The sequence below is a fragment of the Ornithodoros turicata genome, unplaced genomic scaffold (genome assembly GCF_037126465.1).
Source record: "Ornithodoros turicata isolate Travis unplaced genomic scaffold, ASM3712646v1 Chromosome21, whole genome shotgun sequence".
Lineage (NCBI taxonomy): Eukaryota > Metazoa > Arthropoda > Arachnida > Ixodida > Argasidae > Ornithodoros > Ornithodoros turicata.
In genome coordinates, this window is record NW_026999337.1 from 405,381 (window position 1) to 477,469 (window position 72,089).

Here is a 72,089-nt window from a genome sequence, read left to right on the forward strand (position 1 = left end):
ATGCCCCTACTTGCGTGTAAACTGCCTACCGCACCGCTGTTGTAGCGAAAAAATTATGAAAGAAGTCAGCCCAGGAGGAAAAATTGCCAAAGAAGTCGGCCCAGGTGTGACGGTATCATCGCCTGGCTAGGATGATATTGTGCATGTCCTACTTGCATGTAAACCACTCACGCGCCGCCTGAAAAATTGCGAACGAAGTCGGCCCAGGCCGAAAAATCGCCAAAGTTGGCCCAGGTGAAAAAAATACAGAACGATAAGGGCACGCGGAGCTCTTCGGTAGGCACGAGGACAGTCCCTAACCCGCATGAACCATACTTGCGTGTAAACCACTCACGTACCATCTGAAAAAATTGCGAACGAAGTCGGCCCACGGTGAAAAACCGCCAAAGAAGTTGGCCCGGGTGTTGTCAGTGTCCATGCCCCTACTTGCATGTAAACCACTCACGCGCTGCCTGAAGAAAATATGCGAACGAAGTCAGCCCAGGCTGAAAAATCGCCAAAGAAGTCGGCCCAGGGTGAAAAATGCACAACGATAAGTGTACGCTCAGCCCTTCGGCCCGCTGGTAAGCACCCTGACAGCCCCTCACCTACGCGCCACTCACCGCACCGCCTGAAAAAAAATTGCAAGAGAAGTCGGCCCAGGCGGAAAATCGCCAAAGAAGTCGGCCCAGGGTGAAAAATGCACAACGATAAGGGCGCGCCGAGCCCGTCGGCCCGCTGGTAAGCACCCGGACAGCTCTCATCTGCGCGCCACCCACCGCGCGCTGAAAAAAAATCGCTAGAGAAGTCGGCCCAGGTTGAAAAATGCGGGACGGTAAACGAATGCACAACACAACTTAGCTATTGTTCTACTTAGCTATTGAAGTTACGTACATCTATCAGAACTTTGTAATTAAAACACCACTATGGTGCTCACGTATAATAACGTGAGACTTTTTATAATAAAACTTGTAATTTTGATTGTAATCATATTGATTAAAAATACCTTTGATTAAATGTGCTATACCATTTTAGTTCTGCTTAATTGAAAACTTGCGTGATTACCACTAATAAAAAAATATTGTGTATGATGTGTGATACCCCTACAATGCTATTGCATCATACCTGTAATAAGTATAACCTTTGTTACGTGTATCGTATTGTGTTTCTTCTGCATCAGGTTTTTTGGCTGGGTTTTTCTCCTTCACACAGAGTCATCACATAATTCCCGACACTAATGACTTCAATAAATATATTTTCACTTGTACTTTTGTGTATGGATATCGTTTGCATGTCTATGCTATGTAGACCGCCTACTGCACACCTATTGTAGTGGGGAAAAAATGCGATTGAAGTCTGCACAGATGAAAAAAAATGACGAAAGAAGTCAGCCGAGGTTGAAAAATGTGCGATGGTAAGCACCCGCGAAGCCCTCCGGTCACGCGCCGCCCACCGATAAGCGCCCGGACAACCCTCCGCACAGGCGCGGGAAAAGATACGCGAGTGAAGTCGGCCCAGACGTTGTGGGGTTCGAACCAGACACCTACGAAACTATCTCTCATAAGTCGTGTACTACTGATGTGCGCGCTCACCTCGTTATCGGCCATCTTGTTCAGCACGTGTCTCCTGTTTTGCATAAACTTTGGACCACCACGTGGTGAACGCGGAGGCCTGTCGCGTGTGAAAATCACGAAAAAGAAGTAGCGCGAGCCATTTGTACAACACTCAGGAGACAGAGAGTCCCGGTTTCACGTGAACACCCCTCGTATATTGTATATGCCCGAAAATTTACATCCCATTCATGCCTCATACAACGTTCTCTGGATATACTATGGACATATCCCAGTCCAAAAACACCACAGAAAAATACGACAAACAACAAACTCTCGTATATTGGGACCTTGTCGTCTGTTGTAGACGTTGCAGATGTTTGTCGTGTGTCGTTCTGACGTATGATGTGCTTTGTTGTGTCGTGCACAACTAGTTTTTGCTGGTTACGAAATGCTGTTCTCTCAGTAACAGGTGTGAACTACGTATAACTGCATGCAAACATACAAAGATGAGGGAGAACCTGTGTAAGAAGTATATGTCTTCACTGACTCTGTCTAGTCACGAACTCTTTCTTGGAGGTCAGCATTCAATCGTCTTGAATGCCAGTGGCAAGAGGTCATGAACGTTGGGTGACCAGGCTCCAATTTATAAAAGTTTTTTACACAATACCGCACGAGCTGCTGTAAGCAGTGTTCAGCAGTGGGTTACTTGTAATAGGAAATGCTTTCAGTTTGAATAGTTTGCATGTGGTACCTGCCGCTGAAATTGTATGGAAGAGTAGAAAGGAAAAGGTTGTTGGCACTTTACGTTTCGTTACTTCAATTTTCATATTTATCTTAAAGTAACTGCATGTATACTGCAACAACTTCGTTCCTTTAGAATTTCCTGTTTCGCCTCTTCATGTAATCAGAGTGAACGCTCATCGCGTTTCACTACCCCACGCGAACTTGTCGAACTGATGGTCAGTCTTAACTCCTTACAAGTAGGGTTCTTCGTTTTCGGGTTTTATGATTTTTCAAATTCGGGAGGGTGAAATCGGGCGCTATGATCTCTGTTTGATATGTCACTGGGGAATTTTCGGGTGAAACAAACGGCATTACAACAAGCCACAGCTGTGACACTGGGACGAGAAACAATGATCTTTATATTTCCGCTCGGAACTGGGATAGTGAATGACCGCGGTATTGAAATACTTGCAGGAGCTCCACAAAAGCTCGTCTTTGATCCTGCAGGTGGGGATTATAAAAGGCGGACAAATAGGTTGTCACAAATAGCTCTCTTTGCTGACGTTATGGTTCACTTTTCCGATGTTTTACTGAGGACGACAAGTTGAAGGACCGCAAGGATTTCGGGTAGATATCGGGTTCTACCCGAATTCTTGAAAATTTCTTCGAGGGGGGGGGGGGGATTATCGTGAAAAACCCGGTTTAACCCGAAAACGAAGAACCCTACTTACAAGTAACTTCATTCCCCACGTCTGCTCACAATATTATGTAGACCGTGTAAAAAAGGTAAATGACACTAATATAAGTTTAAAAGGCAAAGTTGAACTTGCTTGCATGATGTCCCACATACGTCCATATATCCTAAAAAGACGTTCCCGGGATATTCAGTGGATCTACAAATGAAGATGTGCTAGTCCACAGAACGTCTCCAGGATGTCAATGGGCTCTGTGGCAAAGTCCGTGGGATATCCTGTTAACATTTCATGAATATATATATGGTTTGCTGCACCCAAACACATCAGTGATGGCTCGCCACATCTCCTGTCTTATCTTGGGTTCCAAACAAAACAAATCGGCAACGTCGTAACGGGAACGTGTTGGTTTGCTGAGCTCAAGATCGCGGGTTCGATCCCGGCCGCGAGGACGGTAGCAACTTGGTGGAAGTAAACATTGCTTCCAGCACCGTGTGTCGGAGATTTTCGACGCACGTCAAAAGAATATCCCAGGGGCTCTATCCTCGTCAAAACTAATCGACGTCACAAGCTGTAGGGCGGAGCTGCCACGAAATACTGGCCGCCCTTGGATCCCCCCGTTTCAATGGAAATTTATATTTAGTTTTCCTTCGCAGCCTCTCGGCCCTAATCTCGGACCGTGACCCTACGTCATTTTGACGTAACAATGACGTAAAAGATTAGTTTCAAAGCTTAAAAGTAATGTAGCGAAAGAGGGTCGATTACTTTGAGCGGCGACGGGTTTCGTGATGAGTCCGCATGTGCATTTTCATTTATTGTGTTGTATAAAGTCGTGCTCGTCACAACAAAAAATGCATACATTTTTTCGTTTTCGTTTAATAATGACAGAAAGCACCGCTGCAAAACGCGCTTCACCGCGTAACACAGTTCCTCTGCGCGGATCACTGCCTCGTATGCGTGAGAGTCGCCCGCTTTTGAAAGCGTCGTCAGGGGCGTCGTACAACTCATGTTCATGTTCATGTTCTTGCAACATAGCGGTGCGCACACAAAAACTCATCGATCAAGTTCACTGTTTGTTGAGTAGAACTATCAACGCTCATTCGCGGTACCATTCCCAACCTCCGCAAAAGAAGCATATTGAAATGCGGCATATCATTTCGCATACCGTGCACAAGAACACCCAGAAAAATATTTAAAAAAGCCCATAAATAAAGTTCAAGATTTAAAGCACGGCCCGATTTCTCATACACGCGTTTACTGCTCGCGCCACACTGTCCGTTCGATCCTTTTGTTGTCTGCCATCAGCGCTAGCTCACTGTTACATACCGCAATGACCAAATGACGAAGTTTGCGGAGAAAATAGAAGAACAATGCTTGAACCAACAGACACCCCCAGCATATGAAGACTTTGCCAATATAATGCTCACGACAGCCAAAGAAAATATCCAGCTGACCAAAGGCCCTAAGAAACAAAAGAGAACCCCATGGTTTGACAAAGAAGTGAAACTTGAAATTAACCAAAGACAACAACTTAGCAGGAAACATAGAAAGGCAGTGAAACTAAGCTCCCCTCTGGCAGCCACACTGTGGGAAAGCTATGCGGAACAGAAAAACAAGGTAAAAAAATTAATTGCAAACAAAATAGACAGATATTACGCTCAAATGGAACAAGACATAAAAGCCGCAGGCAAACAGGCCAGCAGGAAGCTCTGGCAATACTGCAAACATATGACAACAGAGCCTAGCCAGTGGAAACCGACATTAAGAGATGGCACCAAGAGCCTTAAGACAAATCAGGAAATTGAAGATTATATGACACAGTATTACGAAGATCGACAGAGCCGGCTCACCCCAGAATTACCACAACCACAAAGCAAAAACCTCCTAGATCTGGACATCACAGAACCCATTACAATGACAGAAATGAGAAGAACAATCAAGAACCTCAAGAACGGGAAATCACAAGGTCCAGATGCAATCCCAAATGAATTTCTGAAATCTCTGAAGGAAACATCATTGGAAACTCTGACTGCTTCAACAAAATCTTACATTCCAAGACAACCCCGGATAGCTGGAAGAAGGCCAAGATTAAATTACTATACAAAGGAAAGGATCCCCAGTTCTTGAATTCGTATCGGCCAATAGCATTACTCAGCAACACCTACAAGCTCTTCGTCCAAATTATAAACAGAAGGATACAAGCATGCATAGAAAAAGAAAACCTGCTGCACGAATCACGGAATGGATTCCGACCAAACAGGAGAACCACCGATAACATATTCTTTCTGACACAGGCTATTGAATATAAACAGCTAGAAAACTCTGAACTATATATCATGTTCCTGGACCTGGAGAAAACCTATGATTCCATCCCACAAGAAAGGCTTTGGAGAAAAATGCAATGCTACTTCAATAAAGAAACAGTAACACTGATAAAGGACCTCTATACAAAGGCTATCAAGCAGTTTTTGAGCTGGGAGAACTTGTTTCGAGACCAGTCAAGATGACAGCAGGCTTGAAGCAGGGCTGTCCGCTGTCACCAACATTATTCAACATATACGTCAACGACTTGCTCGAGAGACTACACAAAGAAGGACCAGGGCTTCGATTCACCACCATTACAGCTACAGGAGAAAGAGAATACATGAAAATCTCCGGTCTTGCATTCGCCGACGATATAGTGCTTCTAGCGGAATCTGCAGTGGACCTACAGGACCTCCTAGCAATCTGCACAAGGGTAGCCGAAGAAGACTCACTGACTTTTAGCATGGACAAATCGACGTGGATGGGGTTCGGTGCAGCCCAAAATCACAATCCACTTTACCGCATCCAGGGGAAAGAAATTTCAAGACCCGGCCACTATAAATACTTGGGCATAAACATCTCGGAAGAAAAAAGCATCCTGACCTTACACGAAGAGCAGTTACTACGAAAATCAAGTGAACTAAAAGGCTTAATATGGAACACAGCAAGACAGAGCTTTAATAGATACACCATAGGCCGACTACTCTGGAAAACTATGGCTGTGCCAGCCATCACTTATGGAAGTGATGTACTGGCACTAACCCAAACATTCTGGAAAACAGTGGAAAAGCACCAACTCGAACTGGGGAGGTGGTGTTTAGGAGGCAATGGCATTTCGGCCAACGCAGCTATAACTGGAGAAATGGGCTGGTCAACCTTCACCCAGAGAGAGGCCAGATCCAAGTTGCAGTATCTGGGGAGACTCAGGTTCTTGTCCCAACAAAACTATGCTGGAAGGCTACACAGGTGCCTCAGATACAAGAAGTTCAAAACAAGTTGGATCCGAAAGATGTCAACCCTAGACTTAACATACAGCAAAGGAACAGACCGACACCACTCGAAAACAGTAAAAGAATGGGAAAAAACAGTCAAGACAGAGGTGGACAAAACAACTTTGGAGAAATGGAGAAAAAACATGGAAAGGCGTCCAAGCCCCGAGACATACAGGACATTTAAAAAGAAGCCCCGCATAGCAAACTGCTACAGAGGAGACCAAGCGAGTGCTTTACTCTTCCAGGCCCGCACCGGCTCGCTGATGACTCAAAGGAGGGAATTTGACCTGTTCGGGAAAACGGACACAGCGTGCAAAATATGCAGGTCGCCTGCTGAGGACATCACCCACGTAGTCCTACTATGTGAGAGGTTGCCCGAAGGCAAAAGGAATTGCAACATCACCGATGCCCTCTGCCTCACGACAGAGGCCAAAGGCGACCCCAAGAGCAACACCGACAGCGAACTCCAGCAAAATACTCGGGAAAGCACCAATCAGGACCACGCCATGCCAGCAGAGCCAGCACGCAGAGCCAGCAGTGCCCAGAAGAGCGGAAATGGAAACTACGAAGCGCCGCCTACTGGAATGGAAAGGCGCAAGGAGCGCAAGCAGTGAAAACAAGAAGAGAAAAGAACGAGGACAAAATCATCTTTTTCGAGTGTTTTCGTTTATTTTTTGTCCCAGAGGCAATGACACGACTCCTGTGAAGGTGAAGTGCCAAAGCCCACCCTGACACGAAAGGGATAGGACGTGACGACTACTACTACTAATTATAAATGCCAAGTACAATCACGGTGTCACACAAACATTTTTGACATTGTGACATTTATTTATTTCGCCAAAACAATGAATATACATATACATGAATATAAACAGAGGAACCAGAGGGAGTACTCCCGGTTAAAGGTTCCTCATCAATAGCTAAATGAAGGCACGATGATAGTGTAATCGAGGTCATACGCACCAAAACAATTTAAGATGATACACCGCCAACAAAAGCAAGCGGAACGGAGATGAATGATGCATAAAAACGAAGATGGTTACAGACGAGATGCATTACGAAATAACACATGCTTTAGTTGATTTCTGAATGCGGATAAGATCGAATGCATGCTATGCCACGTGTTAGTTGGTTTCACTCGCAAGCTACATGGAGCAAAAACGACATCCTCCCATAGTTTGTATTAGCCGTAGGTAGGTTCAACTGACCACCTGCTCCTGCCCTAGTACACCGGTTTGAACGAAGATTAAGCAAATTAATTTTGGCAAAATGAGGTGAAGTTGTAATACAATCATGTGTCAATTATCCGGACACCTCGGGAGTCGTCCCTTTTCGTCCGGATAACGAATTTCCGGAAAACCAAATCAAGCAGACTCCCGGGGAAACACGAAAAATTTGGGAGACCTCGTCACAGCCCCAGAAAAGGAAGCAAGTAAAAGATCGTTTCTTCAAAAATGTATGCCAAGTGAGCTCCTTGAAATGAGTAGGCATGCATGTGACATAATGTTATGTCACAGCCACGGCACCCCCTGCATCGCACTGCCGTTCAAAGATGGGCGATGTCTCAGTCTCAGAAAGTTGGTTTTTGTCTTTTTGCAAACTCCTTTGACATAGGCCAAAAGACAGGCAATGCTCAAGGACGGCCTGACGGGAACCTCTTCCGCTTGTCGTGTGTCCGCACACACCAAAAGGGAGTGACTTCTGAAGAAAGGGGAGTCACATGCCCGGGACAGAGGACGTTGACACTCCTCTGGATAAGGGAATCAGAATGACCTATGTCGTTCCTCGTACTTGGTGTCCGGATACAGGTAACGAATTCCGGATAACCGAGGCAAAACCCAATGGTAGCAGGTTCGTTCCAGGTAATATAGTCCGGATAACAAGTTTTCCGGATATCTGAACTCCGGATAAGCGAGACGTGACTGTATACGGTAAGTCAAGATTAGTATACTATCAGAGATTATATCGTGAACTGTAAGAATACGAATTTCGTGATATGGGACATGAGAGAGAAACGGTAACGCAAATGTGGTTCTGATAGCTCGGTTTTGAATTACCTGAAGAGCGCGAAGATGAGTTTTGTGAGTTAAACCCCACACAGAAGCACAGTACGTTAGATGAGAGTGTATGAAAGTATAGTATAAGTTAAGCAGAATAGATGTCGGGAAGTAACGTCGGGTTCTTACGAGTACACTGATACAGTATCAACTCCTGCGAGTAATATCATTACTATGGGACGTAAGGCGAAGACATTGCCGTCTTGCACACATGTATGTCATGAAAAATGACAAACAGCAAAAAAGGAAATTATGAGCGTGCTTTTTCGCGCATTTTCCACGAAATTTAGTTTTACGCCGGTGGAGTTTTCCGTTTCCGACACCAAAGTGACCAAAGAATCGAAGCAACAAGGCAGGGCGTGCCATGGGGCGGGCAGATCACAGGGTCACAGGTGTGGACTTCGGATTCTCAGGAGGAAACACCGATAAGGCAGGTCGCTTTCGAAGATAACACGTTGGTCCATTGGTTGATAAAAGGTGTCAACCACTTTTAATATTCACGCCTTTTTTCGACTGTGCACCAAAGACAGAAGTAATCCCTGTAGATTACTTTGACGAGGATAGGCATAGGGCCCCAGGTGGTCGAAATTACCCGCAGTCCTACCCTGCGGCACGTGCAACATGTAGCCACAAAAATAGGCTGATCACGGCACCATTACCATTATTATTACGTTGTTCATTAGAGTGCAATTACCAGACGGACACAGTTGACCGCTCGCAAGCATCACGAAAACGATCTAAGCCACTTATGCCTGTGACCCCTTGGCGCAAACCATTGCCTTGCCGCATGCAATGCTACAGGACCAGTAATAAAATGCTACCTGCTATTATAAAAGTGAAAGCTTGAGTTTGGTGCTTTCATTCTTTCGACAGTCAAAAGAAAAAAAGAAACACACTCAAAAAGACCAGTTGTGACGCAGCATTACTCCGCGCCATTTTGCGTTTCCCGTACTAACTTTCAGGCTGCGATAAACAAACAAAACGCCCTGTAGATACTTTCGGTATTGGTAGCCGTAATGACGACGAGTACCTCGGTGGTAAATTCAGATTCGTAACTCGTCCACCAATGCCCTTTCTTGTACACGGAATTTGTCGATATTTGCCCAAAAGGCCAACTTCGCATTTGTTTTAGAAAATCAACTATTTGTCACATGACGAAAAATATTTTTGTGTGCAATGTATCGATAGTTTACTATCCAAGAAAAATATAATCGTCTGATTTTACCCAACCGTTGTTAAGGAAAAAAAAAATCCGAACTTTGCACAATATGCACTGACTTTGCTCACCCAGTATGTTTTAATGCGCTGATCGCTTGGTATGGAAGCTGTCCTTCCTCAAAACGACCTAATTCGAATTTTTTTATCTATTTACAGCGGTATTCCCTCGACAAGCGCCAAAGCGTGCCCTGGTTTTTCACCCGGAGCCGATATTCGATCCCGCCCTACGGCCCTTCTACACTGCGTTGGGAAAAAATATTGTTTCTGGTGCACGTTTACGCATGCACCAACATCATATATTTTTTTCTCGGAAAATGACGTTGGTCGAGCAACAACGCTGGGACGTTTCAGCTGGAATGACTAACAGGCATACGAGGCTCGTCAGCAGGCTACGAAGCAGGACACAGGCTGGTTCTCCAGTGGGTTCCAACCCACTGTAGTGTTGTGGGGAATGAACAGGCTGCAGAAGCAACCCTCTCGTCAAGAAGACAAACGAGTATTGCGATGAGACTGTTGCTCCATTCTTCAATGTCTAGTGGCAACTCCTGTCAATAGACAACCCCAATACACAACTGACATTCTCCCCCCATCTATACTTGCAAGAGTCGCTCGCTTTCTGGATGCCACGAAGCACCTCTCGTCACTAATCGCATTCATCGGATGCGACTCAATGTTGCTTTTACAGCTCAGTGGCGTCACCGCTTGCAACAAGTTGACTCTCCTAGATTCCGTCACTGGTGATGTGGAAGATGTAGAGAGCACAAACCTTTCAGTGTCTGTAAATCAGTTGGACTCTCAGTATGTGATAATTGCTCGGTCCATAACCAAATCCCGCCAACCAACGCTAAGTCCTCGCTGTGAGGGGACTCATTATTCCATTTGACTTCCAGCAGTGAGGTAGAGAACACCTCAATCATCATTATTAAAGTAATGGTGCACGTGACGTAATATTGCCCCAGTACGTACCAGGAAATATTGTGCACAGCTGGGGTGATGGCTAATGGGTGGCTTCTATAATAAATCAGTTTATTACGAGACGGTATGTACAGAAGGACTACAAACAGTCACACACGTAGCATCAAGAAGAGGTGCAACTTAAATATTTGCATCTTTGGTCTCCAATCCCATTGAAAGGCAAGAGTCTATCCTGAATACAACCTCGACACCTTTTCACATAACAGCGTCTATCCAGTAGTCTATCCAGAATCACAAGCTTGGGAGGGTGTTGCAAAAAGATTGCGGGTGCAGTTACATTGGAAGAGTAGTACGCAGGAAAACAATTTAGGGCCTTTGCATGTTGTTGGGGGGGGGGGGGGGGGGGGGGCGTGGTTGCAACACATCATTATGTATCGAGGCACCTTTCGAAACATAAAATAAAGAAATACATCTGCAATGTAGCTTCAAACTAACCAAGAAGTCACTGAAAGCAGATTTTCAAGAAATCACGGAGCGATCCGATTACGAGGATCACAAACGAGCAATAAATATGCGTTAGATTACATGCATCTATGTTAGATTACCTTACTTCAAACTAATTAAATCTTCGTTCGCCCACTGGACAAGAAAAAGTTTGGTATGTTACATCTGATGGTAGAAGAGTAAATATAAGAAATAAAAAAGAGGAAAAGAAGGAAAAGTGAATGCTTGTTCTCAACTCTCCTAAATTCCAGGAAACGCAACATCTTAAGATGTAATGACAAAGGATACAAGGTTGATCCACGCATGCAGCACCATAAATCAATCCTAAACTACAGCAGGTAGCGGCATGAAATGTACATCTCCCAATGAGAATGCAAGGTGCATTTTAAAAAAGTGATGAATCTAGCTCTATAGGACCACATTTACTCGCACAATTCACGCACTTTTTTTAACTCAGAAATGAAGGGCCATAGGTGGGGCCTGTTATCTACACTCAACCAGGGCACTGCACATCCCTGGTCAGGCAAAGCCTGCTTTTGGCAGGCCTAGGCTGGGCTTGGGTTGGACATTGTGGGCATGGATCAGGCTCTGGCATGAGTTACACAACTTTTATAACCCGCTGCTCAGTAGTTGAGGGAATCGACAGCCTAGAAATTTCTCGAGCGTGGTCTAGGCCAGGTATGGAGTCATTGGCCTGGGCAGTTAATGAAAGTAGACCGGGCTCATGCTTGGCCCAAGAAAGCAGTCCATGTAGGGCTCTTTACTCAACTGCCATTATATTATGAAGTATTTATTTGACTGGGCATTCTCGGAACCGTTAAATAACACCGGGGGAAAAGCCAAAGATGAGGAGGTGTAAACTGTGCGAGTAAATACAGTAGGTATGCTAGCTGTCAAGCTGACTGAAAGTGCTATGCGTATTTTGCATCGCAATGCAAGGATGGTGTGCAGAATCTAACAGACACTACCAAATCGACGCAGATGCAAAAGAAAAATAAAGGCTACAAAAAGAACATATTACAGTGATTGTCACGCTTTCTAATACATGTACAGGGTGTCTCCACTAAAACGCACCGAGACTTCAAAAGAGACAAAGCGTCTTAGTAAATGACACCAAGTAAATGTTCTTAGCAATCACATATCCTAGTCACTAGTATCTTTCTTGCTGCGCGTAATTCGTTAATCTGATTCGATTAATCAGCTAATTTTCAAGATATTGGTGTAAGGTCCGAGATATCACTTGTAGATGTTTTAGTGGGCCTTGAGATACTTGACACAGGTGTTTCCCACGCTGTGTGTGAGGTGTGTGGTCCCAGTAAAAAAACAGAACGGGAAAAAATTGACGACACGCCCTTCAATCACAGTGAACCGGCATGTTGTCACATCTTTTTTCCTTACAAAAAGAAGAAAATAAAAATAAAAATAAAAAGCTTTGCAGAGCTTGCTGGAAGCACCTCGTTTGAGCGTTTCTAGAGAGACTCTACAAATTTCCAATCGGCTCCTTAAGCGTTTTTTTAAAAGTCAGCCGACTAATATTGTCCGATTAATTCAAACACGTCGAGCAACATGAAACAGATGAGGACAGACATGAAGCGGGTTATACTGGCGATGTTTCTACTGAGACAACATAGGCAACGACCAAACTGACAAACCTCTAGCAAAGATTATCAACAAAGCGCTAGCGATTTGCTGGGTTAGTCGTTCTTTTTTTATTTATTACGTACAATTAAATCAATAACATCCGAAACATAACCAGAGCACCCAGTGTTTCACGCCGCTTTGACATATTTTAAGGCAACCGACGTGTTCCACATCTTCTTGCGCTTCCGATTAATTAATCATCCAGCTGGTTTGGTTTGTGTAGAGCGCTCCATCTGTTTTTAAACAGTGGTATGTGTTAGTTGGGACACAATGAATATATGGTTAGAGTGTGCACAAAATTGATGAGAATCTTGCCTTCCCAAGTGGGTTGTATGATGTAGCAAGGCTTTGTGGTCGAATGAAGGCATAATAAAGCATTTGGGGGAACTCCACATGTACGAAGGAATATAGTCACCGTGAAGACTCTGTGGGTCGAAAGCGAGCCCTTGCATAAGTGCAATCCGATGGCAATGCACAAGTTCTGAATTTATCGTAATACTTTAAACTGAACATAGGGAACAATGCAGAAAGAAAGGAACACAAAAAACACGTAACACTACATGTATATTGATTACACAGTTTTAACTACTACCACACAGACAGGTACAACATAACGAAGATGCAGAAACACAAATCTGCTTCATTGCTCATCCATTGCTGCTTATTTGCTTCATCCGTTGTTTTTTCTTGGTTTGGACAAATGCAGACAAAGTAAAAGCGCATAATAATCGTAAGGAGAAAATTCTGACTCTTTTTTTCTCTCGCACATTGTACAATCTCTGCTTCCGTAACCTCTTCAGATCTCTCTTGTATTGCTGAATTTTATTTGTTTGAGACAAAAAGAATAAAAAAACATTATGCCACAAGATATTTTCTTCTCCGCATCTTCCAACCGGTAACCGCCTAAGACAACTGCAGGTTAGAGATATAAAAGAACTAATTCTAACTAATGATACAAGGAACATGTAAACAACTTGCATGGATGGGATGTTTCAAAAATTAAGTACCGCTTCTAGGTGCTAAACAATGTTGATGGTGTTCCCATAAAGGTGAGCTTGTCCACTTGTATGTTTGCATTGCATCTTATCGCATGTCTTTTAATAGTGACGCTTACAATTTACGTTTGCAGGTTCAAGTTATCAAGAAACCTTCAAAGCTCCAAGATGTACAATCCTGATCACAACTGGTGGAGCACCACCTATGATGACAATGCATATTGCTTTTAACGTATGAGACACTGCATTAAAATGAAGCGTATGATGAACACCATGTGTGCGAAATGCATTAGTCATAGAGTACGGCATTTCACCATAAAGACTATTTGGTATTTATCGTCTACTGAAAATTAAACTGTACTACAGTCATGCCTCGCTTATGGTCTAGCTTTATGGACTACGTGATCGGGAACGACTTTGTTCACCTTCGTTTTCCATCCTGTTATCCAAAATTCATTATCCCTACTTGGACGTGAAGTATCAAGAACAATGTTCCAGAACCAGTGGCCAATTCTGATTTGCTTATATGGGAACGTGACTATGACCTCAGTCCTCCTCCTCCTCCTCTATTCTTTGAACCCTTTTTGTGAAGGGTCAGCCTCTGGAGACTAGTGTGGACAGACAGTGATTATGGCTCCCGAAAAACACAAGAGGTGTCCGCTTTTTACTGAGTATAAGAAGTCTATGCACAAGTGTCAGCTATCCAAACCATGTGAAAGTATTCCTGGCCTTCGAGCCTTCTTCAATTAAGGAGGCACTGGGCCTTGCCATTGACAAGTCTACGATCTGTGACGTTCTGCGTGTCCAAATTTTCCAATAAAAAGTTCTAAAATGACGAGTGCTAGAAGACAGTACTTTTTCGTTTTTTTTTGTGCGTGTAATAAATTGTTACAATGATGCTGCATGCATCCTCGCTCTGGATTCACTTATCCGGAAATTTGGTATCCGGAAAATTGAGGATAAGCAAGGCATGACTGTATTTTGTTTCTAATTACACAACTGCCTCAAGTAGAATAACATGGTCCATGTCAAATTTGTCCTGTTGCATGACTAGGTGAAACATTGCTACTAAAACACTACCTAAGTGATATTTGTACAGTGACATAATATGATGACCAATGACTATTGAACAATTTGCGTGGTACCATATTATGGCTTTACATTTGGTCAAAGCATTGCGCAGATTGTAATATTTCGAGAGAGAGAGAGAGAGAGAGAGTAGGTTTCTAAGGAGGTTGCCTGCAATTTTAGGTATTTTCTCCATTTCTCATAACGAATATGTTGCAAATACACGGTGCGTCCTCCTTTTTCTGGGGGATTTTGCTGCACGTACACTTAAGGTGCTGCACATGCACATCATTAAAACTCACTAATTGGCAAATTACCTACTTGCACATTTGTGAATGACTTCTTGAGAACATTTGTTTTTCTCAGTTGCTTTAATTCATCGGAAGTACGATTTCGTGACAAGATTTTTTGGCATTTGTATAGTTCAAAAATAATAAACTGTAGAATGTTCAGCAACACAATCGTGAGAAAGTATGCGGACATGTGCTTTCTCAACATGCAACAAGTGGGTACGCGAAAGTTGAGGCCCCATTCTCTATTATTCTCATTTATTAGAATGTCATCATCCACTCACTCGATATTGTTTTTCTTCTTGTTGCAATTTATTATCATTTCTAGTAATACTTTTACGATTATGTATTGTTTACATCTTCACACTGAAGATCCACATTTGTCAGGGATCAGTGGGACCACTGAATTCAAGTCCTTTCGAGTCCCTATTGAAATTGCAGATTGTCATTTTGTCAGGGGGGAGGTGCTTATGTATATTGCGACCCAGGGGAACGATATACCGACACTACCAGCGCGTAGAAACTGTAAGCTCTACATCTCCGCTAATGTCCACAGTAGCTAAGTGTAAATTTTATTAGACCTATCGGGGATGCAGCATGTATCAAAGCCATCCAAGTTCAATCCGACAGACTTAGCGCGCAGTAGACTTTGGTATCCTTGCCACTCTCATATTCCTTTCAACCTCGCTAACCTTCTGACTCAAGGAGGATCACGGACACTTCTAAGCTGTCCCATTCTTCTTGGACCCGCTTCGCTACCTCAGCTAGCCCGTCACGTCTCCCTGCTACTTGCACTCACTGTGTATCATTTTTTTTCCACCAGAGTTCCCGAACGTGGCACTTAAATTAATTACTTACGTCTTCGTCACACAACTCGGCCAAGGCTGACGAATAGAGGTAGCACGGCACCTTTGTTATGACAAATTTGCGCGGTCATTTTCTGACAGCTTTCTTTGCCAGATTCTGCACAACTGTGTTTCGGTCAAAATGTGACAATCACTTGTGGTGCTTTCTTGGCACCAGGAATTTCCCAGCTAGCACATTTTTTGCCTGGCCTCTCGCCCAACTATAGTTGGTGTCGTCAGATCTACACCGCGAGGGCCAGCAATGGCCCTGATTGGCCATGTGCCAAATTTAACGTGTGTTAGCAGACGACAGAACTGGAACATGAGCGACCACAATGGCCCTAGTGTTATTCAAACAACTAAAACTGCTAGCTCCTGAACACCCATGTTCAAGTGACAACAGTGGGTGCAAGGCGAGCAAATTCTGCCACATTTTGACAAAGCGCCATTAGGGACTGTCCTTCTAGGAAAAAGCTCCGATGCATAACAAACACTGGCCCTAAAGGACACTTTTCACAATGTACGACGTGCGTGGTATTTACCGGAAAATACAGTATATTCTGGAGCAGTAAGACTGAATGCTCCGTAATTTTAGCTTTCCAAGTGCCATTACGACAGAAATAGATCTCAACACAAGTTCTCACAGGCATGTACGCTATCCACTCCTAGTTCCTTCATAGCCTAATAAGATACAAGTCCTGAGGATAGTGTGACCACTTATTTTAAAAGAGACAATAAAATATGCAACATTCTGGCTGTCATTTGTGATTAATAATTATTGGGGCAATAATTATGACTGAATGCGATTATAATGGTATAAAAAAATTCAAGAAATCATGCAGTTTGCATTCATAAATTTGGCATTCACAGCAAGAATGTTTCCAGTTAGATACTAGTTGCTACCTCTTAGTGTTCATAACATGGAAAAAGAGAGTGAGAGAGGGGGGGCAAAAACAGTATTTATGCGCATGCGAGGTCTTCAGACATGCAGATCTGAATGACAATAAAGGTATTCTGGAGGTTTGGATCACTTGGTGATGAGGATGCGCATTCGTCAACAAAAAATAACGGCCAAACAACTGTTAGCAAAGAAAAAGTGGCAACTACTAACTTGGTTTTGATGCTCTTGACGCATAGTTTTTCTGGTGAAGAAACATAAGCATTTGTGTGTGAAGTTGGGCCACCAAAGTAAGGGGGAAACGATGCTATGTGCAATACAGCCTTATGGGTGCGTAAGTACAGCACAGTATACAGTCGTGCCTCGTTAATACGGATATTTTCTTCCCCGACCAAAATTGTTTGAAATAGTGAATCGTCCATGCTATCGAATACCAAGGAAAAAGAAAACAACAACGGAGGTTTATTGAAAAAATTCCCAACTCAGTGACTGTTTGCAGGTATACTTGCTTGCACATTGATTTAAGCGTAGAAGGACCATGCAATGATTTTCGCACATTCCGTGTACTATGCCGGAAACGATTCTCCATGGTCCCTCACTATCATACACACGTTGACTTTTAACTGTATTCAGTGCATCGAGGGTGCCGTTACCCCGCAAAATAGCGGGGCGTGATAAGCGGATACATACCTTCGAAGTGGGCTTACTTCAACAAACGTCCAGTTCTCTCAGTCAATTGTGGGGGACCTGGAGAACACACCCCGCGGGACCGCGGGAGTGCATGGTTTCAGTTTGGACAACAACCGCGTCATATATTTGCTGTCCAATTCAGTAGAAATTGTCAGCGATGGTGGAAGAGATTATGTGACACATACAGTGTCTACGAATCAGTCTGTACGCGGCAGCTCTCAAAAGGCCACCGACACAGACATTTTCTGACGAAGAAGAAGCTCAGAGAGGGAAACGTGCTCCAGTAACCATGCTGACAATCAACAGCTACATTACACTTCTGCTAGGATTCTGTGTCAACGATTAGATACGTCAAATTAAAACATATTTCGTGCTCAAGTTTGCAAGCTTGCTCGCAAATTTAGCAATTTGCTCCCAAAAGATCGTTCGCAAATCGTCAACGTCCTCTGTGCATGATGTCATGGCCAGTTCGCCTCGAAGGCAGGACATAGCAGCCGTCATTCATTCGGCTGTGGTTAATATACAATATTTTCGCCATCTGAATGATTTTCAACTTGATATTTCACAGGGAGAACACTTTAGTACGGAGGAACAAAATGAAAATGATCGTAGCCTCATCAAATATCGTTTCATGGTCCCTCTGACATAAGGTTGGCAACACATAGAGCCTGTTGCTCATCACCGTGGTCCTCAAATAATTGAAGAGACATTTGTAGTCCCGCTTGAGCGATAGCAGATGTGACCGTTGGCTTTGTGTTGCTCAGGTCTTTGAAACCAGAGCCTGACAACAGTACCGCCTCTGTTCTCGTAAGCTGCTGAGTGACTGCACTATGTTTAACTAAGGGAGCAACTCCTTGTACGAGGGTCGACTGCCTGTGGACGTGTTCGGAGCAGTCATGACATCATACTGGATTTTCCAGTCCCTTCGTGTCCACAAATATCCCCTTTCCTCTTATAGTTCTTGTAGACGGCTGTGAAGGAGAGGGCATAGTTCCCTTTGTGCAATGGAACGTCGTACTTTCAAAAGTGCTCCTGTAGAATGTGGTAAGAGGCTTGCCATAATAACGATATGAAAATACATAGACTACATGTGGTTTAAACCTTGCTGGGCCGTCCATTGTCCGAAAAGTGAGTTTCCGCATTAACGAAACGAAAAATGCATCGAAAAATTCTGGTCCTGGCAAAAATCGTCCATAATTCGAGTTGTCCATATTAATGGGGCCCCTGTTAACGAAGCACGACTGTAAACCAGAATACTGGTTGAACATTGGAATATGGGCGGACCCCCCAAATTCGGAATTACAAAAGCGTAACGTTATTTTATGTAATACAATGTTTCCTCGAAAATAAATGCCATCGGGAATGCGGAAGAAAGGCCACTAAATCAACACAGCACAATCTACAACCACTGGACAACAACATGGTAGTACCTGTTACTACCTAGATTTTTTTCTACCAATGGCCAGTACATGAGAAAGTTGACTCTTTCTGGTGCATATCCTAAACAGAAAAAAAAAAGAAAAAGGAAAATCCAGTATATGCGTTTCCAGCTTGGCCAAGAAAAGTCATGACTGGAAGTAGGTTGCTCTGGAGTAAGACTGATGAAGCATAACCCTGTCATCTGCCAGATAAGAACCTTGATCATCGACTACATGCAGTAAGTTCACCTTCTTAGCAGGTGCCAACTGCCTCGAGTATATCTTCTTTATCTCTCTATCAAGTATCATCTTTGCTCGATTCAAGTCCACCTCACTTGACTACGATGGTCGGGCGGTGATGGTGCACTGCACCGTCGGAACGGTCGTCACCAGAAAGGAGCACTTCACACTCGGGAGAGGCTGACAGATCGTCCTGACGGTAGAACACCCGGGCTTGCGGAGAGCTTGTCTCTTTGTCACGCTTCATTTTCCTTGGCTTGTGCATCAGGAAGTTGTCAGTGACCCAAAATATGAAGACCTAAGAACACACAGGGTTGTTAAGCTTTTGCACAAAGTAAATTAAACACGAAGAAGGCAGTGACACTTTCAGGTACAGGTGGTTCATCACATTATGCACCCATTGATCTATGCCAGAGTACTGGTGAGAAAATGTTTTTTTCCATTCATCATAGCCGGCAAGATAGCTGCCCCTGAACGAATGCCTCGTCCATTCTTACTGATGCCCGTAAGCGAGTGACCCCTCCTAGAGTCAGAGCCTGTCGTTATGTCTCAACTAGATTAGCCTCGGTACTCACTGTGACAATTTTCTAGGTGTCTATTACCCTCTTTCCTGAAAGCTTGCGACGCAGGCTCTCATCAATCCAAACAGCAGTCGTTTACAAATATCCAGCATATCAAGGACGAATGTGTCACAACTGCTTTACGCTGCACTCTCGAATCAACAAACATATAAATTATGATGAAGCAAACAGCTCAAGAAAAGGAGACTCCCTTTAAAAAGTGCAAGCGCAACTAATTACAAAATAACATTACTGAAAACTACGTATCAGCTATGTCATATTAATTGGTAAGCACGTGTTTCCTTCACTCAGTTTGCCCTAACTTTCACTATACAGTGATGCCACGTTAATCCGAACTCGCTGAATTCGAAATCCTGGATAATTCTAAGATTTCTCATGTCCCACATTGCCCAAAAATTCTGGTCCTGCACATTGCACGTTGCGATCTAATTTGCCTAATTTGAAATGCTTCCTGCGCTGTACTCCAGTGTCCTTCAGCGTGGCACATCTGTGAGTCACCCTCAACTATGCAGCGCCCACAAGACCACGTGCCCAGTGACCTGCCAATCATATTGCGCACCCTCCTCACTACTGCCATTGCTCTCACCACGCTTTCTCTTGTTGCCACTTGTGTTCTTCATGTTCTCATGTGGTTTTGAATGCAACATGCAAATTGCACTGTGTGAAGGAACCATGCCAAAGTACAAAACGCTGATGATCAAAGACAAAGTGGCAGCTATCACGGCCACGAAAGCGGACAAGGTGGAACTTGTTCAAAAACCTGCCTGGTGTATCGCTGTCAACAACCTTGAAGAACAGTGACAAGATTGTGAGCGGTAACGGTCTCCATCGACGAGGACATCGTTTTTGACAGAACGGATCATCATCAGATCGCAAAGGTCGATGATGAGCCACCACAAGAGCTTCCGTTCTAGTGGTGTGGGACTTGATAGAAACAAACAGTGCGCACACGGATCTCTCAAATTTAATACCTTGTCGCAGGAGCACCGTATGTTAAGTGTAAAGGCAAAGCTTGACACACCATCCGAGCCATTGATCACGGAACGCAGAAGGTGGAGCTGGCCCATGAGAAGGGTTTACCACTAACCATTGTCTGTGGAACGTGGAATGCAAGGAAGAGGTTGAAGAGGTGCTGTATACACGGTTCCCCCTTCCCAGGCATGAAGGAAGCCTCGATAGTGTGGGTCAAGAAAGCGAGAACAGAGAACTTGCTCGCCAATGGCCCGCTTCTTCTTGAAAAGGCACGAGATTTTGCTCCAGAGCTCAAGCACTTTGATTATGACTTTGTGTGCAGCAATGGCTGACTAGCGAGGTTCAAGGCACACTATGACATCAGTTCAAGAGCCGTGTCTGGGGAAGATGGGACAGCAGTAGGGCTTTCTGAATGTTTGAAGTATTCGATATGCAGGCCAAATACAGCAATCATGTACAGCCTTTAAGACGAACTCCGAGAGGACGCGGAAAATCTTCGTCGTAAAGGTGACTCGGTTAAAAAAGATCGTGCAGCAATATTGCAGTTCAAACTGATCGTAATAGTCGCGATGCAATAGTACGGGTAAACTCAGGGAGAAACCTATCATACACGTGTGACGTCTGCCGCTTCAGCTGCGACCAAAGTCCACGCATCTAATCGGTCGTGACGATGTGCACCATTTCGAGCACGTACAATAAAACCACGTTAATTCGAATCTCACGGGACCTATGACGAATATCCGAATTATCCGAATGTCAAAATAACAAAAGGACAACAAAATGCCAGTTACAGTAATCCCTCATTATAGCAAAGTCGTTGGGACTGGAAAAAAATTTGTTATAAGTGGTATTTCGATAAATGCGGGAACGGCTACAAATGCTTCCAGTGGTGCCCGAAACGTGTGCAAACAATGTTATCCCAAAAGACACGTACCTTGGGAAATTATCAGCATGGTAGCACTTTTATTTCATTACAAAAAACAGGTGAGCTGCTTCTGAGGCGCGGCCTTGTTGGGCGACAGGAGAGCCTGCTCCAGTCTGTGCACACGCAGCAGGAGGCCGTCGTCACCACCGCCGCACTCAGTTTTATTGCGGATCAAACGGAGCATGTCCCGCGTCTCAGCCGTCCTTGAAACTTCCCGGGGCTCATCATCCAAACTATCGTCACTTTCGCATCGGCGTCCTATCACAGTGCCCACAATATCCTCGTCCGTGGTAGGGCACACGACGAGGACGTCTGCATCAAGTGCAAACAAAGAGAAGTCGTCGTATGCCTCCTGTCCAACAAGCTCATGCACTCGCCTGTAGAGATGGTCGCAGTCCTCTATGTCAGGGATATGCTCTTGGTCATCGTGCGCAGGACCCCTGGAAAATCTGGCGTGCGCAAAGCAATTTGCTATCTTAGCTGCCGCCAGCTCCTTCCACTAAAGGCATAGTAGCCTTTTCAACTTCTCTAATTAGCGCTACTTTTTGCTCGAGCGTAATACATTTCCGTAGGATCTTCGGTGGAGCCATTGGAAAACGTGTGAACTGCGCGGAGAGCAGAGGTGGGCATCCTCACGAGGGCAAATGAGGGTGAGGGTGCCCTCACCCTCACCTCACGCACATTGAGGTGAGGTGAGGTGAGGAATAATTTCATTAAAGTGAAAAACCGGGCGTGTTGATCTTGCATGACAAACTAGCACTGGGAATGGGCACCTGCACCTGTCGTCTCTTCTCTCTGTCCCGTTCCCAGTGCTAGTTCGTCATGCGAGGAATAATTTCTAAAAGAGAAATTGAGGTGAGGTGAGGAAACCTTCTCAAAAGAGAGACTGAGGTAAGGTGAGGTGAGGAAAATGTTTCAAGAGGGAGATTGAGGTGAGGTGAGGTGACGAAAAAATTTTTAGAGGGAGGTCGAGGAGATGTGGAGTAGCTATTTTCAATTACACAATCTCTTAAAAGGGTACCAAGAGCCAGCTTTTTCTATTACCAATGTAGCAGAAATGTTTTTGTACTGTGAGCACAGGATCTCTACACTAAAATGTGTTCGCTGTAAGCCCGTTAGTTTTGGACTTTCAGTTGAGCCAGATAGACGTTTCAGGTCAGGTGCACATACAAGTGAATATAGCTTATGTGTGGTTTAGCTTAGATTTCAATAAAATCAAATTAGTCAGTTGAGTCACATACAGGATGTGAGACACATGAACCAGTCAATATAGTTCCGTGTGCTTTGTGTGTTTAGATTTGAACAAAGCCAAACTAGTCAGTCTGTAAGCAGATGTCTTTCACGTATTATTTGGAACGATAGTACATGACAACCAAAGACCTTATCAGAGACTGGTGTAAGAAATGGAGGCAACAACACGCGCTTTAAGTGCAATAAGGCTAGTTCCATCTCAAATCGAACAATCCGGTACACTTGATGTGTCGAAGGAATGGGGAAAAAATATATGTTGAAGCCATCAGTGATTTAGGAGAAATAAACACTTTCTGAATTCTCTGCACTGCACAGTTCGGGAAATAGGAGAGGAGGGAAAAACTGCCTCTCATAAGACGATGTCGTTGCGTGCGGGTTTGAGCGTTCGCTACAAGGCCATTTCTTGTCGCATTATAGTAATTTCTTGATCTGGCTTTAGACCACATAGGGCACAATAGGTTCCTGCATTGGCTGCGTTATTATTAATTATTGGCTGTGTTATTAAACTTATTCTAAAGCATTCTGTTCTTCACGGGCTCCCAGCACTTGCAATGCATGTGTGTCACCCCGCAAAAAATGTGAGCATATCTGGTTGCTCAACAATCTACATTCAACGATTACAACACTATTATGAATGCCAGTGCTCAGAACGGTTTCAAATGACAGCAATTACTTTTTATGTGAAGACAGAAGTTCAAAGTCCCTTTGGAAAAATTGATTTTGCAACACGCGGGACACGGTGCCTCCGCTTGAATGCACTCCACGCATAGGGTTGGCGAAAAATTCACAGTGCGCCTACTGATCAAGTCCGAATTTTGATTCTTCTTCTGTGCATAGTCTAAGGAACTACCTACAACATATAAAATTTTTTAGATAAGTTTTTGGTGGGATTTTTTGGATAAAGGCTTCCGAAATTCGTCATTTTTCGGTGGTATGGTGCTACTAAAAGATGTATTGCTTACGTTCCTTACAGAGTAGAGCCACAAATTATACATCATTCGATAGACCTATGAATGACAAATTAAACAGCATAAAGCCCAGTCTTATCCGTTTTGTACATCGTCCACAAAGCTGCGGTGAATATGGTGTTTTTCGGCACTTTGAGTCAACTTTGATATTTTTTTGCAGACAAACAAAAACGGACACAGCACTGCCAATGCAGGATCGTATTGTGCCCTAAGTGGTCTAAAACCAGATCAAGAATTTTCTATAATGCGAAAAGAAATAGCCTTGTAGCGAATGCTCAAACCCGCGCGCGACGACATCGTCTTATGAGGGGAAGCTTTTTCCTCCTCTCCTATTTCCTGAACCGCGCAGCACAGAGAGTTCGGAAAGTGTTTATTTCTCCACACTCACCGATGGCTTCAACATTTTTTTTTTATTTCCATAAATTCGAGACATCAAGTGTACCGGATAGTTCGATTGGAGATGGAACTAGCCGTAAGTGTAAATATTGGCATATAGTATTCCGTATTGCAACAAGTTGAACCATTGACCTTTTAGTACGGCAATGAAGTTAGGGGAAAAGGCACAAGAGGTCTGTGTCTACATAAAGTAATTTAATTAGTAAGTCAAGATATAAGTCACTAGTAATCCGTACAGCATGTCTACCTGATAGCTTCAAAACAAGGGTCTTGAAGAGAAGGTCCCCGAATTCCAGCTACAAATGAACTTCTGTCAACCGTTCTTCTTCTGTTAACCGTTTTATCTGTCAACAGTCTGGCTACAGTGACACCATCGTCAATTGCGAAGTAATCCGAAAGCTGCACCACTGCGGGCAGGACGCTATTAAAATGGCGATAGTCGTCCTCATCCACGCCAGCCTTTTTGCCTCACGCGTCGCTTGGTTCACAAAACAACACAGCCTAAAGCAGTTTCATAAGACCAGAGATCCTATGTCCTTTTGTCAGCTACAACTATGATCATCTACTCGTTATGTTGAACATTGTATCACTATCTAATCGCCGTACTCTACGCGACTTGCTCTTTTTGTACAAACTTGATAACTATCCTACAAACTACAGCAATCTATTATCGATTGTCCAGTTTCGTGTGCCTGTATTCTTTACTCCTTTTCATGTACTCCACCTATCTGACCCTTGCCAGTTGGACCCAATTTTGAGTGGGTTCAATGCTACGTCTTTAAAGTCTGATCATCACTTGTTTGGTAACACCTGGGATGCTTTCAGGTCTAGTCTTCTTAAGCACTTTGATTCTGCCGGCACAAGTGTGTAGTTTGTACATGCTGTTGTTTGTTCTCCCTTTCTTTACCTTATTTTTGTTTTCTGTCCTTTCTGTTCTTTTGTGCACCATTACCCAAACTCATGTCATTCATGAGCAAAAGGAAACAGATACCGATCTACCTACGGTCTTTATGCCAAATGCCAAAGGACAGACACCGTGTAATGCCAATGAGCATAGTGATGGCGACGTCAGTTCACTCTGCTGCTGTTTACTGGCACCACTACTCGAATAGTCTTATCATGTTCGTGCAGCTTCGCTCCATAGCCCCGGGAGCAAATGTCACGAGCGCCAAATTATCCGTAATCGCTCCAAATGCTTCCGAATCTGCCAGCATCCATTCCTATACTTTTGTATGCATGATTGCTGGGACCCCGCGGGCAGTCTGAGTTATCCGAATTTCCAGATTATCCGGGCTCGAATTAACAAGGTTTTACTGTACTTGGAAGTATTGCTTTAGGCAGTATTGTTTGTATTTTGGTTCACAGCTAGAGGAAACCTGAAAACAATTACTGGAAATGATACCATCACGCGGTACAAAAATCTAGTGCATTGTCGTGCAAGTTCAAAGTAACAATGATTTTGAGCAATCATTGTTACTCTGAACTCGAGCCACCAGCGGAAAGTCACTTATAGAAGCAAGAGAGTTACGAAGTTTGCGGCCACTTGCTACTGAACGCTATGAATAAGATATACAGTAAAACCCCGTTAAACCGTACTCGCTTAAGCCGTAGTTCCGGTTTAACAGTAGTTGTGTTGAATCCCGGAGCAGGTTGCCATTCAGCTCAATGTATTCTACGCCCGCTTACACCGCAGTCGTTTTTTCCGTACATATCGGATAATCCGTAGCTGTTCCACATTCCGTGACGCGTGAACTCGTCCTTTCTGTGACCTCGCTCCGCGAGCGGACAACAGCGCTCACGCAAAACAAAGGAGAAAAGGAAATTCCAAGAGGTCAACTTGGGACGTGACTCATGACTACGACGCACACGTGGACTCCCTTCCGCTGTATGATGCGCTTTCCCCAAAAAGAGGAGAGGGTGAAAACTGAAAGTTATCGCTATCGCATCGCGCGTGCCATAGCAGTCTTTGTAGTCTAGGCTCTGGAACGCTTTTCACGTTTACCGTTTTCTGCGACCATCGGTGATCGTCGAATACCCGCAAGCTACGCCATGCCCAAGCAATCGGTAAAGCACCGAGTTCTGACAGTGAAGGAGAAGCTCGAGCTTATTCAAGCGATTGAACGAGGAGTCAGGAAGGCAGCACTAGCTCGTGAGAAAGGATTGCCCCTGACCACTGTCTGCACAATCTGGAACTCCAGGGAGAAACTGTGGAACTCCGACGCAGCAGCCAACCTGAAGAGGTGCCGTTTACGTGGATCTTCCTATGCAGATGTCGAAGAGGCATTGGCGTTGTGGCTGAAGAAAGCAAGGAGTGAGAACCTGCCTGTCAGTGGCCCGCTTCTCGTCGAAAAAGCGCGGACTTTCGCCTTACAACTGCGACATGATGACTTTGTGTGCAGCAACGGATGGCTTGCAAGGTTCAAGGCGCGCTACAACATTGTTTCGAAAGTGGTGTCTGGCGAAAGCGCGGAGGCCAACAAAGACGCCGCAGAAGCGTGGGAAAACGGACAGCTTCGCCAAATCCTGCAAGACTACGATCCTGAGGACATTTTTAACATGGACGAGTCGGCATTATTCTTCAAGTTGCTGCCTAACAGGACCCTAGCCTTCAGTGGTGAGACTTGTTCTGGTGGGAAGCACTCAAAAGATAGGATTTCCGTCGCGTTTGCCGTCAACATGACTGGGAATGAAAAACTCCCGCTACTGGTTATCGGAAAAGCGGCGAAGCCGCGATGCTTCAAGGGAGGAAGACTGCCGTCCAACGTTCTCTACCGCAACAACGGGAAGGCCTGGATGACTGCTGTTCTGTTCAAGGAGTACGTCCGTCTCCTGGACCGTCGTTTTGCCGCAAAGAACAGAAGAGTGGTTGTTGTGCTGGACAATGCATCTTCGCACGTCGATGTGGCCAACCTCACCGCGATCAAGTTAGTCTTTCTTGCCCCCAACACGACATCGTTGTCGCAGCCCCTTGACCAAGGGGTTATACGGGTCGTAAAGCAGCTGTACAGAAAGAACCTGCTGCGTAGGATGCTCCTAGCAATGGAGAACAGCAAGACCTATTCAATTGACCTGATGGGTGCCATCCATCTCCTTGCGTTCTCCTGGGCTCAGGTGGAGTCAACGACAGTGCAGAACTGTTTCAGACACGCCAAGTTTGTGCGTGCGGACAACAACAGTGCTGCTGCTAACACGGTGGAAGTTGAAGACGCATCCTGTGACGACCTCCTTTCCGAGATATTGGAACGCCAGGGCTCTGCTGAGAGTGTCTCCTTCGGGGCGTTTCGCGATGTAGACAACGATGTTGCAACATCTCCCGGGTGGTCCGACGCAGACATCATAGCTGCTGTGGCTCCAACCGTGCCTCCGGAAGACTCCCAGGCTGACGACGATGACACGGAGGAGGAAACCGAAGATGTGCAGTGCCCCACGGTTGCGAATACTGCTCGAGCGTTAGACGTGATGCGCTTGTTTTCAGAAAAAAAGGACTAATGGAGCAGCTGGCTCCCGGTTTGAAAGACTTTGAGGCCGCGATTCTCGCCGCGAGATCGGTGCAACGACAGTCGAAGATTACCGATTTCTGCAATTCTGTGAATTAAAGCACTATTTGACGTGTTTTCTTCCAACAAACATCGTTCTGTGTGTGATTCCCTCTCTCATTACGAAGGTATGTGGTTATCTCGTATTTTCGGATATGCCGTAGTGCCGCTTAAACCGTAGTTTTGCTGCGTCCCCGCCAGGTACGGTTTAACGGGGTTTTACTGTAATCGATTTTCTGCTAATTATGTAAGTCTTCTGTTGTTTTCACGACCTCCGTTACATCATGTGATAAGAAAATCATCTTCACTGAAAAACTGCACGGGCTTTCTAGCGATCTTCTTTTCCTTTTTTTCTTTTCCTGTTCCGGAAGTTCTGCAAGTTTACTGTTACAAGTCAATTCTTGTTCTCCATAGTTCAAAATGTCATTACATATAAAATGGTTTTCCAGCACCCAAAGGATATGCAGCAGCTACTGGAATACAATAAAACCCGCGGATAGCGATATCGCGTATAACAATATTCCTCGTAAAACAATGGTTCATGATTTTACTATCAAAATATACATTGTTTCTATGGGGAAACGACCCGCGTATAGCGATGGAGACCGCGGTTCCGAGAACTCATATAACGATGGTGGCCGCTGTCTCATGCGCGTAACCTCGCGGCGACAATCGCCAGATAAGATACAGTAGAATCTCGATGATACGGAAAAAATTCGTATCACCATGTACATCACAAATACGACAATGGCTATGCTGATCGATTATGTGAATGCTGATCGATTATGTGAATGCTGATCGATTATGTGAATGCTGACCGAAGATATTTTTCGAGCCGTAGCTTTCTATGCTAGCCGTAGCTTCATCGAGCTTCATCAGCAGCCAGCTTTTCTTTCAGGGAAAGCGTTTTATACTTGGCCCTCGTTGACATTGGTTACAGCACACCACGGACACCGTCAGTTTCACTTCTCGCAAAGAGGACGCACGCAATACGCTGTTGTGAGTGGACAAAACGCAATTATCGGCCACGCTTGCACGTGCACCTTCCGAGAGGCACACAAGAGGAAACACAGTAAGCAGGTTTCGCCACCGCGAAAATAGTGTCGCCGCTGGCATTTCCCGCCAAATTCCGGCTATTTACTTTTCATTGGCTACGGTCCCACACGTGGACTTTCTCGATCATGATTGGCTGAGGCCCATTTAACCGGTGGACTTGCCCGCGTTCGTTTCTTCGAGGTGCCGACCCATCTGACCGTTGTGTAGCTGGCGTCTATGTGGGTAGACAGTGATTTCGTTTCGTGGATTTCGAAGATGTTCGAGCCATGGACGAACGCCCGAATGAAAGGTAAGCGGACAAACGTATGATGCATGTCAGTCATCAGACATTTAATACTGTCGCCTAACTGTGTGCATGGAGGTACGCCTTGTCCCATATTACATCATTTTCTGCCGGTTATCAGTCATTATCTGGTGGATGTGCTATTCTGCGTGGCGTTACTTGTTGCATTTTGTGCCACTATTTGAATGTGTCCGATGTTTAATACACTGGTGAGCATGAAAAGGAAAACAGCGTGCATCGCGTACACCGGGCTCCTCAAATTTTGTCATTAGTCGACATGTTGGAGCGTAACGATAGCGTGTCTTACATAGCGTATTCAGCCAATTAACGTTGCCTGTGCTCGTGTTTACCGTATCATTAACAGGTCCCTTTTTTTTTTCATTCAGACACCGACAACTGTTTGTGGCCCTGCGATCCGCGAGCATGTGGCCCCTGTTACCTGAAAATTCTACAGTTGTGCTGGGATGAAGCGGATGCCTTCTGCGACTCATCACGCGCTATATATGCATATAATAATATCTACTTTCTCCAAGCCAAATAGGTTCCCTTAAGGATTGTATAATATGATAGTCATGCTCTCCGTTGCTCGGCACTATTTATTCTGCGGTACTCCGTAATAATCGTGTAGATTTACTTGCATTCAAATGCTGCTTCTTGTTTATATGTTTACCGCGTCAATAAATTTGTACATGTGAATTCCTTCGCCTTCTGGATTTTCATTTTCTGCTTCCCGATAATATTAGCAGATGGCCTGGCGGAGCGCTCGGAACAGAGGGCGGGGAAAGAATTCGAATGAGAGGGTATGGAGAGGGCACGCAGCGCAGATGCGCAGTTCGATCAGCCAGCGCGTGCATTTTGGCGCCGTTTTCTGGCTACTTTGTCGTGATTCGTTACGGATGATCACGTGGTCAAGGGGGGGCGGTGGTTTTCGTGGCGAAACTGTGCAAGCTACAGCTGCACTCCACTGGGCACACTCTGCTCTCAGCTCTCCCTCTTGCACGGAAACGACTCGCCCACGCAGCCTCGTTACCGGGAGCGCTGAGAGGAAGGGTTCGGCTCGGCGTTCAGAGTCTCGGTGACAGCGGTGGAGGAGCGCGAGCACTGAAGGGCGCATCTCAAACGTCGGCGGGGGGAGAGGGGGGAGTGAAAAAATTCGAATTAACCGGAGTCGAGGTTTGAATTAGGCTCGGTTTCAAATGCATTGAAAACATAGCGGGCCAAACAGAACTTCGAAATTTGTTTGAATTAACTGGGAATTTGAATTATCCGAGTTCGAATTAACGAGGTTCTACTGTATAGCAGTATTTGAATGTAGGGGTGTGCGAATCCGAATATTTTAAGCCGAATCGAGTATCGAATCGAATGGAGGAAAAAATTTCGACTACCGAATCAAATATCGAATATTTGTACAAAATTTACAATACAGTAAAACTCCTTTACAACGAAACTCAGGGGACAGCAAAAAAAATTCGCAGTAAAGGTATTTTCGTTAAAAAGGATGTCTATTATTGGACCTATAGGCTCCAGCGGGACCGCAAAAAAAATTTGCTGTAGTGGTATTTTCGTTAAAAAGGTGTTCGCTATAAAGGAGTTTGACTGTATGTGGCTTTCACACTAAAAGTTTCCATTTTGTAGCCCATGGCTTTAGTGCAATTTTTCTGGCATTAACTGTCACAAGAGAGACATGCAATTCTTCTGCTAAAAGCCCCTACTATTTAATTTTACATGATAGTGCTTCCTGCTTTTTATGTGAGCCTACACTTACTGGAGTACTGGAGTGGTTACCTTCATTTCAAAATTTTATGTCAGGCAGTAGCATGTTATACGGATGATGTTGTAATTGTTTCAGACAACCACAGGTCATTTGTGAAACAAACAAATTGGCATCCTGCCTCAGCTTTGCCATGAACACCCTTTAGTTTCTTTGCACTCGCCCTAGGAAGTTGCACTATTCAAATTTTAGACGTAAAGGACATCTTTAAGACACCCTTCTTGTTCATGAGATGTAGTCGTTATTCAAGAGTCCTAACTTTTTAAAGGAACCTCACAGACATTAAATCAAAGTCCCTCGTCGGCACCGCTAAACTACATGTGGGAGGGGCGCCACCCCTTCCACAGACGATGTCTACAAAACTAACTTTGGATAACTTTATCTTGAACTAAACACTGTCCCGCCTGTGTTGGTCCAGCAGCAAGGGCAGTTTCGCAGTTTCACCTCATGCAAGAAGCATCAGGTGAAGCCCACTTTCGGGTTGCGTCGTTTATTCGTGGAATAGTCGAATATTCGAAAAATCGAATATTGGATATTCGATTCGCGAATCAAATAGTTCGAGCATTTGATATTCGATTCGAATTCCAGAAGTCGAATATTAACACACCCCTATTCGAATGTATTCGATTCATCATTGTTCTAACAAATAAATATGCAATTTGTATAAAATTCAAACCAAAATTTGAATATTCACACAGCCCTAGACAGCAAAGACAAAGACAACACCAAAGATCCACAGAACGGAAAGCAGTGTCAAATCTTGTTTGACTAAGATCCCGAGAACATTTTCAATACGGACGATCTGCACTATCTATCGAGTTGCGACCGGACAGAGCACTAGCCTTTGAAGGAGGAACTTGCACCAGCAGGAAGGACACTAAAGACAGAATTTCTATCACTTTTGCTGTCAACAAGACAGGAAGTGAAAAGTTACGAATCGTAGTAATAGGCAAATCTGCAAGGCCGAGGTGCTTTAAGAACGATCGGCTGCCATTCGGTGTCATATACCGAAACATCAAGAACACCTGAATGACAAGGAGCCTTTCCAAGCAGTACGTAGGAATTCTGGACCATCGCATCACCACAACGAAAATTGCGTGGTATTTCTGTGCTGGACAACGCGTTGTCTCACATCGATGCGAAGAACCTTTCTGCCGTGAAATTGGTGTTTCTTCCGCCCAACACTACCACGCTTTTGCAACCCCTAGACCAAGGAGTAATTTGTGTCATAAAACAACAGTACAGGAAGAACCTGTTACGCAGAATTGTGCTTCAGATGGACAATGGCAAATATAACTCCATTGATTTGCTCAGTTCCATTCACTTGCTGCAGTACTCATGGGATCAAACGGCGCCGACAACGATTCAGAACTGTTTTAAGCGTGCCAAGTTCAACGCCAACATCGAGAACGCTGCCGAATTCGATTACAGCAGCTCTGGAGAACCCAAAGATGGCGCCCGTGAAAGCCTTTTTGTGCCGTTACTGGACCACCAAGAAGTACGCTTCAGTGTCTTGAGAGACGTGAATGGCGATGTCGCAACATCTCCTGACTGGACTGACAGTGAAATTGTCGCCGCTGTCAACACCACAGAGACCTCTAATGTCAGTGAAGACGACGACCACATGGACGTCATGCCGAGTCAAAAGTGTTGGCAAGCGAAAATAAGGCATTTCTGTTCAAATTTCTGCCAAACAGCACGTAATAAAGAGTTAGGACTGCACAGCTTTTGTAAACTGCCTCTCGATTAGTGTATCCCATCCATTGGCCGGCAGGTGGGTGCGTATGTGAGATTTTCAGATATGCCGTAGTAATGCTTTGTACCCACTTCTTTCACGTTATCGCCGCATATGCTTTAATGGGGTTCTACAGTACTCAAATTGGGCTTTTTGGGAATGTTCAAATACGATTCGAAAATGAAATAAAGTATTCTAATACCAATTTGTCTGTGGGATATTTCTATCAGATTCAATTTGGAAATTTAGCTATTTGCACGGCTCAATTATCAGCTATTTAAATCTATGTACACCCTTCAGTTTGGGCCATCGGCTGTGGGAAGGTGCAACAAATAGCTGCAGGTAAGCACAAACTATTAAGAGACTTAGCACTAAGGCAATACATACATTAATGAAAAAGGGAATCACTAGGACGACCAGAGCCACTTCCACTTTTGGGTTTCGAATGGGAGACATGATGAAGACACGAACCTGGAAAGGAACAATATTTAAAATGTAAAACAGGTGAGAAAACATGCTGAACGCCGTAGCGAGAGGGGGGCACGTCAAACATTATTGTTACTGGTGATGTAAAAAAAGATGGGATGTGATGACGACAAGGTCGAACTGGCTACCTCACTGAGCCTACAGACGATGAATACAAACAGGTGTACAGTAGAGCGCTGCATGGGCTGCATTCTCGGGCCCAGGCACGGTCTTCATTTGATTTACCCGCCTGGACATGGCCCTGCCCAGCTCAGCCCATTGTAAAAGCCCAGTTGAAAGTTGACAGTTACTAACAGTAGGGTAAAACACAGGCTCGAGCCAAACCCAGACCCGGCAATGTATGGGCCCGGCCCGGGCCTACAATACTGAGCCAAGTTCAGGCACACAAAAAGAAGACCTTTCCCAGCCTGGCCCATGGGCCAGGACAGGACAGGCCGACTTTTGAGTAAGGCTGATCCTGTGCAGTGCTGTTTACACACAATGCAGTGGCTTTTCCTAATGTCTATATACCAAATACCCCAATATAGCCCCCTAATATAGTGCACACAGTGACCAGTTTAGTTGAAAAGTCTCAAACGAGAAGAGGAATCACTGGGGGAGCACACAAGTCATAGAATGTCCTGTAGCCCAATTGTACCTGTAATGCCTTCAAGTGCCCTCAGCACCTTGTTGGACGACTGAAGACCTCAAATATTAATAACGCTTCACGAGGTTAAAGAAACGAAAACGAGAAAGTGACAGAAGATTCTGTCATTTCTGTAGAGCTTGAATACAAAAATATGTCTGGCTCTGACATGACATGGCTCTGACACGGAAAGCATTTCTACCAGCGATGCAGCTGCAGGCGAGGTCATGTGCGAAAGAAAGAGAGGACTCAGACTTAACGTAACAACAAACTTTAAGCAGACGTTTCGACAACGATGTCATGGTGTCATTTGATGTGGTGTCGCTGTTCACCAAGGTTCCGAAGGATCTCGTGGTACAAGTGGCGGAGGCCCGACTACGGAAGGACAGCACCCTGCCATCACGAACGTCACTCACAGTTGAAGAGGTAGCTATACTTCTGAGATTCTGCCTCAATCAAACTCATTTCACCTTCAACGGAAAGTCTTATCATCAAATCGAAGGACGCCCTATGGGAAGCCCTGTGTCAGTGACACTGGCAAACTTGGTCATAAAGTACATTGAAGAGACGGCCATGGAACGGTTCTCCCGCCCAGTTAAGTTCTACCGCCGCTATGTAGATGACACGTTCGTCATCCTAGACAGGGACCACGTCGATGAATTCCACTCGGTTCTCAACTCCATTGAATCATCGATCAATTTCACGTATGAAGTTGAGCAGGGCAGCAAGCTTCCTTTCTTGGATGTATGTGTATGCAGGGACAGCACGGGGAGCATCCATACGTGTGTCTACAGAAAGCCCCGCGATACCAGCACTTTTTTAAGTTTTGGCTCACATCACCCCATGGAACACAAGCGACGTGCGGTGCGAACTTTATTGCACCGTTCAGAGCAATTGTCATCTTGCAGCGAGCTACGGGCTTGTGAAGATGCGACGATCACCGCTTCCATGGACAAGCGAGGCTACCCACACAGGTTTATTGAGGACACCCGGAAACGTATGCAGATACGTAAACTGCAGGATGAGGACCGCTCCCGCCTGACCCGGGTCACAATTGCATACATCAAAGGCGTTTCGAAATCTATCCACGGGGCGCTACTTCCATTGAAAATCTGGACGACCTTCCGACCGCACGTTAAACTGCGCAGCCTTATCTCCAAGCCAAAGGACACTGTCGGCCCAGAAGACCTGTCTGGCATGGTGTACAAGCTACAATGTCTAGGTTGTGACACGTGCTATATTGGCGAGACAGGCCGGAAAAGAAGGACCCGCATAAAAGAACACAACACATGCCACACGGCTCAAGACCGAACTCAGCGAGCATTCTTGGAACACGGGGCATTGTTTCGACTACGATAACACGGTGACCTTGGCATGCGAGCAAAGACTGGGATCGAGGAAGCTCCTGGAATCGTGGCACATACGCGCTGATCCCTTGCACTGTAACAAAAACCGCGGCCCCCTTCCCAAACAATACTGTCATCTCCTTAAATAGTGACTGGTTGTCGGTTGCCGTTCACTCTTGCACTGATGATGCCCGTAGTATGACAGGCGAAACGTCCGCTTAAAGTTTGTTTGTTGTTACATTAAGTAGGAGTCCTCTCTTTCTTTCGTTATGTCATCTCCCGGCTTTTGGAGTATTTTCGAGGTCATGTGCTTTTGAAAACTAATAGGAATGGCAAAGGCTCTGGCACCTCTGATGTCAGAGCTTTGCAGCAAATTTTGTTCGAGGGTTTCCATCTCGCCAACTAAGACGCGTTGAAAAATACTTTCCCCCTCAACACTCTGGTATACCGTACAATGTGTATGTGATAGAATGAACCATATGCAGGGAGTTCATTTTTCTGCGTTATACACTTTTCGTAAAAAATCTGAGAGAAGCATAGATGTCGCTTTCACAGGCGAGTTATTCAGCAAGGCAGACATTTTCTCGAAAAGAGCACGTAGCTTCTAGGTGACTAATTACCTAAAATTCTTTAAAACTCGGGATAAAACTCGGGAAGTAGGGGCTTCTGAGCAAAAATGAATTAGCGGAATGGGAGATCCTGGTTGAAAGGCATTCTATTTTTCTGAAATCCTGAAATTAGCACACAGGTAATGTTGAAATATCCGTAGCCAACTTTTATTTATTTATTTATTTATGGTAGTACCTCAAGGCGCCCCATTGGGGCATTACATGAGGGAGTAAGCGAAGATAAAAGTTAACACAGGTAGAATATAAATAACACGGAAATATTAAATACACAGGAAATTGGCTAGTTCTCGCTTGAATACAATGGAATCGTTAATTATGACAATGTTGTGAGGAAGACAGTTCCACTCGTTGGATGTGTACGGAAAAAATGAACGAGAAAATTGGTCAGTGTTGCATAGGAAACGTTCAACTTTAAGAATGTGGTTATGTCTCGGCGATGTATAGGAAGATATAGAAGATTTTGATATGCAAATGAGCAGAGATCAGAGACCGTGCGCATCTGAAGTGCACACACTGAGAACATTACTTTCGCCATCGGCAGCTTAGGTGGCGTGGCCAGCGCATACTCCAATCAGCTCCATCTTCTTTGCATAGCAAAACTCAGCCATGGATATTTGACGTATTTGCTCCTTTTGGAATTAAAAAAAAAAAAATAGAATGGCTTCCAATGGCAATTGCTTCCCAATTTTCTATCTCACTTTATTTTTCACTTTTATTAATCTCATTTTTATTACAGAAATGTGATTCAGGCACAAAAGGTCACTTTTGCCTGGATGCATGTAAGTAAAGAGTTAATAAATTTCCAGGTTTAATTAGTCATATCATAGTTACATATACTTTTTGAGAGAATGTTCACCTGGCTGTATACCCCACCTGAAAAACTGCACCTTCCTTATTAAGAAACTGTAAAAAATAAAAAAATAAAAACGCACCCTGTAGTTTGACAACCCCTCCAAGAGTAGTCATTACTGCCACTGCACTAATGGCATGTGATAACCGAAGTATGTGACGTGTGTCTTGCACCGAATACGGCCGTCACTCATCATCTTCAAGTAGTCAACCTCCAAGTGTAGCAAATGACACCGTCTTGGGAGACTAGCATTTTTCTAATTTTGCCCCCTTTTCTCAGTCCTCTATCTCGTATGTAATGTGTATTCACTTTACTCATTCTGACTGTATTTCAGTTTCATTTACGTAAATTAATTTTTCGGGTTTTTCTTCTCTCTCTCGGCATCAAGATAGGTGTACTGTCTACTTTCTCAAACGTTCTGCGGACCCTGAGCCTCGATATTCGACATGCAGTTTTCCTACATGATATTCCAAATGTCAATGAAAGATTGATTGATTGGACCATCAAACAATGCTGTGATGTGTGATACTGCAGAACAAATATAAGGCTCGCAGCAGTGTAGCAAGGAGGTGCTTAGAGCCTCAGCTCAGGGCTTAGGTCTTTAAACAACATTGACTTATAATACTGAATAAAATAAATACCCATTTTCTAGTCCAAATAATTTGTGATAAAATTAACGCACTCTCGTGACTACACTTGTGCAATCTCAAAAGTTTCACCACTAAAGAGGAGCAACTACTTAGCTTAAAGTAAAGGCAAGAGCTGAGAGAGATGAACTTACTCTTTCCCAAAAGTGCAGCTGAATGACCAGAACAACCATTACTTTCTCACACAACATGAGCGTGACGTAGACGGCACACTGAGCAAGCCATGCCCGTGGTTCAGGTGGGATTCCTGGAAAAGAAGAATAAACGTCGGGACTCGAGCCAAATCGAAGACACCATTTTGCGAGAAATGTTTTAAAAGGAGCACCAAAATTTATTAGGCAATGTGCAGTCAGTGTTTCTGATGGAACAAAGTTCAAAAGAAATACGGGGCTACACAAGATAAAGTATATGAATAGAAAGAACGTTTGGGAGCTGAGCCAGGCCACGATAGCTCCCCCTCTTTGCGGCTCTAAAAAATCTTTGCACATCATAAACACGTGGTATTACTCCGTCAGGCATCATAGTTGGCACCCATTGGCCGAAGGACATTGCGCGCTCTGCTATTGGTTGGCAAAGTTTCAAAAGAGCATTCTTTCGCGGGCTGCCGGTCTGGCGGGCAGTTACGAGAAGAGAAGAGAAGGGAGAGAAGTGGCAGTGAGCATCTCAACGATGTCAGTTGACACCACCGTATGACCGCATTGTTCAAAGAGAAGTCGCAGATTTGTTAGTGTGTCAGAGTGACTCAGCGTGTGTTGTGATGTTTCCCGACACAAGTATCCTACGTACGAACAGCCTCTCGAGTTCAGAACTAGAATGCAGTGGTGAGCTGACACCTGAGGAACACTTGTGAGCGCCGTCGCATTTGCAAATGCAGTCACAACGGCGACAGGATTCGGTGTCCGTGCGACAAGCATTTCCCGCTTCGTTGAAACCTTCGCAAGGGGAGCTTCCGGTGGATGCCGATGGTAGCCAGTACCAGGCCGAAAGGCGAGCCATACTGAGAGACTCCTGATTAGCCGAATGGTAAGCATCATAGTTCATTGTCATTGGTTGCATGTCCATTGTTGCCTGAATAAACCTCTACCCGACAAACGTCATCATGACGTTGGTAGACAGACCGAAACCGAAACAGATCGGAAGGGGAGAGCTGGGTTCCACGAATTGGCAATTGTTCGCTGCCTCCCACTGAAAGAAAAGTAGGACCGAAGGTCACGTCCCTTTCAGAGACCGTCGTAATCCCCTCAAAACCGTGGCATCAGATGATGTCAGACAGTGGCTATCACTGGTTGCCCATGCAGCTCCATAGTTACAGCCGTCAAAGCACAGATGTGATTGGCAAACTCTTAATTGTTATGTCGCACTGCCCGGCGATCAGGCTTTGTTTCTAGGTGGTATTGCCAAAGAACAGCCAGAACTATAGTCGTATTCAACTTAAGAAGGAAAAGAAAACTAGTCTGTCAGCTCCCAAAATATTTCTGTGCCGAGTATAGGATGGTTGGACACAGAGAGGTCATGCTCCCTCCTGTGCCAGACTGTGTAATCCAGCATACTCACTCTGTTTCTCTATTGGCTGTTAAGACTCCCTGCATGGCACTACGCTGCAGCAGAAAGAGCGCTTTGGTGGCTGGTGGCGCTCCAGTATTTCTTCTCGCACAGTATTTCGTTTCCTTATGCCCTGTGGCGTACGTACTAGATTTCTAGACTAGATTTCTCTTCCTTCCTAAGCTGAACATGATTGTAGCAACTAGAATCTGCTACAGCGTGGGTCAGAGTGGGTGCACCCCCAAGTTCAAGGTGCGTGCTTGAAAAGAACTAGCCAAATGTAATCAGAGTATTCCGTTTCGACACATCAAACATGAAGGGTCCTACCAGAGCGCACTAGAGTGATTGGACGTGACCAGGTCAAGATATACTGTATAAAGTGCATAATTTACCCGGATTATAATATATGAATTTAGCCAGGAAACTTTCTAGCTTCTCCCAAGTGACAATGCTCATCACAACCAGGGTTCTGACATCTTAAGAGATTGCAGCTCAGAAACGTTTGGGCAGCCTTTCCAGCTATTCTTCCATCAAATACTAAAAAAGTCATCACTTTCCTGCATTCAGGTGAAGTTCACCCAAAAGGTGACTTCCTGTAACTCCCCATTTGTGACACACGTGTATCGAGTGTGTTTTAAACAAAGTAAAAACGTCGTAAACGAGAATTTTGGCCGAGGCAGGGCACAAATATGGACGACGCAAACGTGCGAGTCTCCAACACCCAGAAATTAAAGGGTTGCGAATGCAATCCCGAATATTACACGAAATCATGGTTGAAATGTAGATTTATGGGTGGCAAATATCTCCGTCGAAACCCCTTCATGCTGCACAACGGAGTAATACCCCTGACACACGTTCCAACTCCTTTACAAAAGGGACACCTAACGAAAAGGTGTTGCATGATGTGACACACGGCAAAGGAGAATCTCCTTTTACGAAGTGGTCCTTTTGGGAAGACAGCCTTTTAATCTGTAAAGGCGTATGGCATAGCCCCGAATGAAGGGCGATATGACAATACGCTCAAACGAAGGATGGACTGTGTTTCCATTTTTTTGTACTCGAAGTCTGCCTGCAGATATTGCTGTTGTAGTACGTATTTCAAATTAATTGGTTGGTCGTATCGTTACGTTTATATACGCGTGGAAATGTGTAGCGCAACATCTTTGGGTATAGTTTTCGAACGAAAAACCAAAAGGAGTTCACTTGTACAGTGTGTCACCGGCACAAACTCCTTTCATAAAGGTGTCCTTTGCCGCTGTAAAGGTCTCCTAATGGAAAGGAGTTCAAACGTGCCAGGGGCGTGTCAGAGGTATTATGGGGCTTGGAATACGAGGAGATCTTTTCACTCCATTGAATCAACTAGGTCATATGCTTCGTACATTCAACCCGAGCAACCACCCAGTCCGTGATCCGTTCCAGGATGAGCGTGCAGTTGTAGATCCCTCCCTCTGCCTTTCTTCACACAGAGATAAAGATGAAGTAAAACGAAAACAACAAAACGAAAGCCGAAGTAGAGTTGATAGCTAGCAGTTTGCAACATGTTAGTCAACAAGCTCTTGGCTCTCCTTCTACTCGCCCGATCTCGGTATGATGCGGTACCGAGCGTACAGTGGAAGTGTAGTTTCCCATCCTCGTGACGACTCCTGTAAAAAGAGACATGGCGCTGCCAAGTGCTCTGATTGGAAGCGGAAATGAGCGGAAGCGCTATGACGTAGAGCCAGGGGGGTCGGACTCGCTCAGAACAGCGTGACCACAAAGGAGCTGCCATCTGTTGGTCATGGAAGGCATTGCTTTGCGTTGGCTGCTTCAGTCCGCTAAACTTGACGCACTCGTTTTCCGAAATTCATCACTCGCTATCTAAATTCGGCGTACTATGTGGGTATCTCGTATGTATTCGCTAAACAAATAAGCAGCGAACATTTTCCCACTGTATCACTCGCTTGTTTGCTGTCGTTCGTGCGTCACCTTATTATCATGAAGCTCGACAGACCAGAGCATGGAATGGCGGGTGGTTTCGTTTTTGCAATTTACAGTTCCCGTTAGTTCGCAGAGCCTGCATGAAGATGACGGTTTACTGTGTGTATTCATCTCTGGATTACTGTTGTCTTCGGAAATACGTGCCTACATTTGTTACAATGGGTAACAATTTATTGATTTTGCTCGTAAAGCATACAAACGCCACTTCAACATGTCATAGGCGGTTAACATGTTCATCTCTGTTTGGTGGAAAGCAAAGGGTTGGCAGTGTCGCAGGCAACCTCATAGATAAAATATGATCCACATTTGATATGACAACGTTTACCTTGTGATTCCGATAGCACTACTTAATTCTGCACGTATCCCATAGGTTCGTACGTACTCAACGAAATTAGACGGCTGGCCTCGCTTCCTACGCTGGACGTCGTTCCCTCCATCAGCTTGTTTCCCCCGTTTGTTATCCCACGTGACTGCAGAGGGTTGGCAACAAACGGAGCAGCTCGGCTGTAGTTAGGGGCAAAAATTTGTCCACTAACACTGTCCATGACCAACATATGGCAGCGCCCGGGCGGTCACACTCGCCAAGTACGTTCTCTAGAGTCTTCCTATATTAACTCTATGCGTAGAGCCACTGAGCGTCAAGGCGTCACTTTCCACATATTTCATGAGGCTGCTCGGCACTGCTTGGTGCCACGGTCGGAGGGGCCCCGAAAATGGGACGTTTTTAAAATGTGGTAGCACAAAAAGTAATGGGATGTGGGACTTTGCATACAAAGTGCGTGGACTGAGGCGTTCAGGCCCTGCCAGACCGCGTGATTTCTCAACCCCTTTAACAAGTTCGAGTAACTCAGAGAAAAGGTGTTGATGCCAGGAATGATTTCCTGTAGCTGCGGTAGCACGTCTAACTGGAAATTGGACAACCCACGTTTGATTCCTGGTATCAGCACCGAGTTAATTGAATGTGAAAGTAACTAAGCATTAAGTCGCTGTCTGTTATGGGAAAAATCTGTACTCATCAAGATTTTCAGACAAATCTCACGCGAATACACAGTACAGTTAGGAGTTACTTCCACCCCCTCCTCCTCCCCCCCCCTTCAAAATACAAAAAAACTAACCCGTTACAGTTGTGAGCTACTAAGAGTGAACTTAGCATGCACTGCTTTCTCCCGGGCTTCTCCCTCATCCATATAGATGAGAATAAATTTGAATTTAATTGACCATTATTTTGTGGCACGGCAGCAACAAACCCTTACCATATTCCCCGAACATCAAAGCATCCCAGCCTCGTTTTCGAGCTATGTGCTGCGTCAGACGAATGCCCGCAAACAGGAACATAAGACCTAGCGATGAGTCCAGCAGGAAGCTCACAATGTACCTGCAATGTAAAGATAAATTTATGTTAATGTTTATGCTTACAATTATCTAAGAAGCCAGTCGCGCGATAATTGAAATACTGTTCTCTTACCAAGTGCATGGGTCTCCTTGAAAAAATTCTGCTAGAAAAATATTGGCAAAGTGAATCACTAAGGCACCCACAGCCTGTTTGGAAGTGTCATAAAACCTGCAGGAGAAAAGACATGATCAGTGCTAAATGACCCAAAAGACAAGCTGAGAAAAATTCATCCGCAACAATTACATAAACGTGCCATTAAGTATGCTCTCTACCGAGACTTCAAAAACCCGTCCGCAAACTCATCAAAGCCACAACTTTCTACTGCAATTTTTTTTCTCCATATTTTTCACCGCTGGCCACAGTGGATCAGTTCATAATGTGTCTGCCAACCAATCAAAATACTGAGGTTGAAGGTGGCAGAGTTGAAGTTGCTTAGACTCCCACTAGAGACTGTAAATGTGATGCAATGAGATTGCGACGCATATTAAAGAAGCCTCAGGTAGAATCTACCGATCGACCATTGTTGGGCCGCACATGATCAAACTGTCTCGCGACTTAAGGTATCAAATTACCGCCGTATCTGTCACCACAGGGTTCTTTAATGGGACTGTCTGGAGGCTGTTGAGATGACTGTTGTACGTGTAGATGCCACGTGCAAAATTTTATCCAGCAAAGTGTCGTAGCTTTTGATACACACAAGGAAAACGAGCAGCACCCTCACATCCAGTTTCAGTTTCAGTATGACATAAGCGTGAGCCACGATGAATATCACGACGAAATGCAACCGAGCTAAGGATGATTCAGAGTGTCTACCAAGTTGTAGCCTCGAAATTCCCCCATTTTTCCAGGTTTTAACCGACTATTTTCAGCGAATTCTCCGACAAAAACGAGAGGCACCTTGGTGTCTGCTCCTTCATTTTGATACAGATCACTTGTAAAATGGATCATTTATTGAATACTGTATAAGTGGTTAAATTTGTGGGTTCAATAATTCGCAAATTTGTGAGGACCCAGGATTAGGCTATTATTCGCGGAACCGTGGCGCGTTGACCCTGCACCAGGGGTGTTAGGGGCCCTCCACCTTGAAAATTCTGGAAGAAGTTGACAAAAGGAAAAGGTATTACAACTGGGCAAAAACCCGTTACATTCGTCTTCTTTTTGAGCCCTTCTGACTGAGAGGACTCAGACTAGGGGGTCCTTACTAGGCTGGTATATGGGTCATTGCCAAACTGTCCTGTCTCCTGTCACCGCATCGAGCAGGTACGATTGACATTGAATGTAATGTAAGAAGCTGCATACATAAGTTGTGTCCGGGGTAAAATTTCTCGCATATTTCGTTTCCTATCATTGGTTCGAATATTTCGTTGAACTTTAAATTCGCGAAGAAAAGAGCGCCCACGAATTTCGCGAAAATTAGTCCCTCGTGGAAATTACTACTTATACAGTAATTTAATAATGTGAATTCAGACAAACAGAATACATGCCTCTCCTTACAGTTAAAGAGAAGCAATCTTGTTTTCCCTTCAGGAGGAAGACCTCGTACCCCATACATGCACCTTTTTTCATTAAAGGTCACTGCCCTACTTTTCTGCCTCCGAGGTTGTCGTACCATCGAGCTGATACTCGCTGCAACGCTGGTGTGGTGTGGACACCCAATTGCACTGATTGGCACTCGCGATTCACTATGTATCGTCATGGCACTTGTCTGCCATTCACACTGACTTCAGCTGCCTTTTGGCAACTTCCCCGACAATTCCCCGTTTTCCAGGTAGGCAGACACCCGATGACTGAAGACTGTTCCGAGATACAATAAAGTGTAATGAGGAGGTATTGTCTCGAATCAGTGACTGGACTGCTCGGAAGAACAAAAATTGCAAGTTACTACTGGCTATAAAGTTCAGTTATAAATAGCTGGCTGCAAATTTAATTGAGGAATTTTACGCGGTAGTTCGGAGCCCTATAAGGAGGCATTTGAATGTCACATGTCAGATTATTTATTTAAAGTGTCCCCAGGGTTACCTGGCACAGGACTTAAGGGGAGTTAATATGACACAAATTCCACGGTCCCTTTATTCGTTCTGTTGGCGGAGCGCTCGTAAGCACTGTTTATCGCTCTAGCTCCTCCCTCAGCTGGCCATCATTTTAATTTATTATAACCACGTTATAGACTGCATGGAAGTAGGACTCGAATATTACTGGGGCAGCTTACATACCAAAATGTCTTTGCGAGATCTAGTGGATGATTATTATGAATGAACGATTTTAATGTGCCCAAGGACGGCTGCAGGAGCCTTGAATCTTGCACGCTATCAGATTACAGCAAAGTACAAGCAATACATACATATAGTATGCAGCAACACGTTAAAGCGATAAAAAGAAGAAAGGTAAGAATGCAATAATCGAACCTACATGAAGGTGAGCATGCACACAGAAGATGTACATATGGGGGACATAATAGAACAACATGACAATTGGGGAAGAAGCACCAAAATTGCAATATTTGGAACAATACATGAGACAGTGGAATGATGAGAAGAAAAGGTTATTAAACAATGAGAGTAAAGGTAGCAAGACCAAAAAAGCAGATAAAGGTACCTAAAGTTAAGGGGGGATGGTAGGGTAACGCGACCAAAAAGTCGAATATTCAATTTTGTCATAGAAAAATAGAGCGCACTTCGAGGAACAAGCATGCGCGTCGGCGAAGCCGAGCGCGCGCTCCAAGCCCTTTAAATCCCGCGCCAAAGCGCACCGCGCCCCCTGGCAATTAAATATGGCGGACGCGACGTTCGTTTACGCACAGTTCAATTGAGTTTACGCCTCCTTCTATGTTGTTGTTTTTTTATTTTCTTCTTGTCACTGTTTCTTGTGACAAAGAACAGTGCCTATGAATTCGATTGACAACTATTTCCTTATTTTATTTCTCACAAATGTGCCCAGTAGGGGTGCTGTTGTACCAAGTTGCGTGTCTCTTTGTTGTCATTTGTGAACTTTCTTGTGTAGCTCCTCGCTTTTCTCTCGACATAGATATGCCTAGATCGTCGAAGTTGTGGGGGAAAAAAGATATTTCAAGGGAAATCAGTTCATGAAAAAAGACGAAGAGCGAGAAACGAAGCAGCCAGCACAACGAAGCGCTAGCTTCAAGAAAATCGGTGAGACTGGCACCACAGTTTCAATGTGGTTGGGGCCAGTGCAATTGGTTACCGTCTAATTGATTTGGAACTTCTTATGGACATCTTCCGAGACACTGTTGTGTGCAGTATCTGCAGAGAAGGTGAAGTGCAGTTAGAAGAAAGCATCGAAAAGAGGAGCGGATTGTACAATTCTCATAAGTGTCACGCCCAGGACAACGTTTGTTTGGGTCAGCTATTGTCAAGATTGCAACCCACGATGCTTTTGCCTACTACAATGATGAAAATGCAGCCCGGAAAGCTGTTCTCGTAGCCCTTTGGGTTAACTCCTGGAGTGTTCTGTGCTGTGGCTCTGAACCGGCTAGACAATGAACGCATTGAGAAGGCAGAGCTTCGTAGCTCAGTCAAAGCAAAGAAAGACGAAGTGAAAAGAGAAATGCCAAAAAAAGGCTTCAGAGAGGCATGTGAACAGCCCACAGGGAAATTGTATGCGCCTGGAGTATTCTAGGTACCGATAAAGAACGCATGTATATAAAATTGCGTTTTTCTCAAATTGCAATTTTGGTGAATCTCTCAAATTCAGTGTACCTTTTCTCGAAAACCACTGAACGAATTGCGAAAAAAATTTGCTGGGATGTGTTCTAGTTATCCAGAAATACAGTGAACCTAAAATATACTGGAAATCTTGCACAATATTTGTAATTCGAGCAAGAATTGCAAACATCCCCTGGGTACAGAGGAGTATGAGTTGAGATTTTTATTTTTCCTAGCCAAACTTTTCAGAGTGTTTGTTATTTTTTAGGTTCAGGTGTAAGGCACTGTTGCATTGAATAAAACTGCCAAATATCGTGAAACTATTCCTTTTGGTTTTTGAGAAAAGGTACATTAAATTTTGAAACACACCTAAAAATTTGGCTGCTGACAGATAGAAGTGTGATAAAGCATTTGGCTACAAAACGTGCCAGCTCAAGCCTATGGGCATCCTCAATGACCATGCAAACTTTTATAACTATACTTTCACTTCTTTCTGAGTTACAATGATTTTAACGACGTGTGGTAAAAACCCTACCACCACCCCTTAAGGCAAGGAAGATACAATGGCACGTTTAAATTCAGCGTATGAGTTTAAAATATCACACGGGGAAGAAAATGTGTTTACCAGAATTTGGCAACGTGTGTCATATGGGCAGGTTTTGTGTACATAAAACGATGGGGAATTGCGAAAGGCACCGCAGCAATAGCGGAAATTTATGCGGCCTAGCAAGAATGGGGAGTCAACAATGGAATGTACATACTTGTAAAGGAATGCAGCACCAGCAATTTGATGCTGTGATGTTAGAGGGAGGAGTTGAAAGTATTTTAATAGACTCGAGTAGTCAAACGATTCAAAAGTAAAAGTTGTGAACAAAGTCAAGTGCATGTTTCTGAACAGCTTCGAGGCAATTTGTCTCAGTAAGTCACAAAGTGTCCCATGCAACAGATGCATACAGTTCTGGTAAAACGAACGTCTCGTAGATTTTAACAAAAACAGAGGGAGTTCCAAAAAGCTCGCACGCATAAGTAACCCAGTGTCCAAAGAGCAGAACGACAGTTTGGCATCAAAGCTGACTCCGAGATCACGGACAGTACTAACCCGAGATATTTCAGCATTTGACACGTAGCGAAAGAGAGTAACATTTGTTTTACGGGTAAACCAAACAATCTTAGTTTTTGAAGCGTTAACTTTGAGGTGGTTGTTAGTGATGTCCTTCTGCAAGAGAGCACAATGTGAAGGTGATGATATAGTTTCACATTATTTTAATGTCGTCGTACTGTAACAGAGTTGAATGTTTAACAGAATATGCAAGGTCGCTGATGAAAATGTTGAAGAGTAGCGGGCCAAGGTTAGACCCCTCGAGGAATACCCGAAAAAGGAACGAAGACGTTAGAGCATGAACCAGAGACGAGGAGAGACCAAGTGCGCTCATGTAAGTACGATTCCAGGAAACGAATAAGATATTGGGAGACTCCGTGCGATTGGCTGTCCTCGGTGGCTCAGTCGGAATAGTGCCCGCCTGCCAATCCCAAGATCATGAGTTCAAACCCGGCCGAGGATGCTAGAAACTTGGTGAAAGGGTACCCTCAGGTGGGCAAAATGAATCCACTGTAGCATCGCTCACGATGTAAAGCCCCAAGTTATTATTATGACTTACGAAGCCTCGATCATCAACTGCCTGCCGTGCCAACTAGCCAAGCAATCTCGCTGGTCACAGGTTTCACTGTGACTAAGGCCCCTGGTTTTCTATTCGGCGGCAAATTCAAAATTCCGTGGCACCGACTCGTAAATTCCGCGATTTTCTGCGGCAAAGGGGTCAATGGCTGCTTGAAGCGGGAAACACTATTTTCTCGGATAATGTGGGTACAAAAAATATTTTATAAACTTGAGCATTACATGATATCGTGTGTTCTCATCTGACAACAAATGGCGTTTTCGGCTACAGTCAGTTTATACCAGCTGAAAGACATTTCAGCATCGGCAAAGTTTATAGGAATTGATAAATACTTGATCAGAATAGACGCTAAATTTGGATTAAGCACACTAATTTCGTTCCAAAACCCAATCACCGTATTTACTCGCATAATTTGCGCGCTTTTTCTCCCTAAAAAAGTCGAAAAATTTAGGGGTGCGCAAATTGTGCGGGAACATTCGTTGCGATATTCAAGCTACGCAAAATTTCGAAATTTTAGTATTCGGGTGATATAGGTTCTCGGTAGAGCCGATATTGACGTTATTACTGCATTGCGCCAGCGTGAAAGAAGCACCCAAATACCGCGCAATCGCCGACGGTCGGGAGGCAAAACGAGACGCTGCTGGAAGATGACGCTAGTCCGCACTTGACAACCGAAAGCACGCTATGTTCGCAAACTTTGTCATGTCGTGCTGTAAGGTTTGTCCAGCATTTCATTCCGCGTTTCGTAGTTCGAGTGACACTATCGTCCATCGCGTCAGTGGACCATCACTCGAAAGTGCGCAAATCAAACAAAAGCACCGCAATATAACTTCGATGGCATTAAAGGCCTCGCAAAAAGTAATCGCCACGGTCGCTGAGACGCGCGCGTGCCAGATATTCGCGCACAAAAACGCGGGTGCGCAAATTACTCCCTTTTTGTGTGTGTGTGTGTGTCATTTTTAGTGCTAAACCAAAAAATATGCGATGCGCAAATCATACGATGGCGCAAAATACGCGAGTACATATGTCGAAGGGCCCGCGTATCTTGGAGCAGTTGTGAGTGTGCATTATTATCTGACGCGATTTCACGTGAGCGTGCAATACCCCTCCTGCGACGCTGCACGTCGTAGTAACTGTCCACATCGTGCCAATCGCGTCCTTCGGCCCAATCGGATTTACGCGGAATTCCGCCCAAAACGCCGCGAAATAGACGAGTTCAGAAAATCCTAGTGCTCTTTACGCACGCATTGCATCCTGGGCACTTGCTGAGCGGAGGAACCAAGAATAATCCGTCACACCTCGTTTTCGCTGACCTTGACACGTCGTGGACAATGGACCGGTAGGGGAGAACAGTTTCAAGGTCACCCCGCAGTTCAAAGCGAGGCTAAGTACTCAGTCATTTTCTGAACTATTTGAGCATTCGTCTATTCCGAGCAAATAAGGTATTCCGCGAAATTCCGCGATTAATTCCATGAAATTTAGCGGAATCGCACAAAACCCGGGGCCTTAACTATGACTGATGGACGGCTGCTTCAAGGATAAAGATGACTCGCAGAATATTGTTTAGAGATTGAAAGGTATTCCACTCCGGCTTCATCTCGCTGTCGAAAGGGGTCTTGTGGGGGCGAGGCAAGCTGTCGCACTAAACTAACTTCAAATATCATTAACTAACAAAAACAAGTGAAATTTTAGGTTAGTTTAGTGTGGGGGTAAACCCATTTCAACAGTGAGGCATTAATTGAGGCTTGTTTCAGAGTTACTGGGACGTTGCAAATCGTGACTTTTTTAAGGTTCCGCATTAGTGCAGCAAAGCAACTGTGGCTATCAGGGGCCATGAAGGAGTAGGAGACGAGGCAGACTTCACTAGGACAGTGTTGACACCTCAGAAAATGAAAACCTCCGACATGCTGTCCGAGCCAGAGCTTGGATATCAGCCTACATCATGACATCAGAGCTACCACAAACAAGCACACGATGTTTCCAAGATCGTGCCATTGTGCGTAAATAGTAAACAAAATTATGCTTAACATATCCAAGAGTCTGCCCATGTTCTCAAACGCACAATTTATACAATATTTCTATATTTCTGGGAGGTGAAAGAGGGTGTCAATTCCTCAAATTCTAGCTTGCAGAGCCATTCATCGGGAGTTTTTTTACACTTACACTTTACACTGTCTCCATAACGCGCGCATAGAATCAATACGGAATACTAATCGATGAAATAAATCAATATTCGGACTCACCAAATTATCCATGGTCGCCTGTGCCTTCTAGGTTCACAAAACCTCTTCACTGTAAATGGAACAGATAATTAGTGCAGCACTTTACAAGGACAGCGTAAGAGTGCAATGATTCCACTCCGGCGCCATCCTGAAAAAAATGAGCAATATTGCGCCTGTCTGTTCCAAAGCAAGCGGCTAGGAATTCCAGATTGCAAGTAGCAATTGCAGAGCACCAGAACGACAGTTCCAAAATACAATTAGAGCATTCCTTTCGCAACGAACGGTGGTGCACATTACTGATTTGTACAACTATAAGGGCACATACACTAATCGCTTCGTTTTTCCAGAAAATTCGTGCGGGGCATTTCCAACACGCTGCCTGTTTTGATGTGGGCATATTTTTTCCGCACTGGCAAAGGTACGCAGCATAACCAAACGCAAACACGCACCGACGCGAAACTTTCTCACTCAATGTCATCCAACGAGGTCCCCTCGCTTCACGTGTTAGATCTCGTGTGTGTTTCTGTGCTGTGTGTTCAATGGATGGAACAGCACCAGAACACATCACAAAGAGAGAGAAAAACAACACAACCGCTGACTTTCGACTAGAATCTGCTTCACACATTATCCCGCGTAATTTGAATTAAAACAGCATTGCAGAACAGCGGTTACCAAGTGGCCAGGTGTCTGCCAGAGAGGAAACAGCAGTATCGAGTCATGGTAGTAGTGCTTCCAAAGTGTGTACTCTGAAAAATTATATTTGGGGAAGCTCCAAGATGCTCCAAAATGTGTGGTTATGTGCTCCAAAGTGATCTAAAAGGATTGTGCCAACTATGTCTCTTTTCAAGAACAAGTCACAATTCTGACATGTGGGAGCATCTTTTTTTTTACTTTGTGAAAACCTTGAGTGAGATTTTGGAGTTTCTAGCTCGTAATATCCTTTGGTAACTGTTTGAAGAGCATTTCCTGTTATTGCCGTAAAATGTAAGCATCTCTGATCATAAAAGTAGGATACAAGCGAGCTGGTGATAATCTGCATTCCTTGAGAATGAGGGAAGACAATGACACACAAGAAGTAACCAGACAAGTATTTCTTGTTTGTCCATGTTTTCCCTCAATCTCAAGGAATGTCATCATATCCAATAAGACTTTTTGTTGCGCATTTGGCGTGGCAAAATTTAGTTTTGTTAGTTTCATTCAAGACCCCTGAGGTGGTCTTTGTGGCCTTCAGTTCGAGGATCTGAACTCTCGCGTTTAAGAAAAACAAACACCCTTAAGTGGCAAAAATAAATTTTCCTTCAGTCGTAAGTAAGCAGTTGTGGTGTCTTTCTGGGATGTTTTTGCTGCTTTAGTCGCGCCATGTCTACAAAGACAATTCGAGTGTGGAAGAAGAAAAACAGTTCAATAGAGCAGTGAGAAGTCTCAAAATGACAAAAACTATAAAAAATGAAGCGTTTCAAAATGATCTTCATGAGTGATGAGCTTTCACGCAGGTTCTGCACCTTGTGTCATGTGACAAAAATTGAACATACAGTGATACAACAAACTATCATGAAACTATAACTCGGACAACAGGCAGAAAAAGCGGAAGTGAACTTTGGGAGTCGCATGAACTCGCAGACTTTGAAGTGCTTGAAGGTAATAAATGTGTGCTTGTGTGGTATGCCAGAGCGTGAACCTTCCGTGAGCCTTTGGCAAAGGGACTATATGGTGGGAAATTTCCCATAGTGAAGAGGCGACATCCGAAGATACGGTAAGACCGTTTAATTTGTTTAATTTAATTTAATTGTCCCGAGCCCCTAATTTTTGCAAATTTTAAAGGAGCTTTTTCACTACCAAACTGAGTGTAACTCAATTACTTCTCAGTGCAATTAGAACCGAATTACTCGTACAAGTACGGAGCAGCAATTGTAACATTTACGGGTCTTGCAATAAGTGTGTGCAGAAAGGTGCACCGCAAGGCACGCGTGTCGAAAACTGTAGATATAAACTCCGCTACCGCAGCCATTCACATACGCTGGCTTTCAGAAGTGATGGGCAAAGTACCAGGAAAAGTACTCGGAATAAAGTAGTAAATAACCGCAAAAATACGTACTTTAATATGGTAAAAAGTCCCATCAGTGCTGAACACTTTAAGTAAAGTACAAAAAGTAGTGAGAAATGTACTCGAAGTACTTATTAAGTGCCCTCAAATCACGGTGGTGGGCCGGCTGTCATGCAGTGAGTTAGCGCCTCACAGAAGAATACCACTAAGGGGGGGTGCTCATTACTGGCTTTCAGAGTATAAAATGGTAATGCACTCGCGCAAGAAAAACAGCTGCCTTGCAGCACAATGCTTAGAAATACAAGTTTTCGTTAACCCAACATGTACGAAGCACTCATTCAGCTAGTTTTCAATTTTGTTTCAAGTTCAACACTTTAAGATAAGTATTTCTGGTCCAAGTTAACGAAGGTGCTCAGTAAAAATACACTATTATAATGAAGTTTTAAAAGAAAATTTTGCTGTCAGGAGACAAATGTCAGATATGTGAGGTAAACTTTTGTGTCCTGAATAAATTACAGGAATACAATGGGTGGTAGTGCCTACCAGACACGGGACACTGCCAGCTATTCGTTCCCAGTAATGAGCATTGTCGTCTTTTTTGCGTAGCAGGGATGTCAATCAAAACGTCACGAGAAGATGACGTCCGTTGAGCTAAGACAATGCAAATGACATGTGTACCTGGACACCAAGCTGTTAATCCGTTTCAGTCTACTACACCGTCGAAATCTACAGTTGTTATAGGGATCACCTGAACAGCACAAACACACACACACACAACAAACGGTGAACAAGGTACGGGCGCATTGAACTAGATCAACAACCAGAGCAGCAGAGGCTTGGGCAGCGTGTTTTTGCTTGACATTTGCGTGTGGGTACGGATCACCTTAACTACCAAAACGGACTAACCTATCAGGCAGGCAAACGCTAGTCCGGCTAGAACTCCTTGCACAAACCATCCGAAAGAGTTGGTAAGGGCCCCGTGACTACAATGTAGCTCAGGATCGCCAACCAAAACAGTTTCCAGTTGACTGGGAGCAATCGACACGACCACGGTTGACGGGCTCAGAGCCTTCGAGTCGAGCATTGTCACCGTTTGGAAGACAACGACAATTTCGGGCGACGCTGTGATGAGGTCATTTCTCCGCTGCCGTCCGTGAACTCACCATGCCTCAACAGACATCAACAAAAACCATTTTTCCCCACCCGTGGGCCGCGGCGACCAGCGCACACCGACTCAAGATTAGTTCAACGACATCGTTGTCACAACTGATGGTGGCGCTGCAAAACTTTCGATATTCGCTTTCATAATAGTCCCGAGTAAGCGCTGCAAAAGATGATCTGGATGATCTAAAGATGATTCTGATATGCAGATATTTTTCGGAACCTATACGAGTGATGATGACGTGGGATTTACTATATTAACTCTATGGCGATTTACGTACAGAGACGCACAGGTTCTTTTGGGAGCGCCGTGCTATGTAATTACTGTATGGACAGAGACGGAAACAAGAACAAGCCAGACGATCCCAGTCTACACCTTCTCGTGGAAAAAAGACACATAAAACCACGAGACCCAGATACTTGCGCAAGTTCTCCTCCATCTTGGGGTTGTTGGAACTTGGGGGCGTGGGAACTGTTCCTGTCATATCAGTCGACTACTGCCGTGTGTATCGCCGCCTGTATTAAAAAATTCACTCGTCCGAGGATTATGCGAGGTCAACGATATTTATCTTGAGTTAACTTTGCCACGAGTACAACCACTTTGATCAATGCCTCGGTGCAACAACTCGCTTCTTCACTTTTTCTTTGCCAGAAACAGTAGGTTCATTCCATTACAATATACGAGGGTCGGCTTAATGCACAATCGCACGAGGCCGAAACATGATACAGGGCAGCGCGATTCGCCCACGACAAAACATATGCCAACTCAGGCAAAACTTTGAGCTGGAATCCCAATGGATCCACTTGAAAAACAAGTGGAATATCGTCGAAGTGACAATTGGGTTCCAATCCGGGAGCCAGCTGTTTTCTCTGAGGTTTCATCGCACACTTTAAAGGAGCAATGAAGTGACATTTAAAGTCGCTCGAAATCATGAATCATCCGTCAAACTGTCCACCAGGAGTCACCGTGCAAAATATTTTTACTCTGCGGTGCGTTATAGCCGTTATAGCAGTGCAATCGAAAAAGTAAAAACAAGAACAAGAAGAAGAGAGAGAGTGAGTGGGAGAAAGCAACCGCAGAGGGCCGACACGACTCTCGCGTGACGTGATTATAGCCGACCCGTGGTGTCCGTGCCTCGGTTTTTTTTTTTTTTTTTCTTCGCAGCTCTTCCACGGCTTCGAAGTATGGACCGCCGATCGCCTCTCAGCAGTGCAATACGCATCCGTGTCCGAGACGAGAGAGCTGCTTCGGCGGCGCTGTCCAGTTCATTGCCTTCGACATCGCAATGGGCGGGAACCCATTGGAGAGCGCCCAAGCAAGCAATGGCCGATGGCCGACGGTTGGCAAAAGGTCGGATGACAGTTGGCCAACGACTCTTTCGGCCATCCAACGTTGGCGTAGCGTTGCATAGTGATAGGCAGAGCAATGATTGGAAAGCCGTCGGCCAGGGTACAGATCCGTATCAAGAAACGAGCTCGTTGGCCTGCACCAAAGCTTTGATCAATCTCGCCTGGGGGAGAGGGAAACATAGAATGGTCTAGCGCTGCGTAAGTTCGACTTTCGATGGACCAAGGGAATCTCTCAAAACTAAAGCAGTAAGAAACAGAAGCATTACCTTCATGGCGAGTTAATACGACAAGCAATTCATCATTTCAGTGTCGTTTGTGTACGCGCCAAATTAAACTTAGACACGCCTCTCCCTTCATTTTGACACACACGCGAACAGGTCTCTCGAATTTGCGGAAGCTCGCGAGACAAGTTATGTATGGTATCTGTTTTTCCTCAGGAAACCCAGCAAACCATTAATATCCATGGGACAGCCCTACAAGGTCGCGAACGTCCTGAATATCTCGACATCCATAGGATATCTATGGGATATCGCACAATTTCATTGCGTTTTGGGCTTACTCCAGTAAACAACAGATGTCCCTGGTATGTTGGAAGGATATCGCGCTCTGGATGTTTGAATGTCCCATGACAAGCAGCCTGCAGATCCTAGGGATGTCTATGGGAGGTCCAGAAAATATTTGTTTGTCCTTATAGAGACGGTAACCTGAATTAAAAACAGAGTAGTTGATAGGAAGGGATGTCAGAAATGTTGTTGGGTATACTGTGGGCTGATGCAGAAACACAGGAATTGCGAAGATACATCCTCGTCACCGTTACAAATGGTTTACGCCACGCTACCCCTAACGAACGTGTGTGTAACGATTTGTATTTCAGTATATGTTCCATCCAGCTAGCAAATAGAGGTTACTGCGGGTTTTTCCAAGTGCTCCAAGTGAGGCGGGCAGGGTTCGGCACTTATGCTGGCATGTCCCACGGTGTTGCTGTACTGTGATGAATCCTGTTAGGCTAAGGTAATGTTTTTGTTCCCAATAGTATCAAATGGGTTAAAACACACAATAAATATTATTTGCTGGAACACAGTTGCAGTGGTGTCTACGCACTCTACAGAAACTAAATATCTGATGCACAAAATTGTTAAAAGCAAAATATGTACGATATTCCTAATCTCCCGTATATATCCAAATATCCGTGACAGACGTCGCAGGGACTTTCAGTGGATCTACAAACATGGCAGAAATGCTAGTCGCAGGGATATCGCATGGATGTAAAACGGATCTGTGGCAAACTCCAGTGGATATCCAAACGTCCCGGGCGAGATATCTTACGGATATTTGCTGGATGCATCTGGTTTGCTGGGAACGTTGTGGGAAATACGAGCAACAAACAAATAATGGTATATCGTTACCTTACGCCGCGAGACAATTGAGTCTGAAAATGAGGGACGCCGCAGGAATGCTTTGGTCTGTATCTTGGCACAACGTAGGCTGGCCAATGCTTGGCAAATCGTTGGCCAAGGTACAGATCCGTATCAAGAAACAAGCTTGTTGGCAGATGATGTACCAAGCAAGGCCAGGTAGGCCAGCCGAACTATAGCCTAGCGTGGCCCCACCTTTGTTTGTTGCTTGGGCGAGCCTATGTCCTGCTTGTTTGTGAAGTTGTAAGCGGTTAAGACAAGTTTGTAAGCGGTTAACACATCCACAACCACTCGGATGCCAGAATTTTCAATTGCTTGCAGCGCAGATGCTGAGTCAGTAAAGACCACCCAATTCCGGGGTGGGAATGGAACAATTAATGTGCTGCAAAAAGAAAAGTATGGCGTAGAGTTCCGCAGCTGTGGATGATGTACAATGCCAAAGGCGACGTCCTTGAACTACGCCTTCGTCGGGGATGACAAATGCTGACGCGAACTTGCCATATCGAGAAGCGCCATCGGTGTAAGCGGCGGTAGAGGTGGAAAACTTCGCGTCTACGAGAGCATAAAAATGGGCTCGGGGGACTTGGGAACCTGAGCTCTGCGGACGTGGTCAGGAAGACGTGCGAAGGTGGGTGGTGTAGTGTTGTTTATTTTATATCCTCGGAGAAGAGGATGATGTGTTTGGGTTTTGAGAAGACGACGACGTCGGGGACGGCGCGTGTAAAAGAACACTTTGGGTTATCTGGAATAAACGGTATGGAGCAAGGCGATCTTGGGGCCTTTGTTTAGTCGTGCCTTTGACACAACCGGGACGGAGACACTACAAAAACTGGCGACGAGGGTTCTAACCCGAAGATCTCAAGATTTTCCTGCGCAAGATAACCCACAGCAAACGGCAACCACGTAGGACTCGCCACAAGAACAGCACCGAGCACATGGAGACGCTTCTACCTCCATTCCCGCCCTTTGACCCACACAGCGACGCAACATCGCTTGCACAGCGTTGGATAAAATGGCAAGCACGCTTCGACAATTTTCTTCTGGCAGCAAACGTTACAGACGCATCTCGCAAACGTGCTATGTTACTTCATTATGCCGGTGAAGAAGTATACGATATTTTTAATACGCTCTCCAATACCGGATCAGACTATGACACTGCTGTTGTTTGTCTGAAGCAACACTTTGCCCCAAAGAAGAACGTTGTGTACGAACGCCACGTATTCCGCCTTGCACGGCAAAACCCAGGAGAAACACTGGACCAGTTCCACGTCAAACTCAGAAAGCTCAGTACAACGTGTGAATTCACAGACGTGGACAAGGAGCTTCTCTCTCAGATTATAGAGGGCACCACATCACAGAGACTACGTCGCACAGCACTACGAGAAACTGACGTCACACTGGATAAAGTTTTAGCGACTGGTCGTAGCCTTGAGAATGCTGAAGTCCAAGCCACCAGCATAGAGAATCCAGCACAGTCTCACTCAGTGCAGAAGATAGAAACCAAGAAAGGAACGCACAGCACTCGTCCGAAGAATAAAGCACGAGACAAAAGAAGGGCTGAAAGGTGTAGAGGATGCGGAGGAAGCTGGCCCCACCCGAACGGCAAAACGACATGTCCGGCATGGGGGGCGACATGCCTCAAGTGTCACAAGAGAAACCATTTTGCGAGGTGGTGCCGAAGCACAGCAGAGGGCACAGCAACGATACAGTCTCTCACTACGTCGTCCAAACCTCAGTCCTCGCTCCGACAAGCAAGTTCGGAAGAGTCTGTGTTCCACGTACAGAGTGTCATAAACAACCTCCCAGTAATCACAGTAATCGTGAACAAAACGCCCGTGGACTTTTTCTTGGACACTGGGTCAGGAGTAAACGTCGTAGGAGAGCAGACTTGGAGCGAGCATTTCCAAGAAACGCTGGAAGAAACAAGAACACGATTGGTTCCGTATGGACTGAAGCAAGAAATCCCTGTCATGGGAACATTCACAGCGACATTCAAGACTCAAGGAAAATCTGTACGAGCACCAATATTCGTAGTAAAAGGGCCACAAGCATCATTGCTGAGTTACCAAACAGCCTCGGAGCTCAACCTCATCAGCATCGTACAGTCGGTGGGCCAGGAAACATCAGTAGATGCCAGAAGAGAGTTTCCGAAGTTGTTAGAAGGACTTGGAAAACTAAAGAATTTTCAAGTTAAGTTGGCAATATCAAGCAACGTCAAGCCGGTCGCACAACGACATCGCCGAATTCCTTTCAGAATGAGGAAAGCATTGGAGGCCGAGCTGACTCGCTTAGAAGACATGGACATCATTGAGCGCGTCACAGGGCCTACCCCTTGGGTCTCACCGGTTGTTGTGGTTCCCAAACCACACACAGAAGGAGCGATAAGAATGTGTATTGATATGCGAGAAGCTAACCGGGCTATCGCTCGAGAGAGGCACGTGATGCCCACGGTTGAAGACATTATCAATACACTGAATGGCGCAGCATATTTCTCCAAGTTGGACCTGAATGAAGGATATCATCAGCTAGAACTAGAGGAGTCGTCACGGAGAATAACTACTTTCTCTACCCACTGCGGTCTAAGAAGATACAAAAGGCTGTTGTTTGGAGTCAATGCGGCAGCTGAGATATTCCAGGACGCCATCAGCCAAGTTCTACCCGATGAAGACGGAATCATCAACATCAGTGATGATATTCTGGTATCCGGTCGATCTATAGAAGAGCATGATCGAAGATTGCGTTTGGTCCTAAAGAACCTTGAAGAAGCAGGGCTCACACTAAACTTGAAAAAATGTGTGTTGGGCTCTCGGAGTGTGAAATTCTTCGGCCATGTCTTTTCTGCCCAGGGAGTCACCATTGACCCAGGAAAAGTGAGAGCAGTGGCAGAAATGACTTCTCCAAGAAATGCAGCCGAAGTAAAGAGCTTGCTTGGGATGGTGAACTATTGTAGTCGGTTCATTCCCCGGTTAGCAGAAATTGTCGAGCCCCTGAGGAGACTCACACACACGGATGTTGAGTTCTCATGGAAGCAAGAGCAAGAAGATGCCCTCGAAAGGCTCCGAAAAGAGATGTCTCACGCTCCGACACTGGCGTACTTCGATGACAGAAAGAATACGTACGTCATCACAGACGCTGGACCAGAGGGAGTTGCTGGAATTCTAGTCCAGGAAACCAGGGACAAAAAGGATCACAGCATCTTGGCATACCACAGCAGACCGCTGACGCAAACGGAAAAGAGGTATCCGCAAATCGACAAAGAAATGCTGGCCATAGTGTCGATGGTCGAACGTTTTCGTGTCTATTTGGCGGGGGGAAGATTCACCGTCAAAACCGACCATCTACCTCTGGTGTCAATACTCAAGAATCCAAGCGCCAAGCTATCAGCAAGGCTAGAACGCCTTAGCCTCAGGCTGCAACATTACGTCTTTGACGTGGAACATGATTCACCGTCAAAACCGACCATCTACCTCTGGTGTCAATACTCAAGAATCCAAGCGCCAAGCTATCAGCAAGGCTAGAACGCCTTAGCCTCAGGCTGCAACATTACGTCTTTGACGTGGAACATATCCCAGGTAAAACGAACCCGGCGGATTATTTGTCCAGACATCCACCTTCAACGAAAGAAGGAAGTCCTACGAAAGAAGCCGTTGCCGCCGAAGAGTATGTGTCGTTCTTAGTAAGGTGTGCTACGCCGAAGGCTATGACGCTGCAAGACGTTCAAAAGGCTTACAAAGATGATGAACAAATGGACTTACTGATTGCAGCCCTCCGAAGACCTGACAAGAAGTTTTGCAGACATCTATGGAAGCACGTAAAGTTAAAGCCTTTCAACCAGATAAAAGAAGAACTAACAGTAACAGAGAGCAACTTGGTCTTGAGAGGACCACGCTTGGTAATTCCCGAAAAGGCGCAGATGGAGGTTGTGCAGTTAGCCCATCGGGGACACCAGGGTATGGTGAAGACCAAGCAGCTAATTAGAGAGAAGGTGTGGTTTCCTGGGATCGATAAGATGGTGGAAGCTGTGGTCAGAAACTGTGAGGCATGTCAACGGACAGTAGAGGAGAAGAAGAACCTGCCGTTAGTAATGACAGAGCTTCCCGACGGACCATGGCTATCACTCGCAGCAGACTTTGCTGGTCCACTACCTGGCAACAAGTACCTGCTTGTCGTCGTAGATGAATATTCACGGTTCCCCGTGGTTGCGACGTTATCATCTCTGAACGGAGGAACGGTGACCACCAAGTTGAACGACATGTTCACCGTACATGGCATCCCTGAAGTTGTAAAGACAGACAATGGTCCCCCGTTTTTCGGGAAAGAATTCGCCGACTTTATGAAGCACAATGGTATTCGTCACCATAGAGTAACACCTCTGTGGCCGCAAGCGAATGGGGAGGTAGAGCGATTCATAAAGAATCTGAAGAAGACCATAAAGGCAGCCTGTGTAGGGGGACATAACTGGAAGGACGAGATAGATGAGTATCTGTTGAACTACAGAGCCACCCCGCACTCTACCACAGGTGTCACTCCGGCAGAACTACTCTTCGGAAGAAAGATCAGAACCAAGCTTCCCCAAATGCAGCAGAAGCTTAGCTTCGAAGATATACAGGAGAGGGACAGTCGGAAGAAAAGACAAATGAAGGCATACTCTGACCACAGACGTCATGCCGCACACCATGGTCTACACAAGGGAGACAGTGTATTGTTGAAGAGGACAGCACCCTTGTCCCATGAGACACCATACGAGCCTCAGCCATACAAGGTCATCCGAATTCAAGGGACCGCAGTTACGGCTGTACGAGACCACCGAAAGATAGTCAGGAATGCATCTTTCTTCAAGCGCATTCCCTGTAGTGACCAGGACGCTGCAGATGACTGGGATAGTACTATGATCGAAGATACTTCGAAGGATCAAACACTGGAGTCATCTCAATCCGGGGCTATGACTGGAAACCTCGAATCAGCATCAACTGGACAAGGTTCCAAGGACCCAACCGCCGTTGAGGCCAGGGCACCGCTGGAAGAACCAAGGCGCTATCCAATACGCCTTAACCGAGGGCAGCCTCCACAGAAGTTCGGAGACACCTTACTCTACTGAATGAGGGACGCTGCCTAATGAACTAGGGGAGGGATGTAGTGTTGTTTATTTTATATCCTCGGAGAAGAGGATGATGTGTTTGGGTTTTGAGAAGACGACGACGTCGGGGACGGCGCGTGTAAAAGAACACTTTGGGTTATCTGGAATAAACGGTATGGAGCAAGGCGATCTTGGGGCCTTTGTTTAGTCGTGCCTTTGACACAACCGGGACGGAGACACTACAGGTGGCACCAGGCAGAGACCAAGGGGCGTTCGGCGGTGTGACAGTCCTAGTTGTGAAGCCGAGCGTGGCGTGTCCTCTTCGCCACGCGATGGAAACCACTTTCAGGACGGTATCGAATTTTCCTGAGGAGTGGGTGACGGGGAACGTTCGCACAGAAACGTAGGAAGTGTGGAGCCGTTTCCCGCTCACGGAGGACCTCCACCGGGAGTTTTCCAGCTTCAGCTAGGACTTGCCGTGTTTCAGCCATTCTTGGAACGCCAAGACAGCGACGAAGACTTCGGGCGAACAGGGCCCGAAGGGTATTTAACGATGTTGTAGAAACCGTATGCAAGACTGGAAGGCTGTAAAGCAGAGTCGCCCTATGTTCTCCATCACCAAAGCCGCGTGAACGGCTAAGAGGGAGCGTTGATCACAGCCTCAGTCGAAGCCAGAAAGATGTTGAATGGCAGGAAGCCATCGCTGCACTTTGGTTTCAAAGTGCTTAATGTGGCGAGCCCAGCGCAGGTGGGAGTCCAGGACCACACCAAGGAAGCGATGGGAACGCACAGGCGCGAGCTTCCGTGCACCAACCCAAAGAGGGAAATTACTCATAGCCTTGTGGGTGAAAGGGAGCTCGACGTACTTTTCGGGCGAAAGGTCCATTCCAAGCCGCGTAAGGTAGAGATGCACGTTGATTAAGGATTGTTGTAAACGGCGCTGAATGGCTGATCGTGACTTGCCTACCAAAGGGCAACGTCATCGGCATACACGGAGAATGCGACATTGCGTGGAACAATTGATTTTAGTTCTGCCATGACCACATTAAAAAGTGTAGGACTGCATGAGAATGCTTCCTTGGGGTACGCCTTGGTGAACATGGTGCTTGGGGCTTTGGCCGTGGGATGTGCGGACAGCGACAGTTCGGTCCGTAAGGAAATAGTGCGTCTGCTACTCTGGTCCGGGTGCCTTGTTTGCTCGCTTCCGCGCAACTCCTCAGTCCCCCTTTCCCTCAACCCCTGACGTAACCTAACGCGCCACATAATTGGCCGCCCTCTAGCACAACAAAATGGATGCGGAGGGCCCACGTGTAGGTTCGGGGCGCGGACAATTGCTCACCGGACAGCTGCTCACCGGACAATTGCTCACCAAAAACTGCTGAGGCCGGACAATTGCTCACCGCCTCTTTCACCACACTTATATTGCGATTTTATTTCGCGTTTCTGGCGCTTGACCTTTTTATGTTAGCTGAACTTCTTTTTTAGCTGTGTAAGTTGCTTCAAATAGATCTAGGAATCCACAAGTGAAGAGGGTGAAGCGAGAGGTCGTCCACTTGAAGGCACACCTGAATCATCTTTGTCAGGACCTGCGTCCATGGGGCGTTCCTAGATGATTATTTCCCAAGGGGGAGGGGCAGCAAAGTGCTTCCAGGGGGGCAAAGCGTGCAACCACGTCACCTCCTTCCCTGGAGATGGACGCTGCGGACTGTGCGGGTGTTCACAGGTTCATACTATGATGACTCTGAGAAAATAATCATGACCTATGAATAAAGAGTGCGCAATTTTACAAAGGACCTTGTCCCCCTCTCGGTACGCTCATGCCTGCGTCACCAAGATCTTCCAAGGCACGAGACGGGGAAGATTAAAATCACATCATCATTTAACCACTAAAATTAACGAATTTTCTATATCTGTCCAAGTCGGTTTAAAACCACGACATAAAACCGCGAAATAAAGTTACATATAAGTGCGGTGAAAGAGGCGCTGAGCAATTGTCCGGCTTCAGCGGTTCTGTGGTGAGCAATTGTCCAGTGAGCAATTCTCCGGTGAGCAACTGTCCGGTGAGCAACTGTCCTGGATCCTGTAGGTTCACGTGGGAAGGAAGCAATGAAGTTACCACAAGATCCCATTGCAAGCACAGCACTGCAAGGTGAGTGGAGAGGATTTTCTATGAGGATTATGTATGGTACAGTATGTGTGCAGATAAACTTAACCGGCATTTGCTCTCTTACCTTGTTGTCTACTTAACTGACGAACTTCCGACGGCGCACGCTGGCGTATTTATACGTGCGAAATCTACAGAGAAATCGCGGAAGCCATATCAGCTTAAGAAATAAACAGCGCGACGAAAACGCCGGCGAGCGTGCATCAGAATAGGGCAACATGGCGAACGCACAACCGCTCTGTTCAGGTACAAAAAGAGTTATCGGTGCAGAAATAGAAGTGATGTCACATGGATGCTCATCGGTAGTGCCCCTAGCGGTCTTGATCGGTGCAAAGCAGGTGAAGCATTGGGAAAAGAGAAGTAGCAGAAGCTCTTTGGCTGCACGTTGAACTCGTGTTTATAAGTCCCAAACCTCGCCATACCAGCACTGGACAGCTGTTTCGGCCTTCCTTTGCGATCGTCAGCAGTGCACAGGAGGGTGACGTATGAGCTAGTGGCATCGGAAGGTGGAACGTGATGTCCTCGCGTCAGGGTAAGAGGCTCACATCTGAAAAACCAGTGCAAAGCCGGTGAAGCATTGGGAATAGAGAAGTAGCAGAAGTTCTTTGGCTGCACGTTGAACTCGTGTTTATAAGTCCCAAACCTCGCCACACCAGCACTGGACAGCTGTTTCGGCCTTCCTGGGCGATCGTCAGCAGTGCACAGGAGGGTGACGTATGAGCTAGTGGCATCGGAAGGTGGAATGCGATGTCCTCGCGTCAGGGTAAGAGGCTCACATCTGAAAAACCAGTGCAAAGCCGGTGAAGCATTGGGAAAAGAGAAGTAGCAGAAGTTCTTTGGCTGCACGTTGAACTCGTGTTTATAAGTCCCAAACCTCGCCACACCAGCACTGGACAGCTGTTTCGGCCTTCCTGGGCGATCGTCAGCAGTGCACAGGAGGGTGAAGTATGAGCTAGTGGCATCGGAAGGTGGAACGTGATGTCCTCGCGTCAGGGTAAGAGGCTCACATCTGAAAGACCAGTGCAAAGCCGGTGAAGCATTGGGAAAAGAGAAGTAGATGAAGCTCTTTGGCTGCACGTTGAACTCGTGTTTATAAGTCCCAAACCTCGCCACACCAGCATTGAACAGCTGTTTCGGCCTTCCTGGGCGATCGTCAGCAGTGCACAGGAGTGTGACGTATGAGCTAGTGGCATCGGAAGGTGGAATGCGATGTCCGCGTCAGGGTAAGAGGCTCACATCTGAAAAACCAGTGCAAAGCCGGTGAAGCATTGGGAAAAGAGAAGTAGCAGAAGCTCTTTGGCTGCACGTTCAACTCGTGTTTATAAGTCCCAAATGTCGCCACACCAGCACTGGACAGCTGTTTTCGGCCTTCCTGGGCGATCGTCAGCAGTGCACAGGAGGGTGACGTATGACAGTGGCATCGGAAGGTGGAACGTGATGTCCTCGCGTCAGGGTAAGAGGCTCACATCTGAAAGACTTGTGCAAAGCCGGTGAAGCATTGGGAAAAGAGAAGTAGCAGAAGCTCTTTGGCTGCACGTTGAACTCGTGTTTATAAGTCCCAAACGTCGCCACACCAGCTCTGGACAGCTGTTTCGGCCTTCCTGGGCGATCGTCAGCAGTGCACAGGAGGGTGACGTATGAGCTAGTGGCATCGGAAGGTGGAATGCGATGTCCGCGTCAGGGTAAGAGGCTCACATCTGAAAGACCAGTGCAAAGCCGGTGAAGCATTGGGAAAAGAGAAGTAGCAGAAGCTCTTTGGCTGCACGTTGAACTCGTGTTTATAAGTCCCAAACGTCGCCACACCAGCTCTGGACAGCTGTTTCGGCCTTCCTGGGCGATCGTCAGCAGTGCACAGGAGGGTGACGTATGAGCTAGTGGCATCGGAAGGTGGAATGCGATGTCCGCGTCAGGGTAAGAGGCTCACATCTGAAAAACCAGTGCAAAGCCGGTGAAGCATTGGGAAAAGAGAAGTAGCGGAAGCTGTTTGGCTGCACGTTTAACTCGTGTTTATAAGTCCCAAACGTCGCCACACCAGCACTGGACAGCTGTTTCGGCCTTCCTGGGCGATCGTCAGCAGTGCACAGGAGGGTGACGTATGAGCTAGTGGCATCGGAAGGTGGAATACGATATCCTCGCGTCAGGGTAAGAGGTTCACAACTGAAAGACCAGTGCAAAGCCGGTGAAGCATTGGGAAAAGAGAAGTAGCAAAAGTTCTTCGGCTGCACGTTGAACTCGTCTTTATAAGTCCCAAACCTCGCCACACCAGCACTGGACACCTGTTTCGGCCTTCCTGGGCGATCGTCAGCAGTGCACAGGAGGGTGACGTATGAGCTAGTGGCATCGGAAGGTGGAACGTGATGTCCTCGCGTCAGGGTAAGAGGCTCACATCTGAAAAACCAGTGCAAAGCCGGTGAAGCATTGGGAAAAGAGAAGTAGCAGAAGTTCTTTGGCTGCACGTTGAACTCGTGTTTATAAGTCCCAAACCTCGCCACACCAGCACTGGACAGCTGTTTCGGCCTTCATGGGCGATCGTCAGAAGTGCACAGGAGGGTGACGTATGAACTAGTGGCATCGGAAGGTGGAATGCGATGTCCGCGTCAGGGTAAGAGGCTCACATCTGAAAAACCAGTGCAAAGCCGGTGAAGCATTGGTAAAAGAGAAGTAGCAGAAGCTCTTTGGCTGCACGTTGAACTCGTGTTTATAAGTCCCAAACGTCGCCACACCAGCACTGGACAGCTGTTTCGGCCTTCCTGGGCGATCGTCAGCAGTGCACAGGAGGGTGACGTATGAGCTAGTGGCATCGGAAGGTGGAATGCGATGTCCGCGTCAGGGTAAGAGGCTCACATCTGAAAAACCAGTGCAAAGCCGGTGAAGCATTGGGAAAAGAGAAGTAGCAGAAGCTCTTTGGCTGCACGTTGAACTCGTGTTTATAAGTCCCAAACGTCGCCACACCAGCACTGGACAGCTGTTTCGGCCTTCCTGGGCGATCGTCAGCAGTGCAAAGGAGGGTGACGTATGAGCTAGTGGCATCGGAAGGTGGAATGCGATGTCCGCGTCAGGGTAACAGGCTCACATCTGAAAGACCAGTGCAAAGCCGGTGAAGCATTGGGAAAAGAGAAGTAGCAGAAGCTGTTTGGCTGCACGTTGAACTCGTGTTTATAAGTCCCAAACGTCACCACACCAGCACTGGACAGCTGTTTCGGCCTTCCTGGGCGATCGTCAGAAGTGCACAGGAGGGTGACGTATGAGCTAGTGGCATCGGAAGGTGGAATGCGATGTCCGCGTCAGGGTAAGAGGCTCACATCTGAAAGACCAGTGCAAAGCCGGTGAAGCATTGGGAAAAGAGAAGTAGCAGAAGCTGTTTGGCTGCACGTTGAACTCGTGTTTATAAGTCCCAAACGTCGCCACACCAGCACTGGACAGCTGTTTCGGCCTTCCTGGGCGATCGTCAGCAGTGCACAGGAGGGTGACGTATGAGCTAGTGGCATCGGAAGGTGGAATGCGATATCCTCGCGTCAGGGTAAGAGGTTCACATCTGAAAGACCAGTGCAGAGCCGGTGAAGCATTGGGAAAAGAGAAGTAGCAGAAGCTCTTTGGCTGCACGTTGAACTCGTGTTTATAAGTCCCAAACCTCGCCACACCAGCACTGGACAGCAGTTTCGGCCTTCCTGGGCGATCGTCAGCAGTGCACAGGAGGGTGACGTATGAGCTGGTGACGTATGAGATAGTGGCATCGGAAGGTGGAACGTGATGTCCTCGCGTCAGGGTAAGAGGCTCACATCTGAAAGACCTGTGCAAAGCCGGTGAAGCATTGGGAAAAGAGAAGTAGCAGAAGCTCTTTGGCTGCACGTTGAACTCGTGTTTATAAGTCCCAAACGTCGCCACACCAGCATTGGAGAGCTGTTTCGGCCTTCCTGGACGATCGTCAGCAGTGCACAGGAGGGTGACGTATGAGCTAGTGGCATAGGAAGGTGGAATGCGATGTCCTCGCGTCAGGGTAAGAGGCTCACATCTGAAAGACCAGTGCAAAGCCGGTGAAGCATTGGGAAAAGAGAAGTAGCAGAAGCTCTTTGGCTGCACGTTGAACTCGTGTTTATAAGTCCCAAACGTCGCCACACCAGCACTGGACAGCTGTTTCGGCCTTCCTGGGCGATCGTCAGCAGTGCAGAGGAGGGTGACGTATGAGCTAGTGGCATCGGAAGGTGGAATGCGATGTCCGCATCAGGGTAAGAGGCTCACATCTGAAAGACCAGTGCAAAGCCAGTGAAGCATTGGGAAAAGAGAAGTAGCAGAAGCTCTTTGGCTGCACGTTGAACTCGTGTTTATAAGTCCCAAACGTCGCCACACCAGCACTGGACAGCTGTTTCGGCCTTCCTGGGCGATCGTCAGCAGTGCACAGGAGGGTGACGTATGAGCTAGTGGCATCGGAAGGTGGAATGCGATGTCCTCGCGTCAGGGTAAACGGCTCACATCTGAAAGACCAGTGCAAAGCCGGTGAAGCATTGGGAAAAGAGAAGTAGCAGAAGCTCTTTGGCTGCACGTTGAACTCGTGCTTATAAGTCCCAAACGTCACCACACCAGCACTGGACAGCTGTTTCGGCCTTCATGGGCGATCGTCAGAAGTGCACAGGAGGGTGACGTATGAGCTAGTGGCATCGGAAGGTGGAATGCGATGTCCGCGTCAGGGTAAACGGCTCACATCTGAAAGACCAGTGCAAAGCCGGTGAAGCATTGGGAAAAGAGAAGTAGCAGAAGCTCTTTGGCTGCACGTTGAACTCGTGTTTATAAGTCCCAAACCTCGCCACACCAGCACTGGACAGCTGTTTCGGCCTTCCTGGGCGATCGTCAGCAGTGCACAGGAGTGTGACGTATGAGCTAGTGGCATCGGAAGGTGGAATGCGATGTCCGCGTCAGGGTAAGAGGCTCACATCTGAAAAACCAGTGCAAAGCCGGTGAAGCATTGGGAAAAGAGAAGTAGCAGAAGCTCTTTGGCTGCACGTTGAACCCGTGTTTATAAGTCCCAAACGTCGCCACACCAGCACTGGACAGGTGTTTCGGCCTTCCTGGGCGATCGTCAGCAGTGCACAGGAGTGTGACGTATGAGCTAGTGGCATCGGAAGGTGGAATGCGATGTCCGCGTCAGGGTAAGAGGCTCACATCTGAAAAACCAGTGCAAAGCCGGTGAAGCATTGGGAAAAGAGAAGTAGCAGAAGCTCTTTGGCTGCACGTTGAACTCGTGTTTATAAGTCCCAAACGTCGCCACACCAGCACTGGACAGCTGTTTCGGCCTTCCTGGACGATCGTCAGCAGTGCACAGGAGGGTGACGTATGAGCTGGTGACGTATGAGCTAGTGGCATCGGAAGGTGGAATGCGATGTCCTCGCGCCAGGATAAGATGCTCACATCTGAAAGACCAGTGCAAAGCCGGTGAAGCATTGGGAAAAGAGAAGTAGCAGAAGGTCTTTGGCTGCACGTTCAACTCGTGTTTATAAGTCCCAAACCTCGCCACACCAGCACTTGACAGCTGTTTCGGCCTTCCTGGGCGATCGTCAGCAGTGCACAGGAGGGTGACGTATGAGCTAGTGGCATCGGAAGGTGGAATGCGATGTCCTCGCGTCAGGGTAAGAGGCTCACATCTGAAAGACCAGTGCAAAGCCGGTGAAGCATTGGGAAAAGAGAAGTAGCAGAAGCTCTTTGGCTGCACGTTGAACTCGTGTTTATAAGTCCCAAACGTCGCCACACCAGCACTGGACAGCTGTTTCGGCCTTCCTGGGCGATCGTCAGCAGTGCACAGGAGGGTGACGTATGAGCTAGTGGCATCGGAAGGTGGAACGGGATGTCCTCGCGTCAGGGTAAGAGGCTCACATCTGAAAGACCAGTGCAAAGCCGGTGAAGCATTGGGAAAAGAGAAGTAGCAGAAGCTCTTTGGCTGCAGGTTGAACTCGTGTTTATAAGTCCCAAACGTCGCCACACCAGCACTGGACAGCTCTTTCGGCCTTCCTGGGCGATCGTCAGCAGTGCACAGGAGGGTGACGTATGAGCTGGTGACGTATGAGCTAGTGGCATCGGAAGGTGGAATGCGATGTCCTCGCGTCAGGATAAGATGCTCACATCTGAAAGACCAGTGCAAAGCCGGCGAAGCATTGGGAAAAGAGAAGTAGCAGAAGGTCTTTGGCTGCACGTTCAACTCGTGTTTATAAGTCCCAAACCTCGCCACACCAGCACTTGACAGCTGTTTCGGCCTTCCTGGGCGATCGTCAGCAGTGCACAGGAGGGTGACGTATGAGCTAGTGGCATCGGAAGGTGGAATGCGATGTCCTCGCGTCAGGGTAAGAGGCTCACATCTGAAAGACCAGTGCAAAGCCGGTGAAGCATTTGGAAAAGAGAAGTAGCAGAAGCTCTTTGGCTGCACGTTGAACTCGTGTTTATAAGTCCCAAACGTCGCCACACCAGCATTGGACAGCTGTTTCGGCCTTCCTGGGCGATCGTCAGCAGTGCACAGGAGGGTGACGTATGAGCTAGTGGCATCAAAAAGTGGAATGCGATGTCCTCGCGTCAGGGTAAGAGGCTCACATCTGAAAGACCAGTGCAAAGCCGGTGAAGCATTGGGAAAAGAGAAGTAGCAGAAGCTCTTTGGCTGCACGTTGAACTCGTGTTTATAAGTCCCAAACGTCACCACACCAGCACTGGACAGCTGTTTCGGCCTTCCTGGGCGATCGTCAGCAGTGCACAGGAGGGTGACGTATGAGCTAGTGGCATCGGAAGGTGGAATGCGATGTCCTCGCGTCAGGGTAAGAGGCTCACATCTGAAAGACCAGTGCAAAGCCGGTGAAGCATTTGGAAAAGAGAAGTAGCAGAAGCTCTTTGGCTGCACGTTGAACTCGTGTTTATAAGTCCCAAACGTCGCCACACCAGCATTGGACAGCTGTTTCGGCCTTCCTGGGCGATCGTCAGCAGTGCACAGGAGGGTGACGTATGAGCTAGTGGCATCAAAAAGTGGAATGCGATGTCCTCGCGTCAGGGTAAGAGGCTCACATCTGAAAGACCAGTGCAAAGCCGGTGAAGCATTGGGAAAAGAGAAGTAGCAGAAGCTCTTTGGCTGCACGTTGAACTCGTGTTTATAAGTCCCAAACGTCACCACACCAGCACTGGACAGCTGTTTCGGCCTTCCTGGGCGATCGTCAGCAGTGCACAGGAGGGTGACGTATGAGCTAGTGGCATCGGAAGGTGGAATGCGATGTCCGCGTCAGGGTAAGAGGCTCACATCTGAAAGACCAGTGCAAAGCCGGTGAAGCATTGGGAAAAGAGAAGTAGCAGAAGCTCTTTGGCTGCACGTTGAACTCGTGTTTATAAGTCCCAAACGTCACCACACCAGCACTGGACAGCTGTTTCGGCCTTCATGGGCGATCGTCAGAAGTGCACAGGAGGGTGACGTATGAGCTAGTGGCATCGGAAGGTGGAATGCGATGTCCGCGTCTGGGTAAGAGGCTCACATCTGAAAGACCAGTGCAAAGCCGGTGAAGCATTGGGAAAAGAGAAGTAGCAGAAGCTCTTTGGCTGCACGTTGAACTCGTGTTTATAAGTCCCAAACGTCACCACACCAGCACTGGACAGCTGTTTCGGCCTTCATGGGCGATCGTCAGAAGTGCACAGGAGGGTGACGTATGAGCTAGTGGCATCGGAAGGTGGAATGCGATGTCCGCGTCTGGGTAAGAGGCTCACATCTGAAAGACCAGTGCAAAGCCGGTGAAGCATTGGGAAAAGAGAAGTAGCAGAAGCTCTTTGGCTGCACGTTGAACTCGTGTTTATAAGTCCCAAACGTCACCACACCAGCACTGGACAGCTGTTTCGGCCTTCATGGGCGATCGTCAGAAGTGCACAGGAGGGTGACGTATGAACTAGTGGCATCGGAAGGTGGAATGCGATGTCCTCGCGTCAGGATAAGAGGCTCACATCTGAAAGACCAGTGCAAAGCCGGTGAAGCATTGGGAAAAGAGAAGTAGCAGAAGGTTGTGGAAGACAAGACAGCTGAGAGGGATGACGATGTGTTTATTGTGTTGAAAGGAACTGGAATGAACGCGATGTCTGTCACGTGAGCGTAACAGACAGTGACTCATCATCTTCTTTGGTGATATCTTCAACAGCTTGCCACCCTCGACGATGCTTGGTCGGATGGCTGTTGATCTTCCGTGGACTCTAGTTTATACAGGTGTTGGACCGCCCTTCTAAGTATCGCTTGGTTAGCCGTTCTCAGCAGGCAGGCCCTAACCCTTCCATCCGAGCTTGGGAAGACTTTTTCTATGAGTCCCATTTTCCACTGTAACCTGGTACGGTTAGGATCTTCTATGAGAACAACGTCCCCTACCTTCACATCTGTTGCTCTTAGCCCTCTTGAGTGGTGTGCCGACCGCAACTCTCCAAGGTATTCCTTGTTCCATCTGTCCCATACCAAGTCAATATATTCTTGGCGACTCCTCCACGTTCTTCGCACGAAGTTCAAAGACTGGGTCGCATCCGATAACACTTCTGTCGAAGGAACAGAGTGCGCTGATGGGCGTGCAGTCAGACGCCTTCCAGTTAACATGGCCGCCGGAGTTAGAGGTATGGGCTCTGTATGTTCGTTATACACAAATGTTATAGGTCTGGAGTTTATTACGGCTTCCACTTCGGTAAGAAGAGTCTGCATCTCTACGAAGTCTATTACGCTTTTTGAGAGAGATATGTCCGCCACCAAGTTTTTGCAGGCATTCCAGTTCCTTTCAACACAATAAACACATCGCCATCCCTCTCAGCTGTCTTGTCTTCCACAAAATGGTGCCGTGACCAGGATTGCATCGAACGGATCGAACATTGACAAGGAAGATTGCAGCGAGAAACACTTGGAGCAAAGTCGACCGACATGGAAAAGCCCCAACTGTTAAAGAAGCGCAAAGTACTGCGAACACAGGTAACCGCATTGTTGAATGATATTGAGCGGCGAACGAGTAGTGAAGAACAAGATATAATGGACTTAGAAGAAAGGATGGAACGTCTTCAGAGTATTAACGCAATCCTTACAGAAGTTGATAGCCAGATCGAGCCGCTGCTTACTGAAAACGAATTTGAAGACGAGTATACGAGGCAGATGGATTACCAGAACAGAATAGGAACAGTAAGCTTCAAGGCGAAGGTATTCATAAGGGGGAGTAAGGTTCCGCCGTCGACATCTGTTCCGCCGTCAACATCTGCGACAAATACGGCAGAAATGAACGACAATCCCACAGGGACTAACGTGCAGCATCAGGAGACTTCTACGCAACAGGGTGTATCTAATCGGGCGCATGGGAC

At 46.1% G+C, this 72,089-nt stretch overlaps 1 protein-coding gene across 2 annotated transcripts; it reads right to left on the reverse strand.

Moving 5' to 3' along the window:
- Positions 1 to 13,141: 13,141 nt before the first annotated feature.
- On the reverse strand, positions 13,142 to 52,849 carry LOC135373135 (store-operated calcium entry regulator STIMATE-like). 2 transcript variants are annotated; one of them, XM_064606396.1, is made up of 7 exons: positions 52,502 to 52,849; positions 49,573 to 49,621; positions 42,064 to 42,159; positions 41,852 to 41,973; positions 37,214 to 37,326; positions 32,884 to 32,967; positions 13,142 to 19,320 (listed from the first exon to the last, which is right to left on the reverse strand). In XM_064606396.1, the coding sequence occupies exons 1-7, from the start codon at positions 52,677 to 52,679 to the stop codon at positions 19,114 to 19,116; spliced, it is 849 nt and encodes a 282-aa protein (XP_064462466.1). In that variant the 5' UTR covers positions 52,680 to 52,849; the 3' UTR covers positions 13,142 to 19,113. The 2 variants fall into 2 exon arrangements, with proteins under 2 accessions (XP_064462466.1, XP_064462467.1); XM_064606397.1 differs by lacking the exons at positions 49,573 to 49,621; positions 52,502 to 52,849 and adding an exon at positions 44,587 to 44,665.
- Positions 52,850 to 72,089: the final 19,240 nt, after the last annotated feature.

Bases quoted from the DNA above. Each gene is read 5' to 3' on its own strand.
- LOC135373135 (XM_064606396.1), bottom strand. From the start codon at position 52,679: ATGCTCGACTCGAAGGCTCTGAGCCCGTCAACCGTGGTCGTGTCGATT. The intron at 41,974-42,063 runs GTAAGAGAACAG...TTTACATTGCAG, and splicing joins CAAGGAGACCCATGCACTTG to GTACATTGTGAGCTTCCTGC. The intron at 19,321-32,883 runs GTATGTATTGCC...GTGTGTTCTTAG, and splicing joins TGATTCCCTTTTTCATTAAT to GTCTTCATATTTTGGGTCAC.